Here is a 72,089-nt window from a genome sequence, read left to right as displayed (position 1 = left end):
TACCCATAAATTTAGTTCTTTATTTTATAAGTGTACCTTCGATTACTCTATATCATTGTCAACACCAGCAGCATAAACACCAGTGAAAGCAGATTTCGCAAAACTAACACTGTATCTTCAAATTTCTGCCTAACTTTTATCACTCCTCAACCTAAAAAGCGATATGCCAAAATAAAAACTTGTTATTAAGTTTGAGGTTGCAACACAATGCACAATGTTCAGGTGCTTTCTATATTTGTAAAGATTTCAAAACTTTATTGAAATAAAAAATAAGCAAAAAAAGAGTTGTCACTGTTACTTCGTGCGAGCTACCTCGTTTCACTTGATTGTTGCAAATCAAGAATTAAAAAAAAGATGCTTCAAATTCCTTGCGTTACACAGGTCACGACAGTAAGCTATACGCAAAGGCTGCATAGCGGAGGCAATGATGTGGGATATGGCGACGAACGCCTGTGTAGACTCTCTGTTGCACCACGACTTGTCCTCGTGAGACATTGTAGACAACGCCTGTCATTTCCGCGTCCATCATGTTGAATGAGTAAATGCGGAGGCTTCCCTATTGCGAAAACCAGCACTACTGGGTACCAGCGTCCAGCACCATGCCTGAATATGGGCCCAGTATGGCGTTGGTACCAGCGCCTCTCAGCGCAGGTACTGGGACGCTGGCGCAGCAGCGTCCCAATATGCGCAAAATGGCTCCACACGGTTAAAACCGGGGTGCCGATTCGCCATGAGTAAATGAATATATACTTAAAATAGCGCACACTAACATTAAAAATAAAAAAAAATCAAAATAAAAGAATAGAAAGCCTCCTGACGAAATTCTTACTCGCCACTACCTGATTTTGAACCGCGTACGCTACCCTCTACGCCACGACATGCGTATGGGGTTGTAAAGTGAATATTTATCTGAAGAACGCGCCGTTCAAATTCATGTTTACTAGTCGAATAGTCAAGACTGACAGGCTATTTCTTTCCAAAAAAACAATTGCGTCTTGATTCGACAGTGACGAACAGCTTCCGGCAACCAAATGACGTGCGAATATTAGCTATAGCGCAAAGATTTTGAAGCATCGGCGTATTAACTCTGAAAAATCTCAAATTGACTGGAGGAGCAGCCACAGATTGTCAGCTGTTGCTGCCGATAGCCTTTTTTTCCTTTGATAGTCGTTTCTAGCTCTTGCTACTGGTCAACAAGTACAGATAATTTAATTGTCTTGTTCGGTAGATATCCGCGCACACGAGTGAATATTGAGTTTTTTTTTCGCTCAAGTGGCGATGTAGCAGTACACATCCGGCGTGCCAGAATAAATATTTGCAGCTATATCGATACCTGCAACTAATAAACCGCCAAAGAAATGACTAATGCAATCCACTGACGAAACATGCCAGTATGTTAGTTCCCTCATCATCATCATCATATCAATCATCATTGTCAGCCTGACCACGTCCACTGCAGGACAAAGGCCTCTCCCATGTTCCGTCAGTTGACCCGGTCCTGTGCTTGCTGCTGCCAATTTATACCCGCAAACTTCTTAATCTCATCTGTCCACCTAACCTTCTGTCTCCCCCTAACCCACTTGCCTTCTCTTAGAATCCAGTTAGTTAGCCTTATTGACCAGCGGTTATCCTGTCTACGTGCTACTTGCCCGGCCCATGTCCATTTCTTTTTCTTGATTTCAGCTATGGTATCATTAACCCCCGTTTGTTCCCTAATCCACTCTGCTCTCTTCTTGTCTCTTAAGGTTACACCTACCATTTTTCTTTCCATTGCTCGCTGCGTCGTCCTCAATTTAACCTGAACCCTCTTTGTAAGTCTGCAGGTTTCTGCTCCGTAGCTAAGTACCGGTACGATACAGCTGTCATATACCTTCCTCTTGAGGGATAGTGGCAATCTACCTGTCATTATTTGAGAGTGCTTGCCAAATGTGCTCCGCCCCATTCTTATTCTTCTAGTTACTTCAATCTCGTGGTTCGGCTCCGCGGTTATTACCTGCCCTAAGTAGACATAAACTTTTACAACTTGAAGCGCACTATTACCTATCTCGAAGCACTGCTCTTTTCCGAGGTTGTTGAACATTACGTTCATTTTCTGCAGATTCATTTTAAGACCCACCTTTCTGTTCTCCTTATCTAACTCCGTAATCATGAGTTGCATTTCATCCCCTGAGTTACTCAGCAATGCAATGTCATCGGCGAAGCGCAGGTTACTAAGGTACTCTCCATTAACTCTTATTCCTAACTGTTCCCATTCTAGGCTTCTGAAAACCTCCTGTAAGCACGTGGTAAATAGCATTGGGGAGATTGTGTCCCCCTGCCTTACACCCTTCTTGATTGGTACTCTGTTGCTTTCTTTATGAAGCACTATGGTAGCAGTTGATCCCCTGTAGATTTCTTCAAGGATGTTTACACATACTTCATCGACGCCCTGATTCCGCAGTGTCTGCATGACGGCTGATATTTCTGCTGAATCAAAGGCCTTCTCGTAATCTATGAAGGCTATGTATAGTGGTTGGTTATAATCTGAGCATTTTTCTATTACCTGATTGATAATATGAATGTGGTCGATTGTTGAGTAGCCTGTTCGAAATCCTGCTTGTTCCTTTGGTTGAATGAATTCTAATGTTTTCTTTACTCTGTTAGCAATTACCTTTGTAAATAGCTTGTATACTACAGAGAGCAAGCTAATCGGCCTGTAATTCTTCAAGTCCTTCTCATCTCCTTTCTTATGTATTAAGATGATGTTAGCGTTCTTCCAAGACTCTGGTACCCTTCCCGTCAGGAGACACCTGGTAAACAGGGTGGCTAGTTTTTCTGACACAAATTGTCCTCCATCCTTCAGCAGCACTGATGTTACCTGTTCCTCACCAGAAGCTTTGCCTCTTTGCATGCTCTCCAAAGCTTTTCTGACTTCTTCTATCATTACAGGTGGGGTGTCATCTGGGTTACTGCTAGTTCCTATAGTATTAAAGTCGTGGTTGTCCCGGCTACTGTACAGATCTCTGTAAAACTCCTCCGCTATTTTAACTATCCTATCCATATCGGTAGTTATTTTGCCTTCTTTGTCCCTTAGTGCATACATCCGCCTTTTGCCTATCCCAAGTTTCCTCTTCACTGCTTTGACGCTTCCTCCGTTTTTCAGAGCATGCTCAATTCTCTCCATGTTATACCTTCTTACATCGCATACTTTACGTCTATTAATCAACTTCGAAAGCTCTGCCAGTTCTATTTTGTCTGTTGTACTTGACACTTTCATGATTTGACGCTTCTTAATTAGGTTCTTCGTTTCCTGGGAAAGCTTGCCGGTGTCCTGTCTAGCTACCCTGCCTCCAACTTCCACTGCACACTCCGTGATGATACTCGTCAGATTATCATTCATTGTATCTACGCTAAGGTTGGTTTCCTCGCTGAGAGCAGAGTACCTGCTCATGCACTTTGCCCCGAAAGCAAAGTGCATGCCCGTTCTGTAGCACCGTATAGGCCTCATCTGTCCTCCTAACCTCACTGAGCCCTATTATATCCCATTTAACACCCTCCAGCTCCTCGAACAGTACAGCAAGACTTCCCTCACTAGATAAGGTTCTAGCGTTAAACGTTGCCAAGTTCTGGCTCCAAAGGCGGCCTGTCCAGATCCAGAGATACTTAGCACCCTCTGCTGCGTTGCAGATCTGGCCGCTGCCATGGTCAGTTGCTTCGCAGCTGCTGGGGACGGAGGGCCGTTAGTTCACTAACGCATGGCAAATTACCAACTCAAAATTGCGTGTTCTTACGTACGTGTCAGAGAAGTACCGGCTCCTGCGCTCAGAAGGAAGCTTTCGGTGACAGCCTACGTTACTGAAAGCACGACACATCGATCGCCGACGCCCTTTGTGCGGGCACCGCACACGCGGATGAAAGGTCAATTTAGACTCAGGGATGTCTAAAGTGTTCTTTAGAGTCATTCTTACATTTTAGAATTGTCCCTAGTTAAAGTAAAAATCACCGGCAGAATGTACACCGACGCGGCCGACACGATAGGCCTCACTGGGACGGGGCACTGGGCAAGGCTGCACTCGAAGCAGCTGAGTTGCGTGCTTGAAGCTTCTGCATTTGAACTTTGCAACAATTCTAACTGTTACCTAAGCTGTACCTGAAGTAAGTGGAAGGTCAATCAATGCCAAAAATGCATTTACGGAGTGGCGATGCCGAGCGACAGCCGTTTTTCTGGCCTCCACTGACAGCATACAGTGGGCGTGCCAGTGTACAGATATATGCAGTTATATCAATATCAACAATTACAAAGATCACCCATAGAAACACCACTGCAACCCACTGAAAACGTATGCCAGGGAGTAAGTTCACGAAGTCGTACCAAATTACCAACTGAAAATTGCGTGTTGTTATATATCAGTCAGAGACGTACCGGCTAAGTGCGGCCGGCAGCTTTCGTTGACAGCCTGCATAGCTGAAAGCGCGACGTTCGATCATCAGCCCTATTGTGCGAACGTCGACACAAGACAAAATAGTTTATTTAGGTTGATGGATGTGTAAACCATACAGTTATTCTAACAATTTAACGTTGTGTGTACACGAAGCAAGAAGTGCCGGTAACATATATACCAACGCGGTCGGCACGACAGGTTTGATGCTCGCTGGGCCGGGCACTGGTAAGGCCGCTCTCGACGCGGTGAGTTGGGATGGTTGAAGATACTGCGTTTGAGCTTAGAAACATTTCTAACTCTTACCTGAAGTAAGTAGAAGAATAAGCACGGCCAGATATACATTTATGCGGTGTGGCGGAATCGAACGACAGCTTTTTTTTCTCGCCTCCGCTGAGGAAACCTTGCGAAGCGATTGAGAGAGCTCATTTACATTTCGTCAACTATGCGGCAAAAACAATTTCCTGTTTCCGTTAGGAGTGGCGTGCAGCTCCAGGCTTACAAACACTGCAACTTGGAATCGTTATACAGCAATAGACAGATAATGCGAATTTGACCGGTATACACGCGGGCATATGCAGAAAAGGTGCATTATAATTGCTGTGATACGTAATTGCGCCGCAAAAATTACTTATGCTCGGTATTTGTTAGGGTAGCATCTCTCCGTGCCGTCGAATCAAACGTTTCATATTCAACGACACCGAAACATACCACGGCACACGCTACAGTAAGGTGCACGCTGCGCTAGTAAAAGCAGTTCATGCTCCAGTATTCACCAGCGCTTGCCAGTGAAAATTCCAGCGCTTCCAGCGCTTCGAAGTGTGCCCCAGCATCACAGTGGTTGAGCCAGCGCCCCCATTAGTGTGCCACAGCTTTTTTCTAGTGCAGCAGGCAACTTTCCAGTGATTAAAAGCATGTGCTGGTGTCTCCAGCATGTACCACTGGCAAAAAAAAAACGTACTGGCATCACGCTGTTTTTGCAATAGGGTTGTAAAACTAGAACCCCATTAGATTTGCCTCAGTATAGTTAAGGCTTTGAGCACCCCTGATTGCTTTTCCCACTGAAGGGGCTGAACGTGATTCTCGTGGCGCGTGAAGTACGAATGCCATGCGCGGGATGCAGCACTCAAACGTGGTGGTCAGCAGGCGCTTCAAGATGACATGAAGTCGTCTCTAGAAACTGGCGTATCGAAAGACGAGACCCGTTTATGGATGAGAGCTAGAAGAATTTTTTTTGCTTAGAAATGAAGCTGCCAGTGACACGCCATGTTCGTATACTTTTCCCTTCACTATTATGGGCCGGGGACAGAAAAATATTTGCGAGGTGTCTTGCGCTGTAATGCGCGTCAATCGAAGTGGTTTCAGCTGGTCACGGGACGCGAAGTTTTAAGGTTAGTCCCAGAAGGGAGGCAAATGAGGCTTCGAAGGAGGGAGACTGGTTTTTCATTCTGAACGGAACGTGATCGATACTTGTTTTCTATGTTTGTCGTGTATGCACACAAGAACCGCTGTGTTCGCTTATAATTGTGCCAGGGCCTAAGAAAGAAAAAATGCACTAAAGAAATGCCGTGTGCAATGCATTGTAACTTACTTTGTGCAACTATCAGTAAGTTTAGATAGCAAGCAGCTTATCACAGCCGATATATGAATCCATATTATGATTCAATTGCAAATCTGCCATTCAGTTCTTGATGATATTTTGTCACTATTACTTGCGTGTTCACGCTGAAAGGGTAGTAGGATAAAGAGCGAGGAGGACGGAGGGGTTGAAGGCAGTGATAGCAAAATAAAATTCACAGTTTTGTCACACGCTGACAGCCCAATAAATATTATTCAATCAAGTTGGTCCCTCTATGCTTCGTTAGGTGGATAAACTAAGAAAGCCTGTTTAGTGGCCAGCCATACCTCACTTCCCAGTGAGGCCGGTGTAAGATAGCTTTAGTTTACACATAAATTTCTTTTTAGCTATGTAGGCTTAGCCTGTTACCGGAGGTATGAATGTGATCTGTCTAATCGGTGGCGCCACCTAAAGGAGCAGATATGAACGAGGCAAAGAGCCAGCTTATGTTGCAGTACTCCCATGATTCCTGCCTCCCTGCCAGGATAAATTTTCGTAAGGCACGTGTATGAAAAGACCTTCGCTCTTCAAATGTTTTTACAATAAAAAACATTTCTCGATTATAAAACAGAGGGCCTTATATAAGTGTGGTTTGACGAGGCTTTATAAACAGCGAAGCTATTGCATAAATTGGTATAAAGCATGCACAAAACCTCTACATTCAGAAGCCACCGGAGAGCAGCTTAACTTTTCGCGCAGGTGAATAGACCAAAGTATCAACATCAAATAAGGTACTTTCTTTATTTTAAGAATATACCCATTCCTAATTGTTTGTGCTTTAGAAGTAACGTCAAATAGCTGACAACTTCTGTATAGTGGAGGCAACCGCCACCACACGAGGTCCTTACGAGCAGGCAATTCGTTCTTAGCGCAGCACATGTTTACAACAATGTGTATGCTTTAGAGAGAGCGATGTTTTGTTTGTTGCAAGCACCAACTGAGAAAGCTCTCCACGCTGTCTTCTTAATGTAGGCCCAGACTTGCAATGACTCTCGCCGCTGCTGCTGCCGGCAGTTTTAATGAAGCGATGCTGGCCGTGGGGAGAATTTCGGGAAGCATCTCTCGAGCGTTATAAGCACTCGTGAATACAAGGGACTGCATGGGATTGCTTCTCCACCACGCGATAAATATGCCGCAATTTTGCAAGGCCTACCGGTTTTCCGCTGCTGTTGAAAGTCCTACACCCAAGCATGACTCGTCCTCTGGGTGAAACCTCGGCGCATCGAAGAGGACCTCTGCGTAAACATCACTGCAGAGTAGGCCTTTTTGATGTTCTTAAAGGCTTTTATGCGTCCTGCGCTCCAGTGTGAGGAGATTTCTCCGACTTTGGAGCCTTTGCTCTACAATGGGCTACTTTTGGAAAACGTGGATTGGGCTTCAGGTATTCATTTCGAAGGCGTGAGAATGATGAATGTGAAAAAGCGCCAGGGATGCGAGTTAGACGTCGGAGCAGCGAGAGGCTTTGTATGGAGTCAGTAAGAAGGTGCTTCCCGTACTGGAAACCACACGCGAGCAAATTTACTGCGTAAGATAGCACTTGTTGATCATTTGGACGTCTTCACGTTTTAAAAGCATCAAACTACGCAAACCCTCGTGGGCACGAAACCACAGATGAATGTACACAGCTGCTAGACTGACGCTATTTACACTCTTAAAGATACTTCTACACTTAGCTACAGGCGACCTTGAAGCATTCTATGGAAACACTCCGCTACAAAAAGATTTGAGTATTATACATATGAACAGCACGAATATACGATGTCCAATGTGCTATAATTCGGGTGCTTCTGATGTGGTACATAAGGTATCATGCGCTACATGTATTGCAATTAGCCGCAGCGCTCAGCCGAAATAAGCAGGATATTTAGAAATGATCGAACTGAAGTGTTCGCGCGTACTTTTAACAAATAGTCCTTGTATTACAGGCGCACACAAAAACGCACCAAGGAACGTACATGAAGTATGCTTGAGCCATGACCCCCCCACCCCCCACACACTCTCTAGAAGAAAAACATTTGCCTACGACGATGGCCACATATTTATTTATAATTAAAAGAGCAAGCATACAATTGGTGTTAGACTTCTGTGAATGCGGAAGCTGTCTGGTAGTAATATTGGGACTTAGTCGATATTTTGAGGTATTGATTATCTAAGATGCACTTACAGCTAAGACCACAACTCGTAATTTGTAGTCCCCCGAAGGCAGTACGACCGCAATCGAGGGATGTCTATTTTGAATGATTAGAAACAATGCCTCAGCGGAGACTAAAAAGCGATTCGTAAAGCCTTCGAGGAGTGTGGTCCGAAGCCTAATCTCCGCCGATGGAGCCATGTTTCTATGTGTAACTGAAGAGAGTGAATAAGAATGGAAGGAGGGCAAGGAGGTTAACCAGAGCTGAGCTCGGTAGGCTGTACCCTGCTCTGGAGAACGAGCAAGGGCGAAGAAAAGTGATAGTCAGTTAGTATGGGGCACCCATTAGCGGCGGGTTGTGTGTAGCGTAAGTAATGCGGCTGATGCAGAGCGTGGAGCGAGTTGCCGACACGTCAACTATAACGGCGCTGATCGGTTTCGCGAAGGCGAACGCGCAAGACCCACGCATAAAACAAGGAGACTCCATCGTTCCCGCGGTTCACGGGCAAAGCCGTCAATGTCACCCCCGTTCAGGACAAAAAGGGAAAAGCCTACTGGGAGGCACGTTTTTGCAAGAACCAGGCCAAGCGCGGTCGTCTGGTCTTAAGCCCTTGCTTGACATACACCTGTGTCGTTGAGAATGCCGCACTGACGCGACCACTGGGCTGACGAAGGCATAGTTGCAGCACGTAGACTAGCTTGTTCTACCCTGCTATACGTCATTACCGAATGTTATTTTAAGATGGCGGGGCGCCTCGCTGCCGCATGCACACCTAGTCAGCGACTCAACGCACTGGGCCTGATGGTGTACTCACCGTTCTTAAGGAGGCTTCTAGAAGCGACGTTTAGTGAGAAAGCTGACGGAGCTCGAGCGTGAGAACGGCTACTCACGGAGGTCAGCCGATACATGGCCTGGCAGGGGAGATAGTGCGATATGCTGAGAACCTATCCCCTGTCGCGTTGTATTTGGTTACGTGTTTTTTACCAATGCAGTGCCTATTATGAAAGCGTTGTTGCGATTGGTTGTAGCGATGCGAGCCCACACGTGTGATTGGCTTGGGTGGAGACCCTTTGGTCAACCGAGGGTTGAAAAGAGGGTGTTTGAATGTAAAATGAAAGAGCGGAGGTTCGGGCTTGGACCAGGCCAGACGCCTGTGTGCTGCTTATAGCGTCACTTCACCGGACTACGGCTCTTTATTCGCGCTGCCACCGAGCAATCGAGTCATCAAGGGGCACCCATTCCGAACCTCAACACCGTCCCTCCTTGGCTAGTGTAGAAGCTAATCGAGCAGATGAAATTAACTGACCCTGAGAGAAAAGTCTGTGTTGCAGCCGATGTATTGGTTCCGGGCTTGATATCACAAATGGTGAGTCAGTCCGGTAAATGCAACAGCACGTTAATGAAGTTACGTGAATAACACTAAGGAATAACAAATTTACTCGTGTAGCTTGCCTTAGATGCACGTTTATCGTACCGTGGTAATAAGCATTAGTATATCTTTGTCCGCGCGGTACCATATAGCGGTTATGGCGCTCAGCTGCTGACTTGAAAAACTCGGTTCTATACCGGCCGCTGCGGTGAAAATTCGGCCGATTGCACGCACCGGATATATATATATATATATATATATATATATATATATATATATATATATATATATATTTATATATATATATATACCACAATTCATGTTAGCCCGACTTGACTGCGCTATCAAAGTAGTACATATGTAATGCCAATAAAATTGGGTACTCTGTACTGCAACCACTATTGACGTTTCACGAAGATTAGCGTCTATTTGTAAAGTATAGACCTGGCGTAGCTCTGCGGTGAAATGCTTGACTGTCATGCAGAATGCTTGGGTTCGATTCCTGCTGGGACCCTGAAGTTTATTATTTGCATTCGTCGGGGCGTCAGCGTTGCCCATGTCTGGCTTTTCTTAACACTGACATTTCTTCTATGCCTTAGTTGGTTCGACGCTACCGATATCGAGTATTTCTTAAAGCTCGCGCGTTGAAATTGCCCATGTGAGTTCTCGTCGTTCCTGGGTAGATACGAAGCGGCTATCACCTGTGGCACATACCCGCATACCAGCGGTGCATACCTGCCCATGTGTATGTGCCCTATTCTGACGGGAAGTGTTGGGCGACGTACGCGACAGCATTGTGACATTATTCATGTCTTGACTAGAACGTCATAGTCGTCAAATCAGCTTATCCTTTCATGCTAACTTCGGTTCACGCCAAGTTAAGGGGGTGATCACGAGAGCACCCAAACATAAGCGGCTAGATAGATAGATAGATAGATAGATAGATAGATAGATAGATAGATAGATAGATAGATAGATAGATAGATAGATAGATAGATAGATAGATAGATAGATACGCTCTAAGTCACGAAAGTTCACTAAGAAATTCTTTGCATTTAAAACCTGGATGAAGGCAATATGCTTAAGGCCCATCTGCTGTGCGACGCTATTCAATTGGTCGATATTATCACGAGCCCTCCTCTACAGCCTGCAGCATAATAGTATCTAGATTGATTAATTACATCATGAGATCCCCAAAACATTCTTATTAACATTATAATATTTCACATTAACCTGCAGAGTTTGAAGTCACTGAGAGCACATTTCTGTTTAAATACGAATTTTTTGTCTTTACTAATGCTTATGTCTACGTCACTGCCACCATGCCCCAAAATCAAATCTATTAGAAATTCCAGCTTATGCATACAGAGAGAGGTGCCGAAATCCTTGCTGTTTCCATAAATACGCAATTTAATTACAACTTCGACCTACTTTTACTTCATGAAAGAAGAGAATCACTGTTCGGTCAATATAAACGTTATGAAAAAAGTTGGTCCCTTTGATCAGCAAATTTGACTCGTTTATAAATTCAGGTCACTAATGAGGGCGGCATAGCTTAAGTACATTAGCTGCTGAAGCTAAAGTTAGAAGGGAGTCCTGTGAAATGTCACCATTACACATAAACCGCTTACTTGCGTAATAGTCGATGCGTTACCACACAAATTTGGAGCCGCCGCATACTTTTGTTTTCACCCGCTCCCAGTTGCAGAAGCTATTAGGTTTCCTTTTGGCACCGTAATCTACTGTTGCCTGAAGGGTAATTAGGTAAACTTGCAATTTAGAAAACCTACCGCATATGACAGAAAGAGGTGAGTATTTCTTGTACTGCTTACGAATCTCTGTTCATTTGATTTCTCTCCTTGATTTCCGAGAAGGCCATAAGGAGTTTCTGTGCATGTCTTTACTGGCCTTTATTACGTGGACATGACGTACTTTGCACTACGTTTACCAAGGCACGTAACCTATTTGGCAACATGTTTAAAGCCAATAGACAACCGATATGCTTAATTAGACGCGACAACTGACCGTCGGTGTCAGCACCGACGATGCAAAAGCCACGTGATCATAGAGCACATCATTCCGGCGTCATTGTGACGTCCGTGTGAAGTCATACTATTACTGCGTCACACGAGTTCGTCGCTAGGTGAAAGGCAGACTTCGACGCCAGTGTAACAGCTTGAGAGGTACAGAGAGCTTTGAACCAAGGGAGAAGAACGACACAATATACTGACAAGAAATCAAATACAAGGGCTCGTTTTCTTTGTCAGGCACAATAATAATGAGAACTGACAGACAATGACGCCAAGAAAAGTATAGGAGATGCCATTAGAAGTAATTGTATTGGAATTGTATAGAAAAAAAGCGGACAAAAAGATAACTTGCCACCAGCAAGATCCAAGTCTGCGACCTTTGAATGACGCAGCCGAAGCTCTACCACTTAACTATACTGTGGCGCTCATCTGACCGTCTACTTTTAAAGGTATATATGTGCATGTTAACATTGGAGCGTCGGTCAGCGCCATCTGCTGCGTTTTCTATGAATATAGAACACTCCTTTTTGCCTGTTGGCGTCACGAGGCACGTGCCGAGTGTAAAGCGAGTGCTCGCGGAAAAAGAATGGTTGCAATGACCACAGCCCACATGAAACTTGCGGATTTGCCGATGGTGTTTTGGCTGTGGGCATGAAGCTAGTCGTAATCTGGAAGGCTGCTCGATTTATATGATAAACTAGACGCATAAGTCATACAGTCGTTAAAGTGAAGCTTGTAACGAGCACACTTAACCACCACTACAAGCAAGCTTTTCTGCTTTGTATATGCAATGATTTATTTTTCAGTTTTTGTACATCGTTTTCCATTTGAAATTTCGGTAGGTTTTGCTAATTAAAATGAAAATATTATGGAAGCACATGCTCACAAAAATATACGCTCTTTCTAGGGTGATATGAAGTACAAGTTTTCTCTACTCCACTTAGGGAAAAATCTCATAATGAAGACACTTGATAATAATCGATGGGCCTATATTTGTAAGTTAACGAGCATAATGGGATTGCGACGTACTTCGAGGTTTTCAACCATTGGAATGGCATTAAACCTAAAACAGTGCAGTGGCTTTTTTTTTTCTTTTTCCAACGTCTTTCGTTTTGTTCAAATCGCGCTAACTGTAAGCTTTTCCATTCAGGCTTACGCACATATTAATTAGCCAGAACATTAAGCACCCTCGAACTGGCGTAGCGCACTACGGGATTGAAGAAACGGCCGAGCAGACCAACACAAGAGGACAGAGCGGTCTGTCCTCTTGTGCAGATTCGCTCGGCCGTTTCTTCTTTCCCTCAACGCACCGTACCAGTTGTAGTACGACGAAACAACTCACCCAGTCTTCAGCAGTTCTGATCTTAGCACTCATAATGTATGAGGCCGAATGCAAGATCTGGCGAGGCTAGCAAGCAAATATGCAGGTTGAAAAAAGCGGTAGCGCTATGGTAGCGAAATAGATACGTATAGATAGAAACGCTCAAAGTGCCTGCAGTTTGCTAAGAAGTGCTTCGAATTTAAAGGATGACTTCATGCTGACGAGGGAACAGCTCACGAGGAGCAATGGCGATGATAATAAACGCTCTTCTAGGTTCATGAAGAGGAAGTTTCATCTTCCCGCGCCTAGGTGACGTTCCTTGACTAAACATGGGTATAGCAGCTAAACTGGGCGGTGGACTAAGGTTTAGCTCGGCAGAAGAAGAGAATAGGAGAAAATATTTTACACAAATTCCTCTTCCTTTGTCAGGGAAAACTCGCTGATCAATTTAGCCTGGCTGAGCCCATTAAACAGCATTTTTTCCTAAGAGCATGTCAGGTGATCAACAAAGTGTCCTCAGTTCGAAACTTTCTTCGGTTGAAAGTTCCTTTAACGACGTTTGAGCCTTTCTTTTTTACAACTCATCAGATGGGCAGTGATTCTTATAACTTCTCAGCATATCACCAGAAAAATGCGCACTGGTGGCTTTCACTCGCAGAGCAATGACCCCTTGTGTCATCTCAATCTGCGGGCGACCGATTTCTTACGCCAAAACCCACCGGTTTCTGGGCATCATTATTGATAGGGACCTCTGTTGAGTCCGCATGTGACCTGTATGAAGAAGCGCCTGACCGCTATTTCTCAACTGTTCAAGTTCCTGGCAGGAAAGACGTGGGGGATGTCAGTAGACGCAATGATGGAGCTCTACAGGGCCCTGTTTCTCGGTTTCCTCAGATATAGCTTGCCCGTGCTTAGCAATACCTGCAAGACCAATGTTCGTGTTTTACAGGCAGTACAAGCCCAAGCGCTGAGAGTGTGCCTCGGTCTGCCCAGATGTACGTCAACAGAAGCAACAATTGCAATTGCTGGTGACTATCCGATACAAACTCACATTGTTGTAGAAGTCCTGAGAACGCACATCCGACACTTCGCACGTGTCCCCGGCCATCACCTTGCACTGTTGCCTTCAGAGAGGCGCCAAGCATCGTTCGCCAAAATTATCGTGAAATACAACGATAAACTTCCCTCGGGCTTCACTCATGCATCTAAAACATCCATACCACCTTGGTGGTATGGATGTTATTCGAACCACAGTGCATCTTAGTGTACCAGAGATCAGGAGGAAATCTGAGTTTTCGTCGCCCGTGCTGAAACAACTGTCTCTTCTTCTTTTGCACGAGAAATATTCAGACAGCATACATGTATACACCATTGGTTCCACGAACCACCAGTGTTCGTCAGGGGCAGTAGTTACCCCAGCAAGAGGTGTTACTATCAGCTTTAGGACTGACCACTCCACGGCATCTACAGCAGCGGAACTAGCTGCTTTGCGCGCTGCGCTTTGTGTGGTCAATCGGGAACCACCGCAACAATGGTCGATTTTCAGCGACTCAAGGGCTGCCCTACAATCTGTGCTCTCAGCACTGCGTCGCGGCCCGTACGAACAGCTTGTTTTCGAAATTCCATGCCTTCTGCACACTTAACTCGAGAAAGGGCTTCATGTGACGCTTCAATGGCTGCCAAGTCATTGCGGCATCATAGGGAACGAACATGCCGATACTGCCGCGCGGGCAGCCCTTGAAGGAACACGAGAAGAAGCTATACCACTTTCGAGGACTGATGCTGCCAGTAATCTTCGACGACTTGCGCGTGAAATCACGTTTTCAGTATGGTGCCCACCAAGCATCGATACGAATCGTCAACACCACCTGTCCTCTTCGATGGCTCTCCGCATGCCCACTGGACTCGACCGAAGAGAAGCCACCCTACTTCATCGCTTATGGCTAGGAGTGGCATTTACAAAATCTTACTCCTTTGTCATAGGAATGGCCGACAATGCTCTCTGCGATGTCTGTCATTGCGAAGAGACGCTACACCACATCCTGTGTGCCTGTCCATTGTATGAAATCCAGAGACAGGCACTGGCGTCTGCTTTTGCGCGCATCGACAACAGCCAAATGTCTGTGGACACTATTCTGTCAAGTGGCCGAGAGAAGACACTGCAACAGAAGGCGACAAAAGCTCTGTTGAAATTCCTACGCGACACCGATTTGAACAAGCGACTGTAACAGCAATGTCACACACCGCGAAAGACAAGACTGGACTATGACTCAGTGTGCGCACATGTGCTGCCGAATGTGCTGTTTCTATCTTCCCTCTCTGCTCTCTTTGATCTCCCCGATCCTTCTCCCATGCACAGAGTAGCAAACCTACTGCCTATAGGCTGGTTAACCTCCTTGCCTTTCTTTTCCCTCTATTTTCCTTCCTTCCTTGATGGGAGAACTGAGACGCTCCACGTCAATTATTATTGTGATAGCAATTCGATGAACATTCTCACCTGAGTTTCACCGCCGGCGTTGGCATGGGCGTATTGGCTGCACCGTATATGTATACGTATATATATTATGACGAAGAGCTTTATTCGAGACGAGCTCGAGCTGGCACACACTGATCATGATAGCTACAGATAAGGAAATGATACAATTGATGATTACACGTCCAATTGATCAAGCAGAGTAGGTTACTGTGCTCACAATATATATATATATATATATATATATATATATATATATATATATATATATATATAAGGGAAAGAAGTGTATACCTAAGGGCTCGTTTTTCCGTGTTTTAACACATTATTAATGAGATCTAACAGACTGTAATGCCAAGGAATGTACAGGGGAAGTTATTGAAACCAATAGAATGTAAATAAGAAGAAAGAAAAGTGGATGAAAAAATTACCAACTGTGCTCACAGTTGGTAATTTTTTCATCCACTTTTCTTTCTTCTTATTTACATTCCATTGGTTTCAATAACTTCCCCTGTACATTCCTTGGCATTACTGTCTGTTAAATCTCATTAATATATATATATATATATATATATATATATATATATATATAGAAAGAGAGAGAGAGAGATGAAAACGTAAGAATAAAAAAGACTCCGGTGCGCGGATCCGAACGTGAGACCTCCGTGTCGTGAATGCGAGGCGTACCCACTAAGCCACCGAGGGCTTTTTTCTTTCTCTCTCTATTGCTTTGCATATCAAGGCTGTTTACATTTCACATATTTACATATTGATCAAAATACAAGTGCGTCACAAAATACACCCACAAAATTTATTGAAGGTCCGTCAGCTCTTAGCTGACTATTGATCAATACTTTGGCATTCGTAACAATGTCTCAATGCGCACAATCCAGTCTGGTACATCTTCTTGGCCCTTCAGCACTTCAAAAAAATAGCACACAGATTCGCAAAAATGTTGGCTCGCAGATAGACTTTTACATCCACGTTTGCAAAGTCACATCGGGTTTTCCATATATTTTGCAGGTCCAGAAGCATGATTACATCATGAGGTACGCCTGCCTTGTTTTTAACCGAAGGAAAACGGATGCCGTGTGGACTTCAGGGTAATTCTTTTTCAAGGTTCTCTGCAATATGTCCCAGAAAAAGACCCTACTCCAGCAATCTATAAACACGTGTTCAATTGTTTGCGGTTTACTGCATAACTGGCAATGTGTGCTCCATGGCACGAATAATCCCCTATCCTGCAACCACGATTTAACTAGTGAGGTACCAGTATGTAATTGAAAGAACAACGTTTTGACCCCTGGCGCTACAAGCATTCTTTTAACGCGTTTCAGAACAACTTGTGTTGGGCCTGAACAGTATAACTGACAGTACAATGGTACAATCAGTAAAACATTGAGAAAGACTTTATACATTTTTTTTACGTGATACTTCAGCCAGATACTCTCACAAAAATCTCATTAATAAAATGTAGAAAGACGAAACAACTTTCTTAAGTACCCTTGTATTGGTCCTTGCACTTTTTATGACGATACGAGAAATCCCTGCAGCACTCTAGATAACCTTAGTTGAATAACAGTTCTCAAAAAAGGGTCATCTACATCACGCAAAAAAGGAAACGATTGGCAAGTTGTCTTTTGTGCAAATGAACTAATTCGAGCCCGCCAAGTCGAAACTTTTTTAAAGAAGTTGCACGTTGTGGCCCGTGTGAATATCGAAACACCCCAACCTTTCCATTTTTCTACATCATTGCGCAATGCCTGTGTTTCTTTTTTCCAATAAGATTCACTGTCGAGATAGAACTTCGGCGGCACTCCTAAATATTTCACTGGGGTTTCCTGCCATTTAATGTTTAGAAATATTTTTGCTGGAACGTCCCATTCTCCATGCCAGAAGCCAAGGCACTTATCCCAGTTCATGGCACTACCACTCACCTGGCAAAAAGTTTTCACGGCAATTACAGCATGCATTATACTCTCATAATTTGTACAAAAAACTGCAATGTCGTCTGCGTATGCAAGGAGGCTAACCTCAGCTTCATGCAACTTAAAGCCACTCATTGCACTGTCACTATTTACGCTTAAACAGAAAGGTTCAATAAAAATAGCAAGACGCAGGGGCGATAGTGGGCACCTCTGTCTCACTGACTGCAGCACAGCTACACGCTCAACCGCCGTTTTATTTATTACGAACTTCGTCGTGCATCCTGCGTAAGCCATGCGCACTCTGTCGCTAATTAAACTCCCTACATTTTTGTGCTGAAGTAATGAAAGTAACACGTCGTGGGGCACGCAATCAAATGCCTGTCTGAGCTCAATTTGAAGCATGGCAACATTGAGGTGCATAGCCTCACAACTTTCCAGGATTGATCATGCTATGTTTATGTTGGTCATTATTTTTGTTCCCTTTATGCCACAAACTTGGTGGGAACCAACCAGTTTTTTCATAACTGTGCGGAGTCTTGTGGCCAATATTTTCATTTTTATTTTATAGTCAACATCATTTAGGCTAATTGGTCTATATGCAGTAACACATCCCAACTTTGCGGCATCTCCTGTTTTAGTTATGAATACCGTGTGGGCTGACAAGTACGATGGTGGAAGTTGTTTACATTTAAAAGCCTGATTTAATACCTCCTTCAAAATAGGGGAAGGTACATCTTTGAATACTTTGTATACCGTAGCACTCACGTCAGCAGGTCTTGGACACTTACCATTGTTTAACTTATCAATTGCTTTTTCAATTTCTCGCTCTGTTTTAGAAAATTTTAAAACTTTCTTCCTTTCGTGTTCAATTCTGGGCATTAATGAAATGAAACCACTATTAAAATCATCTGCATGTACACTGGTTGGTGTGAATAACTCTTTGTAATATTCGAAAAAACACACCGGCTATTGCTTCTTTTGTGTGCTACCTTGTTTCTTTATATTATATTTCTCCTATTTCACTTTTACAGACAAGCTTCTTCTCAGCTCCGAGAGCTCGTTTTGTTGGCATTTCTCCCGATACCAAGTTTTTTGCTGAAACTCGAATCAATGCTCCGTGGTATTGTTCATGGTCTATCAACTCTAGCTTCTGTTTAGTTCTGTTTATCTCCTCTGTAGATGTACCGGCCTGGGTGCATTCTGCCGCTACTAACTGTTTCAAAATTTTACGCAAGCGCACTTCAAATTCTTTTTCAGCATGTCTCAGGGTGCTGGATCTCTCGAGTGCTTTCAGTGTAATGGTCTGTTTAAACAGTTCCCCTAGTGTCCCCATGATTTAGGTGTTTTATTTGCTAAGTCTTGTATGCCCTCTAAAAAAAATGCGAATAAACTCTCCATACCCTAGTAACTTGACATTAAAATTCCGGAGGACCCAAGAGAAACGTTTATTTCTTTTATGTTTACCCACTTCAAACGAAACCAAACAATGATCACTGAACGTAACAGGTGTTACTCTGGAATCATGGCACGAATGAATGATTTCAGAAGACACGTATACTCTGTCAAGTCTAGCAAGGCTTGAACGATGAAAGTGGCAAAACAAAACCTCTTTTCCACTGCAAAGACATTCTCCCACATCATCTAGCTGAGCCTTCCCCATCATCTCTATTAGAACGGCGGTGCTTGAATCTCTGTATAGCCTCAAACTCAATTTTTTTGTACTCGAACTAACACAGTTGAAACCCCAGGCAAAAATTAATTTACGTTCACATTTCAAATAGACATCAAGTTTTTCAAAGAACTTCTTTCGATCTTGAATCACAGTGCGTGCGTACACACAGATCGCTCTCCACTTTTTTCTCTTAGTAAGGATAAATCATGTATAAAAAAGAACACGCTTTGCAGGTACATACTGACTCCACTTTCGCATCAAGGCTCTGCCGAATTAACAAGTGGCATCCTGCAGACGTACCCACCGCGTGACAAACGCACACATCAAACAGTCTCATGAAAGGTTGCACCATTCGCTCAGCGTGCTCGTCACTCTCTACTTTAGTGTTCTTTACAGCGACGATGTCTTGATCTTGTTCTATAATTAGGCGGTAAAGTTTTTTGCCGTGGTTTGGCACAAAGCCCACGTACATTTATTTACCGTCACCAAACTAACCACCGCCAACGTGATGAGAAGAAAATTGGCCTATCCCACGTACAGTGGGAATCGATGATAAGCGAAGCATGAATGAATAAGGGTGATAGGTCACTTTAAAATCAGCACAGCGTAAAAAGGCGGAGTTGAATTATGTCATAGATGACTTCCATGCCATGATTATCATGTTTATTGTTTCATTTACCTTCGTCATCTATTAACGTCACCTGATGCCAACTTTGCTATATATGAAGCTAGCGGAACGGCGGCGAGCGTGCTATGAGCGAAGCGTGTAGTCATGTTTTACGTGAAATCCATAGCATGATTATCATATTTGGACGTGTCATTTACACTCAGCGTCTATTCACGTTACGTAAAATTGAATTTTGATTGATTGATTGATATGTGGGGTTTAACGTCCCAAAACCACTATATGATTATGAGAGACGCCGTAGTGGAGGGCTCCGGAAATTTAGACCACCTGGGGTTCTTTAACGTGCACCCAAATCTGAGCACACGGGCCTGCAACATTTCCGCCTCCATCGGAAATGCAGCCGCCGCAGCCGGGATTCGAACCCGCGCCCTGCGGGTCAGCAGCCGAGTACCTTAGTCACTAGACCACCGCGGCGGGGCGAAACTCGTGCATTATTTGTTTTAGTGTTCTGATCGTGGCCGATTTTCATTTTTCCTGGTCAAGCATGTTCCTTAGGCTGGCCCAAACTTTTGCAATGCTCAGTGTTGTGTAGTGAATTGCACTACAGAACACTGCAATTCTTTGCAATTTAGACTATTGATTTGCCTCCTCTCCTGAAGCAGTGAATGACCGCGACGACAATCGTTGAGAGTGCTCACCATCAGGCGATAGGCTTAGTGCATCCGAGCGACGCAGAAAGAGGCGCCGTGTATCTGCGTCACCCTGTCGAAACAACGGAACGCGATAACTCTTTGCCGCTTCGATGCACTTCAAACGCTGCAAAAGCAGAAACGTCGGCAACGAATGACGGCTGGCGAGGACTATGTTGAGTGTGAGTGGATGATATATAGCTTCTTCTTGACAAAGAAAACACCACTGGAAAACTGAATGGGTGCCTGCCTGTCTCGGGGCCGTGGCACGTCACCCTTCGTCGTGAACGGCGCCACACTGAATTGGTTCATCGTGACTGTTACGTCAAAGAGCGGCCACGGTTGGACGCGCATAATACAAATTGATAGCGGTGCACTTTGCTTTTAAATGCGAATCGTTTCTCAGCGACCTTCGGCGACTTTGAGCTTATCTATCTATCTATCTATCTATCTATCTATCTATCTATCTATCTATCTATCTATCTATCTATCTATCTATCTTTCTATCTATCTATCTATCTATCTATCTATCTAGCCGCCTGCGATTTTTAGCTCTCCTGGGCGTTTTGATAAATGTATCAATACGAAGCTTGGTATGACATAGCATGACTGTATGTAGAACATATTTGACTAGTCATGACATGAAATAATGATATGCGTGTTATGTAGCAACATGAATACATGCCACGCTCATGATGCACTAGCGTCCATTTTGCTTGCATCACATATACCAAATTTTGTATAACATACGTGCATTGATGACGGAAGTATGTGACTGGTTTAAACATGATAATCTTGAGTTGCGTGTCTTGTAACAACATGACTACATGCCACGTTCATGATGCGCTGGCGGCCGTTCCGCTAGCTTCACTTATACCAAAAGTGGTATTACGGGAGGTGATTGGATGATGAAGGTATGATACTGGTGCAATAGTGATAAACATGAGATGCATGAGATAAACATGCAGTCATGTAACAACATGACTATAGATGCTACGCTCAAGAAGTGCTCGCCGGCTGTTTTGCTAGCCTCACATGCACCAAACTCAGTATTACGCCACGCGAACCGACGACACAGGTAAATGGCACATTCAAATATGACAATCATGACATCCGTGTCAAGTAACAACATGACTACCTGCCAAACTGATGATGTGCTCGCAGCCGTTTAGCTAGCGTCACATATGCCAAATTTGGTATTACGTGACGCCAATGAATGACGAAGGTATGTGACTGGTGCAAACATGATAATCATGAGATGCGGGTCTTGTGAGAACATGACTACATGCCACAGTCAAGGCGCCAATACATTTCGACATGACGTGGTGCACGTGCTCACCGGCGTTCCTTTTGTCGCGTCATGCGGGCATTGCCACGCCAGGCGCCGGTCCTCCCATATACTCGCAGGCAAGCGCCGCGATGCGTTGCTTTGACGCATGCACGCTTCAGCGCGTCCGGCGTTCCTCCGTCATGAAAAGAGGGAGACGCAGTGGTGCCTGGGTAACGCATCAGTGCAAAACGCATCATGTCGCATTTCGCGACACAACCAAGCACGTCCAAACTTGATAAAGACACATCCAAACTTGATAACATTGACACGGAAGTAAAGTGCGGCATCATTTACCTCCATTTCGTAAAGCTGTGCTGATTTTAAAGTGGCATACCAACATTTCTCATTCGTGCTTCGCATAACATCGATTCCCACTGTACGTAGGATCAGCCAGGTTTTATTTCGTAGATTGTCACCTACTATAGATCAGTCATTCTCCTTAATATTTCTTGAGTGGTGGGCGTCTTTACACAATTTCTGTCACTGTCCTTCATGTGGTCATATCCTTAAAAGAAAATAAATGCATAGGTTTTGTGTCATGTTCACATGTAGTTGGCATTGAGAGAATCCCACGTAAATTTAGAATCAAGATGCCCTTCTGCGTATTTTTCCTTTATGACTGTGAAGAACAACTGTCGGCACCACTGTAAAATCTTCCCTGCAATTTCTCACAGTCTTCTTTCGTGGTGTGTCGCCCGTGGTAAAGCACAAGGCGCCACTGTGACCTCAAAGTTATTTCCAGGCAAACAGGAAAAAACATACAAGGTGTGTTGCTAGAAGTTCCAACGTTAGCAAATGTCATTTCAACTATGACATTCGCTTCTTCAATGAAAAACTATTCATATGTGGGAAAAAAAATAATCTGTTTATTTTTGTGGGAAAAGCGTCACTTGAAATGACTTGCACCCAAAATTTTGCTGCAACGGAAATAACTAGCATAGCACAGCTATGGCATCTGCATCATCCTATATAGTCTTACAGTTCCACAGTGTTGTATTATGTAAACAGGGAAGCTAAATGTCCAACCAGAGATTTAGAGAGAGAGAGAAGAAAAAGTCAACTTCAACACGATAAGATGATGCTCTGTAGAAATGGTGTTTTACAAAAAGGAGACAAAGACAGCTATTGTAGGAATATATATTAGTCACTTCATGTGTACAGCAGGCTCCTTCCTCAAAATGAAAAGTGACAAAAATATTGAGAACCAATAATACAGTCTTCCTTCTAAATAACGACAAGTCGATGCAAAATAGTAATGATCATACTGCTGATTGCCTTAAGCCTATTTTCTTCATTTTCCAAGTATGGATTCGGAGCAAAAAAAGAGGGTCCCCCTCCCTAACAAATCAAGCTAGAAATAGGCGTAGTCTTTCAGCATATGCCCTAAATGGCTGCTATGCTATATGTTTTTGCTCTTTTTATTTGGTCTAAATGGATGCATACATTGTTCTTCAGAGCTACCTCTTAGATGGTAAAGGAAGGTAATAGCTGCAAGATCATGGTGATGACTCTATAGAGAAATGATCTGCCTTTTTCACGCGTATTTTGTATATACGCGCATTAGATATATAGCCAATGATATTTGACATTTCCCAATATACCCCAGGCGCACGTTGGCAGTGTAAGTTTAGCACCAGATGCCAGCTGCATTCTACTTCAGCACTGAAAACCAGCTCGTAACGCAGTGCGTCATACGGGATTACCATGAGTGCGGCGAGAAACTGAATGACTCATTCACTCTGTCGAAGTATTTTCAACCGCTACGAACGGGTATCGGTCGGCTGATTTCACTGAAGTTCAATGGCTCTGCCTGCTACCGGACTGAGTCGTTTATCGAAAGAGCTCAAAGTTATTGTTTGCGTGACTGTGAACGTAATGTATTAGAACAATTTGCAGCAATAATGCGTCCTCTATAATTCGCAGCGATCCCAGACGCACATTTTCATCTGTGTCGAACGATAGCTGATATCACGACAAACCCGTGTTAGGGGCGAAGCTCCTTATAGCGGCACCCGTTTGTTCCGCGTAGTATATAACCAGTCTTACGCTTTGACCTGCAAACATTTTGACCTCCAAGGTGGTGCCGGTGAGAGGTTCCTTCTGTGCGTTGTTGAACAACAAAAAATAGTGCTCAATGTACATGCCAATAGCTGATAATGTGGTATGAGAGACAGGAGCATTCGGCTTTTAGTTAACGTGCACGCTGCGATCCCCATTAGCAGCCATTGCATGTACATTGAGCACTATCTGAAGGGAAAGGGTCGCTACGTTATACCCGCTGGGTGTAACCACCTTAGTTTTAGAAAGGTTTAGCGAGCGTTGAGCCGCAGTGCCATAAATACAACAAACTAGTGTATATCATGAATGACCTCGAGGTAGTTAAAGGTGGGAAGTAGGTATGAAGTGCAAGCCATAAGAAAGTAAAAGCCGAATTCTCCGGTCTCTCATTTCCCATGCAGCCATTGGCATGTACATTGAGCTCTATCTGCCAGGAAAAGGTTGCTACGTTATACTCGCTGGGCGTAACCTCCTCGGTTTTAGAAAGGTTTAGCGAGTGTTGGGCCGCAGTGCCATAAATACAGTGAACTAGTATATACCATGAACTCGAGGTGGTTAAAGGTGGGAAGTAGACCCGAAGCGCAAGCTGTTAGAAAGTGTGCGTGTGCCACCTCTCGTTTAGTCCTTGGAATGTCCACTGGATGGCGGTGCTTCTATATGGGGAATATATGACGAAAAGATGCGAGATGGTGGTACTTGGAGTGTTGAATAGATGGACGAATGGACACACAGACAGATGCATGAATGGACGCATGAACGAACGCAGGGGCGGATGCATGGACGAACGCAGGAACGGGCGCACGCACGGACGGGCGGATGGACGCATGGACGGTCGCATAGACGGAAGGAAGCAAGAACGAATGGACGGACAAATGCTTCGCCGCACTCTCCATCATTCCCTCCGTGGATATGCTGCCAATTTTTTTTATCTACCTTGCGGAAGTAGCTGGCTCCGTCACTATCATATAGGCGAAAACTCAATATGGATGCAACACGAATATTATTTTAAGATGAAAAACGAATATCCATAGCATATTGTTCAAGAAAACCCTTTTCAGGAGCTTTTTCGGCAGTGGGCCGATGGTGTTATTATGCCATCATGTTTATATTCTCGGAGGCCCTAGGTACGGAGTCGAATATATATTCCCATTGCTGTGGCAACGTTATGTGCCAGTGAATACATCTGTATGTGTTTCTATGTCATCTTAAACAATACAACAGGATATCAGCCTTGGGAGTTCAGGAACAAATGAAGGTCTGCCAAAAACTTTTCTCTACTTGTGAGGTGCACCTTACACGAAACGTATCCTGCAGCAAAAGAAAATGATCGGAAGTACAAGTGATAGATGTATTTACGTATGAAAGAACATTGGCAACGTAAAAAAAAATTGGCCTCGTATCTGCGTGTTACACTGCAAATGTCGTCGAAGTACGATGGTCTTGCGTCTAGAGAGAGTGAACAAAATGTTTTATTGATGTTCTGCGCAAGAAAATGGGTGAATAATATTCTAGAGGCGCTGCGTTAGAGTGCCTCGAGCGTGCAGTGGAGGTGAACGAGCGTATCTTGCCACGTCACACGTGAGACATGAGTGCTACTTAGCAGTTATCTTAGAAAACGAAGCGCGCTCTGTGCGCACCCGTCTCTGAGGTGATGAGGTGTAGAACGCAAGTCGACGGGTAGGAGTCACCACCGCGTCATCTTAGCAAAGCGTTGGAAACACTTGCCTTTTCGTGCAAGCGTAGCATGGTCAGCGCAGCGTGATAAACGCTACGGTTTTTGGAATTACTTATGTATGCCTTTTCTAGTAAAAAAATGCATATACCTAATATTGACGAGTTGTTATGGGTGCCTCATTATGTGCAACAATTGCTTTTTAATTGACAATCACACTAGTATGAACGCTGAACCTTGAGCAATATTGGGGGGGGGGGCGCTGCGGATAGGGTCAGCCGTTTGGGGTATCGTTTGGTGCCGTTTAGGGTACCGCTAAGGGCGGACAAACAGACATATATAAAGACAGATTAAAATTTTTGCGTTAAAGGTCCCCAAAAAAGACTATCGTCTTTAAAAAAGTCGAAGCATATCCAGAGAGTAAATGATGATGAATGGGGCGAAGCTTCGAAGAGCTTTTCGGCAAACCACGAATCAACCACTGGCCCCGTTCGTCCGTGCATCGAGTGAACACTCGAAGTACCGCCATCTCGCATCTTTTCATCATATACAAGTACCGCCATCCAGTGAACTATACAAAGACTAAACGAGAAGTAGCTACATACTACTGCTACCACCTACATCAGCGACGTACGATCGACAGCTTAAATAGCTTCGCCCCTTAAAGTGGCTACAAGATATAGTATTTGGTGTTTATTCACAAATAGTTATCAACATTTCTAGAAGAAAACAAACTTATTGACCCCAGGCAACACGGCTTCCGAAAAGGTCTATCTACCGTAACACAACTATTAGAAACGGTACATGAACTCGCCAAAACCCTTGACAGGCAAAGTCAAACTGATATTATTTTTCTAGATTTTGAGAAAGCGTACGATCGCGTGTCGCACCAAAAGCTGCTCTTAAAACTTCAACCCATACTGAAGAACGATACACTTCTGTCATGGATAAAATATTACTTAAACTTAAGACGACAATGTGTAACAATTGATGGTACGTGCTCTCCAGCAGAGACAGTTATATCCGGTATACCTCAAGGTTCGGTGCTTGGGCCACTTTTCTTTCTTGTGTTCATTAATGACATAGTACAGGATATACCAGTTAAAATTAGACTATTCGCAGATGACTGCATCCTCTATCATGAAGTTCAAAGCCGCTGCGACCAAGTTCTTTTGAATTCTGCTTTAGCGAAAATACAAACTTGGTGTTCAACGTGGCAAATGAGTGTTAACAAGGCTAAAACGGTAACCATGTCAATAACGCGTAAACAGCATCCCCTAAGCTTTCCATATTCCATAGATAATCACACTCTTTCCGTTGTAGAAAGGTACAAATATTTAGGCGTAATTATTACCTCGGACCTTAGATGGAATGAACATATTTCGTATATTACAAATAAAGCCATGCGTAAACTTGGATACCTTCGAAGGTCATTGCGAAAATCAACCAAGGAAATAAAGTTACTGGCTTACAAAACTTTCATTAGGCCCTCCCTCGAATATGCATCAGTTATATGGGATCCGTACACAAAAAACAACATTGATAAACTAGAACTCGTTCAAAGGAAGGGCATCAGGTTTGTCCATAATTGCTATCGCTGGCAAGTATCTGTAACTTCAATCTTGGCAGAATCAGAGCTGGATACATTGCAAAAGAGACGTCAGCTTGAACGGCTCAAGTTTTTGTACTCCCTTTATCATGATAAGCTGGCAATAGACAAGAGTAATTTTATCGACCTGGTTGGTAAGCGCTCGACGCGATCACACCACACAAAAAAGATAAAGGATTTTAGCTGTAAAACAAACACATTCAAAAACTCCTTTTTTCCGAGAACAACGCGTGAATGGAATCAACTTCCATCCAATGTAATTGATTGTAATACACTAAATTCTTTTGCTAAAGCATTGTCAGATTATCTGTAATTTTTTCGGTATCTTGGTCGTCACTCCGCTTTCCTAGTATCGCGACTTCTGCAAACTGATATGTGATTGTGAAACAATACTGTTGTTCTGATGTTTTTTTTCTTTTTTTCTTTTTTTTGTTGTTGATGTTGAGTGTGTCATATTGTAGCTCTGTTTTGTTTAGCGGTACACCTCGGTCCAGATTTCTCCTGCTCTTTCCAGTCATGTCTTGTATATTATTAATAGTTTCTATCAGTGTAGGTCTGGCTTGGTACCAAACAAGTTGTTAATAGTAGCTGCTGTCACTTTGTTGATTGCGTAATTGTATATTTTTATTTTTATTTTGTTCCCGCTCATTGTTGCGGTTGTTTTGTGGACGTATTTGCGTATGTTCTTGCATTCTTTTATTTGTTCTGCCCGCTCCTGCCAAAGGCCTTTTTCAAAGGCTGGCAGTAAATCTGAAAATAAAATAAATAAAATAAATAAGTTAATTATTTAGAGCACGAGGTGCTCTACTATGGGAGTTTATTAAGCCGTCTCGTGGGCCTCACACACGATGAAACCGTGGTAATTACAGACTAATCCTGAAATATAACCAACCCCTGACTTTCTTTTTTCTCAGAAAAGGTTGCTGTTCTACAAATGAGCTGGCGTAAAGTCCTTGCAGTTGCTCTAGCGAAAAGAAAACACAATTAGCGATACTTTTTTCTTATTACAAAATTACGGCAAGAAACGTATGAGGACAAATATTATTTCGGGTATTACATGTGCTTTCTAGCTAAAATATTTATTAGGACTACAAAAATTTTAAAGCGACACAGCATCGTAAATCCGTCATATACAAATACCGTCATCAAGCGAACATTTTAAGGACAAAAAAAAAAAGAATGGCAGCATATTCACGGAGTGAATGATAGAGAGTGGGGCGAAGCGTCCGTTCGTCCATTCGTTCTTGCTTCCGTCCGTCCATGCGTCCGTCTGGGTGACCGTCCGTGCGTCCATTCGCCCGTCCGTGCGTGCGTCTGTTCGTGCGTCCGCACGCCCATGTGTGCGTCCGTCCCTGTGTTCGTCCATGCATCAACCCCTGCGTCCGTCCATGCGTCCATCCGTCGGTGCAGCCATCCGTGAGTCCGTCCATGCATCTGTCTGCGTGTCCATTCGTCCATCTATTCACACTCCAAGTACCACCATCTCGCATCTTTTCATCATTTATTCCCCATATAAAAGCACCGCCATCCAGCGGACATTCCAAGGACTAAACGAGATCTGGCAGACGCACACTTTCTTACGGCTTGTGCTTCGTGTCTACTTCCTACCTTTAACCACCTTGAGTTCATGGTATATACTAGCTCACTGTATTAATGGCACTGCGGCTCAACGCTCGCTAAACCTTTCTAAAACCAAGGAGGTTACGCACTGCGAGTATCACGTAGCAACCCTTTTGTTGTCAAATAGTGCCTAATGTACATGCCAATGGCTGCTAATGGGGAATGAGAGACAGGAGAATTCGGCTCTTAGTAACGCGCACGCTACGTATTTTTTATTGTTCAAGAACGCACAGGAGAAATCTCCCACCGGCACCATCTCGCAGGTTAAAACGTAAGACTGGTTACACATCACGACTACTAGTAGGACTACGAGGGACGAACAGGTGCCGCTATAAGGAGCTTCGCCCCTAAAAGAGAAATGGCTACTACATACAGGACACGCACAACCCACGCCCTAAGCAGCTTCATCCCTAAACATTGAAACGTGAGAGGGGTACCATTTTCGAGCGGCTAAATTTGAGCTTGCTAATCCCCTTAACCCTGCGACCAGATGAAAATATTCCACACAGCGTGCATTTGCGAACTACATATGATGTGAACTCTTTACTGCCTACTGTCCTGGCGTCATGAGCCTAAGCGCCACTTTCGTGGAAACAAACAAAGTCTCAAGGCAAACGTGAGGTGGGCTACATAGCTGGCAGGACAGCTTCTATATTTACCAGAGAAGGTTGTAGCACACAAACTTGAAAGCAGACGCTGGAGCATTCTTGTGGCTTTTGGGATGTTCTATCGCTATGGAAAGCGCTGCGATACCTAGAGCGCCCGAGAAGCACACAATTCGCCACACATTCAAAAGATCATTTATATTCGGATGTCCCTGTGGCCACGGTTGCGTATAGGCTTCGCGATTCAAAATGAGAGATACAAAGAACGAGGAAAATATTTTCTTAAGAAGCAATAGTAGTGAGCCTCGTAAGATGACGCCCTCAATCAAGGACCGCATTGGCTCGTGCTCCTCCAAGAGCCCACTGAATGAGCTAACTCGTTCCAGCGGCTCTAAGCAGGAGCTGCAGCTCTTGAGCAGTAAGAGAAATTCTAAAAACGAATGAGTGTGGGATGTTAAGTGCTTCAAACGGGCTCGAAACTTTTTTTTCGTAAATCTGAGCTACAGAGCTTAAACGTGTGCTACGATAGCGCAGAAAGCAAGTAACGCTCTACTGAACTATACCTGAACTCATGAGATCTGAGCGCCAGAAGAATGGATGTTCTTTACCAAGTTTGCTCGTGAGTGTGCGTATCTCGTCTTTCTTCTTCTATCTTTTTCCTCCTTTATCCTTTTCCCCAGTGCAGGGTAGCGAACCGAATGAGCGTTTGGTTAACCTTCCCGCCTTGCCTTGCATATCACTCTCTCTTTGATCTGCCTTGTAAAATACGTGTACGGCTCCATGAAGCAGCATCTGGATTTGATAGTTAATATAATCGTGTGCTAGACTATTCTTCTTAGCTAGTTCTTGTTTTGGCTTCACGTACTCTCTTTAATTTGCATTTGTCCTGAATGCAGTTGTTATCGTTCCTTTATTTGCAAGAATTGGCGAGGCAGTAATATGACTGAACTCCGTATGTAATGATTCGGAAGAGCTTTGTTTCTTTTTTTGCCAAATAACCAATTCGCTCCTTCGACAGTAAGAGACTGCTTTGGGATGAGAAAAACATTTTGAAGGGAATGTTAACGGTCAACGTCGCTGTGAGAGACAAGACACTGAAAAACATGTTGCCGCAAATAAATTCAACTTGCATATATGGTGCGTCTGTTGTTCTTTACCGCTAAACATGAACATTGGATCAAATTAGGCCCTACACAGGACTGCGCAGACGGACCGCCTTTAATTGCACAACAATAAACTCTGATTTATCTTCATAAAATCTTCGCCTAAAGGGATTAAAGTATCTGAGTTACATTTATAGTCTATTTGTTTTTGGCCATCTAGTCAACAAATTGTGTTGAAAGGTTAAGGATTGCAGAATAAATGGCAGGGTTCATCTACTATAAAAAAATTCTTCGACAAGGAATCCAGCTGGAGCCAACGATTGGACAAGTGGACGTATCTTCGGGACCATACTAGTTTTATCGTCAAGACCACGTGGTCAACTAAGCCATTGCCTTCGTGAAACAAATGTCGCTCCTTTGACAGTGGTCATTCCACTTGTAGAAACGTTGGCTTCAGTTACCATCTGCATTCCAGTTTTTTAATCGATTTAAGCTCTCACCTTCCCCCGAAAATCTGCCTGGTTGTGATAGGTGTAGCGTACACGCATGTAATATTACGAGTACCATCCTATAACAATTATTTCGATATCCAATCAACGCACAAGTTGTGAAATAGATGGAGGCTTGAAGTGGTAATTGTTCTCGAACGTGGGGTGTCGTTGGAACCAATGTTCACTGGAGCCAGTGAGCAACTTCCTCAAAGAAGAGGAGACACTTCTCAAAACGTTTGCGCTAACGCCTGTTCAAGGATATTGACCTTCATTGTCTATGGCCCAACTAGTGAAGAACTGTCAATTAACTTAACACGTACATATATTTTTTACAATTTTACAAGTAAGTCAACTTTACTAAAATTATAAACTTGATCAGAGAAAAGAGGGGGGGGGGGGGCTTTCACAGGACTCTACCTCACGGTGTGAATGGGGTGACGCGCTTAATTTGACCATCACGCTTACAATAATTGATATATGCACTTTGCGTAATACGAGCGTCATGGTGGTTGTAACGTGTCGGCCGGCGTGTGGCTTCTGTGTAGGGTGCACTCAAGCTCACAGAAACCAAGAAATGCTGCAGTTGCTTTCGTTTCTGAGGTCTTGTTCGCGCTCAGCGGCGGGGAAGTAAAGCGACCTGGGTCGATGCAATCCTATTTGCTTAATGCTTCGGCAAAGACAAGCTTTTCTCGCAGCACTTATTGCCTGCGAGTCGAGTTGCGCGTGTCTGTAACAATAGCCTGTCCTCCCTATAGCGTATGCTGCATCTTTATGGCAGCTCACCACTCTGGCATCTGCTCTTTATTAAGCCAGAATCAACTGGGTGCGTCGCCATAGGAGAAGGCCGTCACACAGACAGCATGACGGATGAGCGAACGTCCTTCGATGAAATATAAGAGACGTCATAGCAATGAGACGATATCATTCCCGTGAATGAGAAAGGCAGTTGTTTTCACCAGCTTAAGCTAGTTTTTTTCGTACGGGATCTAGAACAGCCCTTAGTTGAAAGCCAGTTGAATCAGATTACTTTGGATGGATTGTCAAACACGTGGGCAATAAGCTCCTTTTACAGGCTGCATGTAATGAGAAATGTGCTTTTTTTACAGTAATCATAATTTTTTCTGTTGTTCTACGTAAAAAAAATACAATGTTATTTTGAGAGATGCCTCAGTCGGGGCTCCATAAATTCCGACCATCTCTTGATGTTCAATGTGCAAGTACATCTATTTACACGGGTGCTATTCGCAATCCGCCCCCATCAAAATATGGCAGCCGTGGCTGTGATTGGAACACGTGCCCTGGAGTACTGGGGTCGACTGCTGACTACCAGGTCGCGGGATTGAATCCCGGCTGCGGCGGCCGTGTTTTTGAAGAAGGCGAAAATGCTTCAGTCCTGTGTGCTTAGATTTAGGTGCACATTGAAGGACACCATATGGTCGAAATTTGCGGCGCCATCCACTACGGCATCTGTCATGGAAACATGGTGGTTTTGGGACGTTAAACTCCAGACAAAAATGTTATTCTTATTCCTAATTTATTATTATTACTATTATTATTGCGTGCCCATGGAGCTTAGCAGCGCCCCTTTTAGACAGTGTACGAAAAATAGAAATATTATTACATTTCTAAATTGACGGATGAGACTCCGTGGAGAAGCAATTGTGGCAGCGCTGAGCTGCTGACTGAAATGTTGCGGATTCGATCGCGCCAGTAGCGGTCGCATTTCCCGGTACGAGAAATGATAGAGACTCGTGCTCTTAGTTTTAGGGGTACGTTAAGGAACCTCATCTGGGTGAAATTATTCGTTACCCTCTACTGCATAGTACTACGGTTGACAAGTTGGTACTGCAGAAATAGTCATTATTTATAAGATACTTTTTTTTAAATTACTACTGCGTATAGGCGTCATGTAACTCGTGACAATACTGAAAGTGGTGAATGTAGGCACGACAATTTGCTTGACATATGTTTCAAGCAAAGAATTGTAGAACGAAGAGGGACAGATAGGCTTGTCTTGAACATAAAATAGAGAACTACATAGTCGGTGTAAGACAATGGTGCTCGCGGATACTTGACGAGTGGTAGCAAAATGGCCTGTACACGCTGTTATCAAGTATACGGCTGTGCGATTTTGTAGAACAGCATTTTCTTTCCTGTATCCAATGGTGGGGTACCTCAAAAAACGCCAGGTCTACGCGGAAGGCGCAGCGCAGTCACAACCAAAGCTAGAAGAGTGGCCTTTCAGAGCCTTTTCAAAACACTCATTAGGTAATCGCTGCAAGCACAGTTGTTTGATACCCACTAGCACATAAGGAAGAAATATTTTAGGGGGCAATAGGCCGGAATTCGCTATTCTAATTTTCGTCATTCTTCTGAGAAGCTCAGTATTTGCTATACGATTGCAAGGAATTTCATGCGAGTTGTTCATGCTGTGAATGACGACGATGAATAATAATGACTGAAGTGGGCATGTCCCACTGTTAATAGGGGAACAAGAACCAGCTTTTGTAATGAGTTGGAGCATTGAACGGCACACTCGTTACGTTATTCGCATTGTGCGAGGACTGGTTGCTTTTTCGCTGTTTCAAAACTCTTTATGAGTTGTATTACCGCGATTGCTTTCCCGGCATCAAGCCTGCCTAAGGCAAGTTTGCCAACAAGTCACAAACACCGGCGTAACTCAGAGGTAGAATACTGAGCTGACACCCAGTGGACCTGCATTCGAGTGCCACTGTGTCATTGGTACTAGTTTTTTTTTCTAATTTCGCGCGATGTGGTTACGGACACAGGCAGCAGCGGCGGTGGCGGCGGACAACTGTGCGTGACCCGAGCTGTGACCTCATAACAGCTTTCACTGTAAAACACTTTGTGCTTGTCCGATACAAACTATCATTATTGGCGAAAATATGAAAGAAGGTTAGAGCAAGACAATGGAATTTCATCTCAAAACTTCCACGGAATCCTTAGAAAATAATACACTAATAATGAAACAATTCGATACGTGGCACACAGATAGCCTTGTAAATTCCTTGATATATTTCTGACATTTCGCGCGAAAAATAATGTGCATATTTTAACGTGCTGTTCATGTGCAAATAAAAACTTCGAACAGGAACTAAAGTGTTCATGACATTTTGATAACATTCTAAGTGCACAACTTTTCGTTTGCGGCATCATTTTGCAATTATCACACAATCCGCTGAATGAAAGTTTGTTTAATACGAATAGAAATGCTTGTAAAGCTATTTAGACTGTGGCGGGAATTCGTCACTTCTTTATTGACTGTTAAGGAATGAATTGTATTCATAATGCACCAATATATTTATTACAGGAAAAGTGCCTGCATCTGCACGTTTTCCGTTGGATTTTACAATTATACTTGCCTATATATTTATATTTTTTAGCAAGACTTTAGCAAGACTATCCTCCTCAGTATATTTGAAACCATTGTTTGCAATACGTGACCCTGATATCAGAATGAAATTGCTTCTTCGTTCATGAAGACAATTATAAAAAAACAGAATGTATTTCTGCCGAGAAACTTAGTATCTTGGCGATATTTAGGCCATTGATTAACCATTCACGTTAAAGTTAGACTGGTACAAATAACTGGAACCTTATTTAAGAAGCGAGCCTCGAACAAGCCACGAAAAAGTTTGGGACATAGCCAGACAACGTTGCGAATTCGCAAGTAACGACATGTGTGAACATGTGAGTGAAATATAATTGACGTGGAAAGAGTAGCAAAATTTTAGCGTTCGAAACCAGCCAAACACTGCTCATCCTATCTTTCCCAAAACAATGACGAAAGCGTAGGGCTGGCTTGCAATACCGCAGGGCACGTGCCTGGAAGTGACTTTGAAAAGGGGAAAAGGAAGAAATAAGCGCAGTACCGCTACTGCCTGCCTCAATGGAGGGCACCTCCACAGTTTTGCGCAGAGAATGGGGGAATGGTAATTATACAGAAGAAAGGGGTAACAGGAGGGTAGTGTTTCATATTGCAGGCCTCGCGGAAGTCGGTTGTATGCAGGCAGCCTCTTGGCAGCATGCACGTGTGAGCTATAAGTTGCGGCTAATGCCATGAAAGCAAAACAGAAAAATAAAGAGAAAACGCTCAATGGTAGACGTGGAGAAGTGTAAGTTAACGGTGGCGAATTTTCTGCTTCGCAGGTGGTTTCTGGGTTGCTGGTGGCGAATAACTCAAACAGAAAAGAGCTTATTCTTTGCAATAGCTACACTTATATTTGCCAAGGAGAATAAACATTTATTGACAAGGAGAAAGTTGAGGAAGGAGAGATACTCCCTCCCTCCAGGTACCCTTTACGAAAGGAGGTGAATTGGAGCTAGTCGACCAGGTCCAGCTTCCAGGTATCAGCATTCCACGCTTCATTAAGTCTGCATCTGTTGCTGCTGCTTCTAGCTTTTGTAATTCTCGTAGCTCATCAGTTCAGTGTGGTGTGGGATTCCACGTACGAAGTTGTTGCTCTGAAGTCACCTCTTTTCGGTGCCTTTATACCCACAAACTTCCTAATCTCATTTTCCAACTTGACTTTCTGTGTTCCTCTCACCCACTTGCCTTCACTGGGAATCTAGTTAGTTACCCTTAATAAACTGTGGTTATCCTGTCCACGCGCTACGTACCAGGCCAATGTCCATTTCTTCTTCTTGACTTCAACTATAATATCTTTACCCTAAATTTGTTCCCTGAGCCACTCTGCTCTCTTCTTGTCTCTTAAGGTCACACCTGCCATTTTCCATCACATCGCTTGCTGCGTCGTCCTCAATTTAAGTGAACCCTCTTTGTAAGCCTCCAGGTTTCTGGTCCGTAGGTAAGTTCTGGCAAGGTGAAGCTGTGATATACATTCTTCTTGGTGAATGGTGGCAATCTACTAATTCTTGACGAATGCGCTTCCCCCCCCCCCATTGTTATTGTTCACGTTACTTCAATCTCGTGCTTTGGTTCCGCGGTTACTACATGTCCTAAGTACACATACTCTTTTACAACTTCAAATTAACTTCTCCCTATCGCGAAGCGTGGTTCTCTTCCGAGGTGGTTGCACATTAATTCCGTTTGCGGCAGATTCATTTTAAGACATACGTTTCTGCTCTCTTGTCTAATTCACTAATCATGAAATGCACTTTGTTCCCGGAGTTACTCAGCAAATGCAATTTCATCGGCAAAGTGCAGAATACAAAGTATAATTTAACTTGTACCCCTAACTATTCTCATTCTAGGCCTATGAAAACCTTCTGTTAGCGCGCGTTAAGTAGGAATGGGAAGACCGTATACCGTTGTTTTACACCCTATTTATCGGTATTCTGTCGCTTTTTTATGGAGCACTATGGTGGCAGCTGATCACGTGTAGATTTCTTTTAAAATGTTTATACATATATACTTCATCGACGCCCTGATTCCGCAGCGTCTGCTAGAGTGCTTATATTTCAACTGAATCAAATACCTTGTCGTAATCTATCAAAGCTATCTATAGTGCTAGCATGCATTCTGAGCATTTATTTGTTACCTAATTGATAGTATGTGAATGAGGTCGACTATTGAGTAGCTTGTACTAAATCCTCCTTGATCGGTTGGTTTACTGAAATGTAATGTCTTAATTTTGTTAGCAATTGCTTTTGTAAATAGCTTGTATACGACAGAGAGCAATCTAATCTGCATGGTATTCTTCAAGTCCTTGTCCTCCACTTTCTTATGAATTAGGATGATGTTAGCAGTCTATTTAATATTTATTTTCTTATACTGTCAGCCCAATTTGGTCTACAACACCGCGGCCCTCCATTACGGCGTCTCTCATAATCATATGGTGGTTTTAAGACGTTAAACCCAACATATCAATCAATCATTTGGTCTACAACAGGGGTGGGAAATACATGCATAGGCAGAAATTAGGCACTGCCTATACAAACAACTAGAACATTTATTAGTCATCACACTTCGCAAAAAATGGTCATACATCTTTACACTGGAGCACAGAAAACAAGCATAAAAAACTACACATCTTGAAACAATCCGTCACTTGGGCTTTTTGAGAACAATGAAATTTGGAATCTTATGCCACTCACTTATCGCCTGCGGGATGAAAGTGAACTCAAAAGAATCGTTGTGTGACCTGGCAGGGGAAATTTTTATGTAATGGCGATGCGTTGATGTTGCCCCAGTTTTTATGTTTATATACATTGAGTTCTCACTTTTTACTCGTTCTTTATCATTTGAAAACAGTAATTTATGCCTTTCGTACTCTGTCCTTTTTCTAGTGGTCGAAAGTGTGCTTCTTTACAAAGTTTTGTTGGGGAGACACAACGCTGGTACTTAATAAATATGAATCGTGATGTCAACCTTTGTATTTTATCAAACTTACTGCCATTACTTTTTGTATACGGATCCCATACCACCTATGCGTGCTCCATATTTGACCACACCACTCTTGAAAGTCAAGCACTTGATTCCTAGACTGGCATAATACGGATTTCTTCGAAGTCTCCACAACGCTTTGTTGGCCTTAGCACAGATGGAGTCGATGTGCACGTTCCACCGTAGATCACAGGTCACCAATAGACCCAAGTATTTGTGGTGTTCAGCGCACATCCTGTGTAAATAAGTACATCCTGTGTAAGATGCGTTTTTTTCTGGTTACAAGAGTAGCTACCAATTTTGCGGTGTTTAGATTCATCTGCAAAATTATGCACAAGTTTTCTTATTTCTTTAGGATTCCATTTCATTCTGATTGACCTGAAGGATATTTGACTGCTTTATACATTACACATTCTTCTGCGAAAAACCATATGGGAACCGTAACATTTTTGGGTAGATCATTACTAAAAATCAAAAACAACAGTGGCCCCATTATGCTACTATCGGGAACTCCAGAAAATACCTCAACAAGGGTACATTTTTTTGTATTAAGCTAAACGTACTGCTTGAGATTGGAGAAGTAGGAGTAAGATCTTCGCGTCAAGCTGTTCTTTCAAGATTCTGGTGCCCTCCCAGTCAGAAGAGATTTCGTGAACAGGGTGGCTAGTTTTTTTCTCACACACATTGTCCTTCGTCTTTAAGCAAACCTGAAGTTACCTGATCCCAACCAGCGCATTTGTCACTTCCCATTCCCTTCAACGCTTTCCTTACTTCTTCTGTCATTACTGCAGTGAGCCCGGCTGTCGTATAGGCTACGGCTAGTTCCTACATTGTGGTCTTAGTTGTTCCGGGTATTGTGCAGATCACTGTGAAAGCTGCTCCGCTACATTAAGTATGCTATCCATATTGGTTGTTCCTTTGCCTTCATTTTTCCTTAGTGCATAAATATCGTTTTTACCTATCCGAAGTGTCCTCTTTACCGCTTTGACGTTTCCTCCATCCTTTACAGCATGTTAAGAACCCCATGCTATACCCTCATGCGATACCTTACACTTAATATTTAATTGTTCTTCATCTCCTGCGACAGGTTGCTAGTGTCCGGTCTAACTACCGTACCTCCAACTTCAACTGCACATTCTGTAATGATACTCGTGAGGTTATCATTCATTTCGCCAACACTGAGGCTGGTTTATTCGATAAGAGTCAAGTATCTGTTCTGAATATACTCGGCTCGTGAAACAGTTCTGTTGTTTATAAATCCCGGTGCCGCACAATTACCATGGCATTTGAAAAAATTATCCGCATGATGATGGGATTGCATTAAGAGGTCTGGAGTGCGACCTCAACGGTGACCACCGCTGGTGACACACTGCCTCACCACATAAGCATCGGCCACCCTGAGGCAGTATCTAGCCACTACCTCTTCCACTTGGATACGGTAATTGATCATCAGCCCTTAGTACTCAGTGGCTGCGAAGCAACTGACTACGGCGGCAGTCAGATCTGCGACGCCGCAAAGGGAGCTAAAAAAGTCTGGGTCCGTGCAGCCCTACAGCCCGCCATTGGCACCTCAAATTTGCAACGTTTAACGCAAGAACTTTAGGTAGTGAGGCAAGTCTAGCTGTGCTGCTCGAGGAACTAGAACCAATTAAATGGTATTTAATAGGGCTCAGTGAGGTTAAGAAGACAAATGAGGCTTATACTATGTTACAGAACGGGCACGTCATTTGCTACCGTGGCTTGGCTCACAGAAGATAACTGGAGAAATATAGTTGGTAACATAGACAAATACTACAGCAGTACTGAAAGGGTGGTAGGTATTGTAAATAAATGGAATAAGAGATACAAGATTAGGTGGTACAGGCGTACGCGCCTACATTCAGCCATGATGCGGCATTAGTTGAAAGCTTCTATGAAAACGTGGAATTGACAATGAGTAAGGTAAAAACATTGGTTGGTCGCTGCAGATGGGGTCAGCCATTTCAAGTACCCGACGCTGGTAAGAGTGGACAAACAAACAAATGTAGAGACAGACAGAAAGACAGACCAAAATTTTTCCGTGGAAGGTCCCGAAAAAGACTATCGTCTTTAAAAATCACAGTATACTATACCGATGGGTGACTTCAATGACAAGGTAGGCAAGAAGAAGGCTGAATACCAGGAAGTAGGGGATTATGACATCAGTATTAGAGACGCCCGAGCGGAGTTATTGATAGTATAGGAGAATGCAATAGTTTACAGATATTGAATACCTTATACGGAAGACGAGTGAGCCGTAAGTAGAAATGGAGGAGCCCTAGCGGCCAAAGCAAAAAGAAAATAGACTTTATAGTGAGTGCAGACACAGACATTGAGCAGAATGTGGAAGTGCTTTGGAGAGATACGATGCAGTGATGATAGAACGGTAAGGTCTCGCATCGCTTGAGCTTGAAGAAGCAACCACAGAAGCTGATGTGCAAGAAGGCAATAAAGTACTTCGCCAGAGTATAAAAGTACAGATATTTAAAGCCTCGCCATAAAGATAGTTCACACCAACTACACATCGATACGGGAGATACCCACTTCAGAACACTCGTTGCGACTTGGCGGTGAGTAAATCTCGCATGCATTACAGACCTGCACGGAAGCACTTTTAAACTTCATTCATTCGTCACGTGAGCACGCCCAGTGTTCGCCACACCGGCAGGTGATAACTGATATCAAGCGTAGGCGTGCACAGAAAGCTGCTGCGTCCAGCTAATGTGCGTCACATCACAGGCTTCCCTGCCTGCCCGGCAGTGAAGTGATTTTTTTTACTGTGGAAACGTGTTTGCTTTCAAGAGCCTCGACCAACGCAACTACCTTGAAAAATTAATGATGTGCGGTTTAAACAATTGAAGTGGCTATGCCGAAGAAGTCTAGTATGCGAGGTTGTGTGATGGCACCTGTTTTACCGGAGACAAATTGGACCTTGTTTACTTTTGCAAGAGAGCCACAGGAGGTGCCATTCCTCGAAACATTTGCGTGCCCACTTCATGTACAAAGGTAAGATGGACATTGCTTTACAAGTTCTCATTATTCCGTTTTAGATTATCCCTACTTACGGGTTGTTTCGGGATAATTTCGCTCTATACTGTGCAAGAAAAGAAATTGTTCTAATATGAAATGTTAGCGAATAGATTGGCATGAATATAACCTCGACAAGTTTGATGTCTGTGTGCATGTCTGCCAGAAACTTCCAGGAGCTCAGATAATTATCATCAATGTCATCGTCATCATCGGTTGCCTGAATACGCCCACTACAGAGCAAACGCTTCTCCCATCTGCCGCCAATGGCATCCGGACCTGTGGTTTTTGCTGGCACGTTATGCCTGTGCCCTTCTTAATCTCGTCTGCTCCTTTAACTGACGGTCTCCCTCGCACGTGTTTGCGAGTTCAGAGGGCTGTAACTAAATCGGACAGTTAACGCCGAAGTTCCTCCCCATCTTCGCAACTCAGGGCGATTCCTGCTGCCTGATTCTACCCGAGAGGAAGCTTATCTGGAAAAAGCTGTTGATGGTCCGCGGATTACGGACACGATTAGAAATTCTGGTGAGCATTAGACTTCGGTAATGAAGGACGGCAGCATTTTGGTGAAGGGAAGGGGCACCGTGTCCTTCGGCTTTGTAGTGTGCAATCTGAATCACATTTGTATAGAATGGTAGTGTGCGTGGCAGGGGCGTACCCAGAATTTTTTTGCGAGGGGAGGGGAGAACCTTGTTGATTTCGGGGTGGGGCCACCCCATGGAAGCGGGCAAGTGAAAGTGGGCAGCTCTCTGTGCCATGGTCAAAATTTTTCGGGGGGGTGGGAGCACGGGCTTGATGTGCCGCTGCCTGATTACGCACCTGGCACATGGCTGCGGGCACTCACGCCCGTATGCTGCTTTCACACTGCAATAGCTAACAGCTTCCGTGTATCCTTGAAGGATAGCGCGAAGACCTAGGATGCGCTCTTTGTGCTTTTGCTATCATTGCATAGCGCGTCTCGGCATATCCTAAATGCGAAACAATTTATTGCTTACTGCAAACCCTTTTAGTCTGTCTATCTATCTATCTATATATATATCTATCTATCTATATATATATCTATATCTATATATATATCTATATATATATATATATATATATATATATATATATCTATATATATATATATATATATATATATATATATATATATATATATATATATATATATATATTATTAGGGGGGTTATTGAATAAAACCAACTGCCTGGTTCAAGAGGCGTCAGTCCCTGTCACGAGCTCAGCTCTTCGTCGTAGTCGTCTTTCAGGTGCTCCAACTAGATACTGTCTCACGACCACGGCATCGTCTGTCCTAAGCAGGTGTCACTGGTTCGACGACGTAGTTGACAGGTGACGTGCATTGAACGATGCGGTACGGACCATTGTACTTGGGTGCAAACTTTCGGGAGAGGCCGGGGGACTGAAATGGAACCGAAAGCCATACAAATTAGCCTACAGGGAAGCTGTGAGCAGGCTTGTCTTGGTCGAGTCGTTCTTTTTGGAGACCTTGTCCGACGGACGTAAATGATTGCGCTAATTGGCGGCACTCTTCGGCACACTGAACAAGTTCGGAGGCTGGGTGGTATTCTGAAGCACCTGGGCGGTAAGTAAGTATCGTGTCAAGCGTAAAAGAGGGCTCACGTCCGTGCAGTAGAAAAAAAAGGGAAAACCCAGTAGTTGAAAACCCTAAAAGCCAGTTTTCGAATGCCTCGCCGAATATTCTACCACACAAGAATTGTGGTGTGCTTTTAAAAGTAAAGTAATGGCACTCATAGATATTTACATACCAAGTGTGCATTCTCGTGGAATGAATAGCCGCAAGAAGCCTTGGGTTACCTCATAGTTATTAAAAATAAGTAAAAACAGGCAGCGAGTATAACGTAGCTTCAAAAGAACGAAGGCAAAAAAACACTTCGACAGGTTAAGCGCCCTAACGCGTGAATACAAAGTTATGGCAAGAAACGCGAAGGCGGGCTACTTAAATAGGCTAAACGAAGAAATGAAAACAAATTCCAAAATTTTCTGGCGGTACTTGAAACGTTGCGGGTCGAATGCTACCCGTATTAACGAAATCCAATATAATAATCAAGTGTTCTCGGAAGGTATAGACAAGGCGAACTGCCTTATTGAATATTTTCGCTCTGTATTTTCGCCAAAGACTGTTGAATACTGTGATATCCCATGTGTATATCCCGTACCCTTAATGCAGCCTATTGAGCTTAGCGTGGACGGCATTCAAGCCTTTCTCAGTAATCTCGATGAAACAAAAGCGAATGGTCCTGACGGCATTCCTCTGCGTGTTTACAAACATTGTGCTTCTCCTGTTTCCATGTATCTTCATTTAATTTACTCGAAGTCTTTATTTACTGGTGTCTTACCAGATGACTGGAAGATGGCCCACGTTGTGCCGATCCACAAAGGTGGACCCAAAAAGGAAGCTGTCAACTATAGACCAATTTCATTAACATCAATTGCCTGCAAAGTACTTGAGCACATCTTGTACAAGGAAATAATGCGACATATAACGCACCACAAATTGTTAATTGTTAATTGAAAATCAGCATGGATTCCGTAAAGGACTATCTTGTACCACGCAGCTGGTTGAATTTTATCATGATTTATCCTCTAGTATTGACGAAAATGGGCAAATTGACTGTATTTTTCTTGATTTCCAAAAAGCTTTTGATTCGGTTTCGCATGCGCTCCTTTTGCAAAAACTTAAGTTATTTAATTTAGACCTAAATCTGATAATATGAATAGAAAATTATTTAAAGCATCGTCGCCAATTTGTTGTTTTGAATGGAAAAGCATCCAGTTATGTTGACGTGACATAAGGTATGCCACTGGGCTCCGTTTTGGGTCCTTTGTTGTTTACAATTTATATCAATGATATTTCGGTTGGTATCTCATCGTCTATCCGGCTTTTTGCCGATGACTGCATAGTCTACCGGAAAATTAAGAGTGAGCAGAATTCCTCCCAACTTCAAAATGACTTGGAGCGTATTCATGACTGGTGTACAACGTGGAAAATGTCTTTAAATTTTAATAAGTGCATTAACCTTTGTTTTTCAAAGAAGACAAAGAAGATTGAATTTAGATATTGTATATTTGGTGTGCCAATTACCACGAAGACAACTTACAAATACCTGGGTGTGTTCTTTTCTTCTGACTGTTCATGGATTGTACATGTTGATTATGTTGTCGCAAAAGCTGCGAGAGTGTTAAATTTTATTCAGCGTAACTAACGATGTTCGCATCAGCGACTTAAAGAATTTGCGTATTTTACGTGTGTACGACCAGTCTTAGAGTACGCTTGCGCTGTGTGGGATCCGGCGCAGGTATATCTTAGTGATAAGATAAAAAAAATATAGAACAGGGCGGCAAGGTTCGTCCTGGGACGGTATCAATGGCGGGAAAGCTCTACTGCTATGAAACAAGAATTGAATTGGGAGCTGCTTTCATCGCGTAGGAGAAAATTGCAATTAAAACTATTATATCTAATATTTCATAATAAAACTGGAATCAATAAGGATATGTATTTACAGACGCCGTATTATTTCTCAAATCGAATTGATCGTCCTTTTAAACTGATGGAATACCGTCCCAGGACTGGAATTTTTGCAAATTCTTTTTTTGTCAGAACAATATATGAGTGGAATGGGCTCACAAGTGTACAAGTGTCTGCTGTAAATGAAAATTTCTTTCTTTCGAATCTGTAACCCCACTGCTATAACGCCTTCGGGCGCTGCAGGTATACTTCGAATAAAGAATAAAGTTGCTTGCATGGCCGTATTATACGCATACGTCACGAAAGGGAGCACCAAGTCCCAATTGGCATGGTCGGAGGATATATACATAGCAAGCATATCACCGAGCGTGCGGTTAAAGCGCTCTGTCAAACCGTTTGTCTGTGCGTGATAGCTTGTAGTGGTGCGATGAGTAATATTCCACTCACTGAGAAGCTCCTGGACGACTTGCGATAGAAAAGCACGCCCACGGTCGCTAAGCAGCTCACGTGGCGCGCCATGGCGAAGGACAAAGCTACGCAAGATGAACAAGGTGACATCACGAGCAGCAGCGGCTGGCAAAGCTGCGGTTTCAGCGTAACGGGTTAGGTGGTCAACGGCCACAATAATCCAGCGATTTCCCACAGGAGTACAAGGTAGTGGGCAGTAGAGGTCGTTGCCGATTCTATCAAACGGTCGAGCTGGACACGGCAATGGTTGTAATTCGCCAGAGGCATGACAAGTTGTTTTCCGTCGCTGACACTCAGTGCAGGAGCGCATGTACTTGCGAACCTACGACTACATTCCACGCCAGAAAAATCACTGACGAAGCCGGCCTATGTTTTCGAAACGCCAGCGTGCGCGTTTTGAGGGTCTGCGTGGAAGTACGCGCACATGTTGGCGCGCAAATGGCGAGGTATAACGAGAAGCCAGTTCCTACCATCCAGCTGATAATTGCGACGGTACAACATGGCATCCCGTATTGCGTAATCGAAAATTTGCCAACGTAGTGCACGAGGTAGACGCTAGCGTGGTGTTACCGAAGACGAGGAGAGAACGTCGATAAGCGAGGCTATCTAAGGGTCCTTGCTTTGTTCCGAAGACATGTCAGCGATATCGATGCTGCCGATGGTAGCTTCGGCGAAGGAAACAGGTGCATCGGCTGAAGGAAGGGGTGAATGAGAAAGAGCATTTGCGTCGGCGTGCTTGTGGCCTGAGCGGTAAATGACGTGAATATCCAATTCCTGTAAACGTAGCGCCCAACGTCCAAGCCGGCCCGAAGGATTCTTCAATGAAGCGAGCCAACAGAGTGAATGGTGATCTGTAACTACATCGAATGGGCGTCCATATAAGTAAGGACAAAATTTTTGTAATGCCCAAACAACGGCTGAACATTCCTTTTCGGAAACCGAGTATTTGTGCTCTGCCTTGGTTAGGGTGCGAATGGCATACGCAACTACATACTCCGAGAAGCCAGGTTTGCGTTGAGCAAGGACAGCGCAAAGTCCTATGCAACTGGCATCCGTGCGCACCTCGGTTGGAGCAGTAGGGTCGAAGTGGCGTAAAATGGCGTAAAGGTGGTGAAGTAAGGAGATGGCGTAATGTTGCAAAAGCATCATCGCATGCTGGCGACCAATCAGAGAGGTGTCCATCGCCAGAGATCAGCTGTGTCAGTGGTGCGATTATCGAAGCAAAGTTCTTCACAAAGCGGCGAAATTAAGAACATAGTCCGACAAAGCTGCGAAGCGCTTTCACAGTCGTAGGTTTCGGGAACTCAGCGACAGCACGAAGCTTCTATGGGTCTGGGAGGACGCCCTGTTTTGAGACAACGTGACAAAGTATTGTGAGCTTCGGAGCTTCAAAGTGGCACTTCTTGATGTTTAGTTGAAGGCCTGCGCTCGTGAGGCAGCTCAAGACTTCACTGAGACGTTGGAGATGGCTGTCGAACTCAGGGGAGAAAACAACGACACCATCCAAGTAGCATAGGCATGTCTTCCATTTTAGCCCACGCAAGACGCTATCCATCATCCTTTCGAATGTGACTGGCGCATTACAAATGCCGAAGGGCATTACATTGAATTCGTATAGCCCATCGGGCGTCACAAAAGCAGTTTTTGGATGATCTGATGGTGCCATGGGGACCTGCCAATAACCGGACCGTAGGTCTAGTGATGAGACGAATTCAGCGTCTTGTAAGCAGTCCAGGGCATCATCGATGCGCAGCAAAGGGTATACGTCTTTAATCGTGACTTTGTTTGAACGGCGGTAATCGACGCAAAAGCAAATCGAGCCGTCTTTTTTCCTCACAAGTACCACAGGTGAAGACCAGGGACTGCTGGACGGCCGAATGACGCCATGTTGAAGCATGTCGGCCACTTGCTCGGTGATTACGCGACGCACCACAGGAGATACACGGTAGGGACGCTGTCGCAGAGGCACTCGGGAGCCGGTGTTAATCTGATGCACAACGGTGTGCGTTCGGCCTAAGGACGTCTGCTGGCAATCGAACGAGCCGCAAAACTGGTGAAGAAGTTCTAGAAGCTTTTCGTGGTGTGGTTCTTCAAGTTCGCCATCAATTGAGGGGCCAAGCAAATTATTATTTTCGAGGACAACTGAATGGGCAGATGGCGTCAATGCATTAAGCTGCAAATCACTTTCACCGGCAAGGTCGAAGATGGAGGAAACGTCTAAGTCTTGGAATGTTCCAATACATTCTCCGCGACGCAAGGTTGTGGGAGACGGCAAGGGATTTGTGACAAACAAATTGGTAGCGCTCGCCGAAACATCTAGAACTGCAAAAGGCAACGCGAGGCTCTTGGGACTTTGGAATGTTTGGGAAGGCGTAAACGACACTGCAGGCTTAGACACATCGGCACAGCACTAGTCGGTGGTATGTCGATGTCGTCAGCGACAAACAACTTGTTCAAGGGAAATTCCGGAGACGAGGCACACAATGCAGAGAAGGCCACTTCAGCACGAGCACAGTCGATAACCGCATGATTAAGAGACAGAAAATCCCAGCCGAGGATCACATCATGAGAACACGCTGGTAGCACAAGAAATTCAATGGTGTACAAAACATCTTGGATGAGAACGCGGGCGGTACAGGCAGCTGATGGTCGAATATGGTGAGCACTGGCAGTACGGAGGGACAATCCCTTTGGCGTCGTGGTAACCTTCCGAAGCAGGCGGCAAAGTTTTGAATCAATTACTGAAACGGCAGCACCAGTGTCCACAAGCGCAAGGGTACGATAACCATCCACAAAAACGTCGATGAGGTTTGTCGAAGAAATGCGAGGACTTGATTTTTTCGACAACAACGCAGTTCGTGCCTCCGGAACTGCGGAATCTAGTTTTCCGCGTCTGAAGGGCATGGTCGACTGCGCATAGGCGACAGGGAGCGACGTTGGGGAGACGGAGATCGGTGACTAACTGAGGAAGGGCGGTTGGGTGAAGAGGATCTTTGTTGAAATGCCGTGTTGTTAAAGCGCCGCGAGTCGTGCGACGATCTTTGCATGTTGTCGGTCTGAACGAGAGGGCGGCGGCGGCACAAGCGAGCCACATGTCCTGCGTAACCGCAAGAATAGCAAATCGGGCGGTTGTCTGCGGTGCGCCACGGATTCGGAAACGCTGCAATCGGCCGGCTGAACGGAACTGGTGATGGCCGAACAGGGACTCGTGAGGTAGCATAAGTGGGCTGTCTAGGTACTCTGGCTGCAACGACTTGCACATACGTCAAGGGTGCGGCCTCCAGAGGTGGTGAACGAGCGAAAGGCAAAGCGTCCGCTACCTCATCTTGTATGACGTGCCTTATGGCCGGGGCCAGATGATCTGGGGCCAAAGGATGCGTTTGTGCTGGCTCGGGCGCGCTCGATAAAATGGAGAGCTGCCGTGCGACCTCCTCACGCACGAACTGCTTTATGCGAGCCAACATGTCGTTCTGGTCTCCGAGAGTCAAGGCCGCGATCGAATCACGTTGTTCCAGAGAGCGCCGTGTTTGGGCGCCTTGCTTGCGCAATTCGTAAAAACTCTGGCACAAGCTGACGAGTTCGGCAATGGTTTGTGGGTCCTTGGCTAGCAACATTTGAAATGCGTCATCGCATATGCCCTTGAGGATTTGTTTGATTTTGTCGGCTTCGAGCATCGCTGGGTTTAGTTGCTTGCACAAGTCAACAACGTCTTCAAAGTAGCTGGAAAAGGTCTCTCCTGGCTGATGAGCGCGCTCACGAAGTCGTTGTTTTGCGCGGAGTTTTCGCACAGCAGGGTGGTCGAAGACTTTCGAAAAGGAGGCCTTGAATGAATCCCAGCTGGCAATGTCGGCTTCGTGATTGCGCAACCAGAGACTAGCGACGCCGGACAAGTAAAAGCTTACATAGGTCAGCTTAGCCGCATCGTCCCACTTGTTCGCTGCGCTCACCTTGTGGTAAGTAGCCAGCCACTCCTCAACATCTTGGCCGTCAGTGCCGCTGAAGAATGGTGGGTGACGCAGTGGCCCCACGCCGAGACATGTAGAGGCGGGAACTTGCGAGGTACCTTGGGTGGATGGTTCTTCTGGCATTGCTGGCACTGGAGGTAAGGTGCGACTTCGTAGTTCCAGCTTCGAAGACTACCCAGCACTTCCACCATATTATAAGGGGGTTTATTGAATCAAACCAACTGCCTGGTTCAAGAGGCGTCAGTCACTGTCACGAGCTCAGGTCGTCGTCGTAGTCGTCTTTCAGGTGCTCCAACTAGATACTGCCTCTCTCCCTCTTTCCCACTACAATATATATATATATATATATATATATATATATATATAGCCGCTTATATCTGGGTGCTCTCGTGATAACCCCGATGAATTAACCAGGATTTAACGAAACTCAGCATGAGAGGGTAACATAGTTTGAAGAATACGATTTGCTGGTCCCAACATAATTTCTCCATCCCGTCACGCACGTCGTCAAAGGAAGGAAGGAAAATAGAGGGAAAAGAAAGGCAAGGAGGTTAACCAGCCTATAGGCAGCCGGTTTGCTACCCTGCGCATGGGAGAGGGATGGGGGAGATGAAAGAGAGCAGAGAGGGAAGATAGAAACAGCACATTCGGCAGCACATGCGCGCACACTACGTCATGGTCCAGTCTTGTCTTTCGCGGTGTGTGACATTGCTGTTACAGTCGCTTGTTCAAGTCGGTGTCGCGTAGGAATTTCAACAGAGCTTTCGTCGCCTTCTGTTGCACTGTCTTCTCTCGGGCACTTGACAGAATAGTGTCCACAGACATTTGGCTGTTGTCGATGCGCGCAAAAGCAGACGCCAGTGACTGTCTCTGGATTTCATACAATGGACAGTCACACAGGATGTGGTGTAGTGTCTCTTCGCAATGACAGGCATCGCAGAGAGCGTTGTCGGCCATTCCTATGACGAAGGAGTAAGATTTTGTAAATGCCACTCCTAGCCATAAGCGATGAAGTAGGGTGGCTTCTCTTCGATCGAGTCCAGTGGGCATGCGGACAGCCATCAAAGAGGACAGGTGGTGTTGACGATTCGTATCGATGCTTGGTGGGCACCATAGTGAAAACGTGATTTCACGCGCAAGTCGTCGAAGATTACTGGCAACATCAGTCCTCGAAAGTGGTATGGCTTCTTCTCGTGTTCCTTCAAGGGCTGCCTGCGCGGCAGTATCGGCATGTTCGTTCCCTATGATGCCGCAATGACTTGGCAGCCATTGAAGCGTCACATGATGCCCTTTCTCGAGTAAAGTGTGGAGAAGGCATCGAATTTCGAAAACAAGCTGTTCGTACGGGCCGCGACGCAGTGCTGAGAGCACAGATTGTAGGGCAGCCCTTGAGTCGCTGAAAATCGACCATTGTTGCGGTGGTTCCCGATTGACCACACAAAGCGCAGCGCGCAAAGCAGCTAGTTCCGCTGCTGTAGATGCCGTGGAGTGGTCAGTCCTAAAGCTGATAGTAACACCTCTTGCTGGGGTAACTACTGCCCCTGACGAACACTGGTGGTTCGTGGAACCAATGGTGTATACATGTATGCTGTCTGAATATTTCTCGTGCAAAAGAAGAAGAGACAGTTGTTTCAGCACAGGCGATGATAACTCAGATTTCCTCCGGATTCCTGGTACACTAAGATGCACTGTGGGTCGAATAAGACACCAAGGCCGTATGGATGATTTAGATGCAGGAGTGAAGCCCGAGGGAAGTTTATCGTTGTATTTCACAATCATTTTGGCGAACGATGCATGTCGCCTCTCTGAAGGCAACAGTGCAAGGTGATGGCCGGGGGCACGTGCGAAGTGTCGGATGTGTGTTCTGAGGACTTCAACAACAATGTGAGTTTGTATCGGATAGTCACCAGCAATTGCAATTGTTGCTTCTGTTGACGTACATCTGGGCAGACCGAGGCACACTCTCAGCGCTTGTGCTTGTACTGCCTGTAAAATACGAACATTGGTCTTGCAGGTATTGCTAAGCACGGGCAAACTATATCTGAGGAAACCGAGAAACAGGGCCCTGTAGAGCTCCATCATTGCGTCTACTGACATCCCCCACGTCTTTCCTGCCAGGAACTTGAACAGTTGACAAATAGCGGTCAGGCGTTTCTTCATATAGGTCACATGCGGACTCCAACAGAGGTCCCTATCAATAATGATGCCCAGAAACCGGTGGGTTTTGGCGTAAGAAATCGGTCGCCCGCAGATTGAGATGACATAAGGGGTCATTGCTTTACGAGTGAAAGCCACCAGCGCGCATTTTTCTGGTGATATGCTGAGACCTTGTTTGAACAAGTAGTTGGCAATCATAGTTGCTGCTTTTTGAAGCCGGGAACGTATCTGAGGACGTGTGACTGCCGATGTCCAGACACAGATGTCGTCTGCGTATATTGAGATTTTAATGGTGCTTGGCAAGTATTCAGCAAGGCCAATTAGTGTAAGATTGAATAGCGTCGGGCTAAGAACTCCGCCTTGAGGAACACCCCTGGAAGTATAGCGTCGCGTAGTTGGGCCATCTTCTGTTAACACAAAGAATGATCTTGCAGCCAGGTAACTCGAAATCCACCGAAATACTCGACCACCAAGGCCAACCACCGCAAGAGCACCCAAAATGGCGTCATGTAGTACATTATCATGAGCGCCTTTCACATCTAGAAACAAAGCTGCAGATAGTCGCTTACGGGATCTTTCGTGCTGAACGTACGAAACTAGATCAACGACATTGTCAATAGAAGAGCGGTCGCGTCGGAAACCAGCCATTGAATTCGGATAAATCTTGTGGCATTCAAGATACCACTCCAGGCGGCCTAGTATCATCCGTTCCATTATCTTCCCTACGCAGCTGGCCAGTGCTATTGGGCGGTATGAGGTTAGTTCGAGTGGGGATTTGCCCTGCTTCAAGATGGGTAACAAGCGGCTTACTTTCCAGTCATCAGGAACATAGCCATCCTGCCACGAGATGTTGTAGAGGCTCAACAGTTCTCTCCTTGCACCTTCCCCAAGGTTGCACAAGGCTCGGTACGGAATACCATCTGGGCCCGGAGAAGTTGAACGCCTGCAGAGAGCTAGTGCCGCCTCGAGCTCCTCCATTGTAAAAAGGAGGTCCATGTGGTAGTCACGGGAACGGGGGACGTCACCTCTCACTGGAGAATCTGGACGAGTGGCTTGGTTGGCGATCGGCGCACAGAAATCTTCTGCGACATCGATTTCTTGCCTCCTTTGAAATAGTGCGAGCGCTTTGAATGGAAAGCGCTGTTCCGTAGGGTGACGCAGACCTTGCACCGTTTTCCAAATGTGTGAGAGTGGCTTGCGAGGGTCTAGTGACTGGCAAAACGTTGTCCATCGTTCCGACGCTAATCTATCCATGCGACGCCGAATCTTCTTTTGCATCCTCCTGGCTGCCCTAAGATCGTGAATTGATTTTGTACGCCGATACCGACGCTCCGCCCGGCGTCGCAGTGCTCGGAGTCGCTCCAACTCTATATCAAAGTCGTTTCGTGTGGAAGATATCGTCACCGTGCGAGTGGCGTTTTGCAATGTGCTCTTAATTGTTTCCTCTAACCCAGATTGTAGGCCATCGCTGCAAGCATCTTCCATGTCAGATTTGAAGTTGGTCCATTGGACTGCTCGAATGATCGTCCGTGGACCATAACTAGACAAGCCTTTGATGTTAAGGTAGATTGGAATGTGATCACTTCCTCGTGTCTCAACATCTGGAAACCACTTGACGTATCTCGCGAGGGAGTTGGAGACAAAAGCAAGGTCGAGACAGCTGCCGTATGTCACACCTCGAAGAAAAGTGGGGCTGCCGTCGTTCAGGAGAGTAAGGCCATAGTTGTAGGCGATGTTTGCTAACCTGCGTCCTCTTGCATTTGTCCGCGTACTTCCCCATGCGTGATTGTGCGCATTGAAATCACCTATGAGGACCCATGGTGCAGGACACACTCTCAAAATATCCGCTAATCTCCTGGAATTGAGATTACTTGACGGCGATATATAAACGCCTATGAGAGTAAACTTGAGTTGGTTCTTTTTCACAGTGATGCAGACATACTGATTGGCATCGTGAGGTGCAATTGGTTGCACAACATACGTCAGTTCACGACGAACAAAGACGATGATTTTGCTGCACGCACCGTACGTTGAAGACATGACAGCTTCGTACCCCGATAGTCTTATTGGTTTCGACAAATTGGGTTCACAAATGACGATGATTGGAAACACGTTGGTAAACACAAACTGACGAAAATCTGAAAGGCGTGATTTTAGTCCTCTGGCGTTCCATTGGATGACGGATGCAGCCTTGACTTCTTTAAGAAATGTTGAGGTGTGAGTAGCCATCTTCCTAGTTGAGAGATTCAAGCACTGGGCTTAGGGCGTCCAATAGTCCAAGTGCGCTTCGAGCAGATGGTGTCTTCATGTCGACTAATATCACTCGGATGGCTTCTATAAGGGAACGCAGCACCGAGATCACTTGACGATCAGTTTTAGGCAAATCTTCCATGGTTGGAGACGGCTCTTGTGTGGCCACAACCTGCAGAGGTTCCTTGGCAAAAGAGCGCGTCGGGAGCGTGGGCCATTCCTCCAGAGAAGGAGGCTTCTCTGTTTCTTTCGTAGAAGTGGTGGGCCCTTTCGCGGCGCTACTGGATAGAACCGCTAAAGAGTGGGAAGGAGCGTCTCGGGAATGTGCCTTCTTTGAAGACTTCCGATGATGCCGACGTCGACGCCGACGCCGGACTACTTCGGCTGCCTCCCTGTGTGTTGAGTTGTCTCGGGCCATTTGTCTGAGAACCGCGCGCTCCTTTTGGATTCGAGGACAGTCTTTCGACGAGGCAGCATGAGGACCAGTGCAGTTGGCGCACTTCAGAGAAGTCGCCCGACAGGCGTCTTCAGCATGAGGTTCAGCGCAGCGGGGACACAGTCGTAAGTTTGGGCATACGCCCTTGACGTGTCCTAGCCTGAAGCACTGATGACATTGAAGTGGCTTTTGGATGAATGGTCGAACCGGATGTCGAAAATGTCCAACTTTAACGTGGGACGGTACGCAATCTCCCTTGAAAAACACTTTTACGCAGCGCGTATTTCCAAGGCGCCGCACTTGCGTAATTACAGTTCCCTCGTTTGCAGGCTTGATGAGGGTAGACAAGTCAGCATTAGGAATGGCAGTGTCGATGTCATAAATTACACCGGCAATTGATTTGTCATCCATCGGGATAAAGGGGCGCATTTTAATGCCACCTAGCTCAGTCATTTGCTGCAGCTGTCCTAGCGCACTCACATCGTGCACGTCTATGGCGAGAATGTTCTTCCTTGGGTTTACTCGTACGTCCTTAATTTAATGTGGCACCGTACATTCGAGAGCAACCGAAAGGGCTTGCCTGTTCAGGAGCCGCAGGTTGCTTGATGGATCTTCGGGCATGAAGATGATGACGTGCGGCCAGCGCGCAGGCCTTGAATGCACAGTCGCTGTGCTTGCAGGAGCTGATGCTGCTGTATTCGCCGTCCTTCTCTTTGCCCTCTTACCCCGGACAGGTATAAAGCTGCCATCGGATGTGTCGTCTTCCGACATAGAGTAGAGATCGGTGTCCTCAGTGTCACTGGGAGAGCCAGCTCGCTTCCTTGTGGTTGACGGGTGTGAGGAGCTGTGACCAGGCGGGCCTCTGGCATGCTCCGTGTCCATCACCGTAAGACGAAGAGGCGAGGCACCTCAAAAGACCGATGATTTCACTAAAATGAAACAGAGCGCTGAAACAAGCGTTCTTCTAAAGAGACACTTCTTCTTCTTCTTTCCGCACGTCGTCAAACATTTCCCACCTGACAGTGACACATATATGTGTGGTATGTGCCACTGGTATGCTGGTATTTGCCACATGTCATAGACACTCAGTATATACCCAGCATCAACGAGAACACATATAGACAATTGTAACGAGGGAGTCTTTCAAAAAAAGAATCGCAGCTTATACACGGAGTCAATGACTATGAGTGGGCGAAGCTCTGGTGTTTCATCGGTAAAACCATGAATCCTTACCAGTACATCATCAAAGACGTAACGCAAGCTTTTTTTGTGAAATGCGTGGGTATTGAGAGACGTGTCTGTCTGTCTGTCTGTCTGTCTGTCTGTCTGTCTGTCTGTCTGTCTGTCTGTCTGTCTGTCTGTCTGTCTGTCGGTTCGTCCATCTGTCCCTTTATTAAAACACCATGAGTGATCTGAGCGCCATCTAGTGAGCTCTTCGTGTACTAGGGGTGGCTACGACAGACAACTACGGCAGAAGAGCCTACCCCTTAACGAGCTTCAAGCCTAAAATGTAACATCGACACCGTCGAGCCGACAAATGCACACAGTAAATGTCAAGGTCCCAGCAGGAATGGAACACAAGCATGCTTTGTGGAAATCAAGCGCTCTACCACAGAGCCACGCCTGATCTCGGAACTACTTTTCAAGTCCACCCTAAAGTTCGTGAAACGTAAATTAGAGGTGCGATGATGGTGATAAATTTTTATTAACAGTACACACGTACTTCAATGATAGAGGCAGCACGTCAGCTTAACGTCAATCGTAGTAAGGTGCCTTGCGCTGAAGTTGATTTATGTAGCAGTGTGCAAGCATAAGCGGTTAATACCATCCAAGCGAGCACAAGTGCTTAATATCAGCCTGTCGCTTCTGGTGTTGTTAATACTCATGTTCCACTTGACATGGCTGCGCAAGTGCAAACAACTAGTTATAAACACATCTGCAACTAACCAACACGTCAGTGCGTGCAACATTTTTACTTTTATTTTGCGACATTTCTTGACGTTTCGCTCAATTAAAAAAATTACAACATAGTCTCCTTCTCTTTGAATGCCTCGCATAACGTCGATTCCCAAGGTACAGGGGCGTCAAAAGTTTCCAGGCCACGTTCCCTACTGAATACATGGAATTGTGGTCTGGGAACTTTTGAAAACCCTTCTCTTTCCCCCCTGTACGTGGGATCTGCCGAATTATTTTTCAAAAAAAACGAAAGACGCTGGAGACAAGTCAGACTCAATCTATATACGTTTAAGAAACAAAAAAGTCAAACTTATTTCGAAGGCTTCTATTATATCATGGCAACAATTAACATGAACTTTGTCATGCAAAACGCCCTAATTGAATTTCAGTCAGCCTATTGCAAATAAGTGTGTAGAAGAGTATAACGCAAACGTTAAGCAGTTCCTAGTGGCCAGCGCGGCAGACATATGGCTAGGAACAAAAAGCACCATATCCTACAACGTGGTATATATTCTCTTAAAATTACTGTAACACATTGAGTCCCCATAGAGGTGAAACAAGGCGTGGCGAGTTCGGAACGCTTCCTGATCATGAACAATTTGAAAGAGACTTCCCGCATGTAAACGTACTAAATCAGTCAGCCGGGTGGTCATGACATGGACGGTGTTATGTCACGAGGCACGTTGGACCGAGAAGTGTTACCTGGCAGTCGTAAGTGCAGCTGGCTGCCCTCTGACGTATGATTTGCCTTTATCGCTACAGTTGCGACCATTCTTGTTAAGCACCGTTTATTTTCTAATTGAAATAATTATGAAGGTTTTACATTTCGAAACCCAGATATGTTTATGAGAGACGCTGGGAAGTTTTGGTAAACTTTAGCTGTCTGGTGTTTTTTAAGGCGCCGTTTAAGCAAAGTGCACTCGTCTCTAGCTTTTCACCTTCAGCAAAATGCGGTCGCCACGACCTGGACTCGATCTCACGACCTTGTGGCTAGCCATCATACACCGTATAACCACTAAACCACTCGCGGGGTTTAGTTTAGGCAACTGCGGTGCCGAAAAGAACGTGTGTAAAAATTCACAAAAGCAGTGCGTAGGTACCACGTGCATTCTCACTCCATTCGCGCATATTTATACGATTAACGGTTCCCTAGGCAACTGATAACGTTAAGTGCTTTTTACGAAAACAAGATGCGAGTAAAAACGTATGTAGTAACTGTTCAGGAATTTTTTTGTCTAACGTGCCAGAGCTATAGCGAATAGAAACATCAGGCACTGGACGTGTCTGATCGTCAGTGTTTTCGGTATACAGCAAGCACAGAACCAAGTTGATTGGCGGAACAAGGGAGAGGCCTTTGTCCTGCAGTGGATGTAGTCAGACTGATTAACTTTATTATTATTATTATTATTATATTTATTATTATTATTATTATTATTATTATTAGTAGTAGTAGTAGTAGTAGTAGTAGTAACATGCATCGCCTTACGAAGAAATAGGGTGCTAAGATAGGTGAAATCTGGGCAGGTTGCCGAGACGTGTGGCTGGTTTGTTGTTTAGTACTCGTTAAGGGTACTTAATGATGAGTGAAGAGAGGAGAGAGAAATAGCACTGTTTGCCCGTACAAATGTGTGCATAGCCTTGCGTATAGTTATTCATAAAAAGGGCGAAGCAGGAAAGTTGCACCGTAATGCCCTCCCTTCATTTGTAGCTTGCTCAAATGCCACTAGACCACCGCGGCTTGCCCCGCTGCGGTGGTCTAGTGACTAAGGTACTTACTCGGTTGCTGACCCTTAGGCGAGGGATCGAATCCCGACTGCGGCGGCTGCATTTCCGGTGGAGGTGAAAATGGTGTAGGCCTGTGTGCTCAGATTTGGGTGCACGTTGAAGAACCCCAGGTGGTCGAAATTTCCCGAGACCTCATAACCATATGATAAGTTTGGGACGTTGAACCCCACATATCACTTTGTAGATCTCAATTAAAAACAAGCCCGAAAGTTCCACTATAGAGCGTGGTTCCTAATAATGCCTGCTCACCACGTTAACACTGTTTGTCCGCGCACATAACTGGAAAAAAATTCCTACGCTATTAGGCATAAATTTACTTCAATAGGCCATGTCTCGATGTTACGCAGGCAGTGTATAGTTCTGTTTAGGTCCGTGGTATGGTGAGCTTGTTTAAACTATTCATTTCGTCGTCATAAAAGGCGTGCCTTACTCCGTTTAAATGCTGAAGGTGTGATTTCTCGACAACATAGATGCCAGAGATCACTCGAAAAACATCTATGTGCAGTGAACAGTTACTCGAAGTATATTTTTGAACATTGCCATTACTGAGTTCTTTTCGGGCTTTTTTACATTATGTGGTCCTTTGAAAGAACGGTTGATATGGCACTAAATTAGTATTTTGATAAATTTCACCAGGAAATGTTCAACAATTGACGCAATATTACTTGTATAATTTCAAGTTTAGAATGATTCTCTGTTACCCTAACTTCCTCGCTTCCACCAAAGGAATGTTTTTCGCCCCGCCCCGGTGGTCTAGTGGCTAAGGTACTCGGCTGCTGACCCGCTGGTCGCGGGTTCGCATCCCGGCTGCGGCGGCTGCATTTCCGATGGAGGTGGAAATGTTGTAGGCCCGTGTGCTCAGATTTGGGTGCACGTTAAAGAACTCCAGGTGGTCGAAATTTCTGGAGCCCTCCCCTACGGCGTCTCTCATAAATCATATAAGGGTTTTGGGACGTTAAACCCTACATATCTATCAATCAACCAAAGAAATGTTTTTCAATAAAACACAAATTGAAAAATGCCTTTCTCGAACATTGTTGCTGTTTGTTTAACAAATTGCAGCTTTCCTTGAAGAAGCATAATCTAGTTAAAATTTTCTTGAACTCCGTCATCCAGATTACGATTACGTCCCTCGCGTGTGCTTACGAGCACGTGAGGAACGTTTTCTCTCGTGCTGTCTGACTGCATTTGAAAAATGACTTACCTAGAGTTTCTATTTCAAGAGCCAACCAAGTAGAAACAGCCTAGTTTCTATTTTGTTGGCACGAATGCCACGCTTAAGCGCACATGTCAACACAAAAGTTAATCGGAATTCGTATACAGCTGTTACGTAAGCAAGGAAGATTTTCGAGAACAAAAGATAATAATGTGATAGCTTGAGAGCCAGAAAAAAGAAGCGCAGTGCCATATTTCGAGAGGCTGCAATTTACGACGTTCCTTCCGATCAATATTGTGCACCCCGTACACTCCCGACTGCACTTTCACAATGGCTGGTTGTCAGTGACAAAATGAGCTATTCAACAAGAGATTACTTGATACAGTGCAAGTTTGCACATCTTAGGCTTGTGCGCTCTTGTGCCCTCACGCCTACAGTGCTTATGGACGTGTAGGTTGGAGAGGAAACTCTTATTTTTCGAAAGGTTCGTAGTATGTCGGCGGTACTGGCGTTACACGCCACTTGCGAAAGTTATCAGTTGCTTCAGAAGACGATTGAATTTGGCGCTGTGTCGTTAAAATGGTACCCCTCTCTATTTTGTTCGCTTAAGTTGCGCAAACACACAACATCGAATGGAAGTACACCGTTATGCGCTTATTCTATTTTGTCACCGGTATATGACGCGGAAAAGAGAACGCGCATTTTCGGTCGATCTTTTGAGGACCAGGTCGATAGCACATTAGATTGTTGGAATGGAAAATGGCAGCCTGTGCAACAGATTCCACATAAAAATTGATAGTGCCTTTTTTGGCTTTTAACACATGGATTTCGAAATAGGAGCGGGTGTTGTATTCGAGCGTGTTCGCAACTTTCGCAAATGGTGGCGTCGCCATGCGGCATCCATCGTAACTGTCGTTTGGGGGATGCCCACGCAGCCAGCCCATGCCATCGTTCAGTCTGCCTCCCTTGGGCGGCTTGCTGGTGCTTTATATTTTGTCGCTGGCCATTTATACTACAGTTACGCTAAAGTTGAACAGGTACTGTAAGTCGTAATAGCTATGGTTTACTCTTTGTTGTTCGCTTGCTGAGCTAGAAGAATCGCGAAATATGTTGGATGCCACCGTGCAGACGACGTTCAGTCAAAGGCAAGGTTTCCTGCAGAAACCCGAAACGTCATCTCGCTCGCGGAGCAACGGATGAGGTTGGACTCAAGGTCTAGGACGAAAATACGGAGCATCACAAAAAGGCAAGATTACCCACAGAGACAAGATCCAGCACGTGCCATGTTCCCCTTGGAGCGCGAGGCGGCCAGTGTTCGCCTCTTGGCTTGTAGTACGGCCCCCGCCTCCGTAGGGCAAGCGGGCACGCAAGTCTCAACATTATCCCCTCCCCCGTTTTGCCGGATCGAAGCAATAGTTCTCTCCCTCTCTCCTGCTTTGCACGAGTACGGTCGCTAGATCTTACCCGGCCGTGGCACGAGCAGCGTTCACAAAGCTGCACGTGCAATCCTTCACACCGCAGCAGACGATGTGCCCGCCGTTCAAAACTTCTTTTCCTTCATTATACGCCTGAAACGCGTTTCTTAACACGCAGTGTGGGATATATTACATGCTAGAGTGAATCATCTTCTCAGCAAAGCTTTGACAACACGGGGGCTGCAGCCGCAAATACTACGCAGTTCGAAGTGACGGGCACATTGGCGGCGGCTGCCGGCGAACCGGCTGCAGGATTCTCCAAACGATAGCCATATTGATCTTGCACTAGTGCCCTCTCTAGGGTGCGAAAGCTGCGAATAAAAGCTAAAAAGGTTAGTGGCTATACAGGGTACGACGAAACGGCACAAATCCACTTTTCTTTTGCTTATATTTTTTAACGCCGTAAAAGAAGCAACTTTCTGCTTCTGATCATTTCTTGCAATACATAAGCAAACAATTAAAATGTTAACGGAGTGCGTAGATTCGAAAAGTGGCACTCATGTGTTCAATTCTGGATAAGCCGTTGTTTTGTTTCATAAGCAGCATAACGCTTCGAAAGATTTACGCTCTTTACAATCTGTTCAGCGAAATCACAAGGAGATGTCGCTCATTTTTCCGCATAACTAAACCCATTTCATCGACATATTGTTGTAGGTTTCAGTCTCTTTGGAATTGTAAATAAATATTAGATAAAAGCAGTTTTAGTTGCTGTTATCGCGCATTCGATGTGCTGAAGGTTGCCATGACAGCACGCATATACAGGGTGCAATAGGTTCCACTTGCATTCATGCTGAGTTTCGAAGTAGAAGGTCTTGCCAAAGTAAGCATTTTCAGGAAGAGTTCTCCAGAAGGTCGCGTGTTTTGAAGTTTGTCCGCGTGTGGTACAAAAACAACTACAACATATCAAAAGAGGCTAAAAAGGTTTTTTTTGAGACCTACTGATGCGCAGCATATAAAGAAAAATACGTAAAATTAAGTTTGTCACGTAAGCAACCCTGCGCGTCGAATGAAGATCACTCAATTTAAAACAAGTGGATTTTGGGCTGCGTGTGGATCTGTGAACAACAAAATTTTACGTTGGCGATGGGCTTATTGCTAAATATTATGCCATTATACAAAGCGGAGAATACTACATAAGCAATTTACCATTGCACGCACCTATGTCATTCATGAAGGTCGCGGGATCAAATCCCGGCTGCCGTGGCTGCATTTCCGATGGAGGCGGAAATGTTGTAGGCCCGTGTGCTCAGATTTGGGTGCACGTTAAAGAACCCCGGGTGGTCTAAATTTCCGGAGTCCTCCACTACATCGTCTCTCATAACCATATGGTGGTTTTGGTACGTTGAACCCCACATATCAATCAATCACGTCATTCATGAAGCAGATGACACTGCTGGCAAGCAGGTGTTTATGGAGACAAAATTAAGTTGGTTTGATTATTCTCAAGTGGTTCAGTGCTTATTGGGGGACTCTTGCAAATGCGGTTATTTTAATTGAACAACATCGTCAGTTTGCCTCATATTTGCGCGAGTCATACATTCGAAGGCTATTATAGAGCGTTTAAGTTGAGCGAACGCTGGACTCATTAAAAAAATTCTGCTAATCGTCAAGCGAAACAGAGCAACAGGAATGGCAGCAGGAGCCATAAATAGGAACAAGTTCTACGTTTATTTTTTGTTTATACAAAAACCAAAGCCTAAAGTATGCGGTATTGAATGGCACAGTGGTTATGTGTATCAATTGTTGCATGCAAAAAAAAGGACTAACGTGTGTCTCAATGTTGCCAGCTATACTATTCAAAAATGGCATTCACTGCAACGCGCACTTTTTTGGCTATCTCTTTATTCCTTTTCTATGAATGTCCTGTATGCACACAGAGCTACGATGCATTACGAGGTTGTAAAAAGAGGACCTGCATATTTCATGCTCGTTATAGCGCAGTCAAGCAATATGGGGGGATCTCGGGGAAGTCGTATAAGTTTAGACGCAGCGAGAATTCCCATTTATTGCCTGTCCTCGCTCGATTAGTGCCGATGATTCGACGCCAATTCACGTGCGAGGCTGACTACACTGCACGCATAGTTTCCCCTGGAAGCGAGCTGCTGTCTTGAGGAAGTCGTTCACCCGTTTTCGGCGTATAAGTGCACCGTGCGCTGGAGCTCTCTCTTGCGACAGCAGTGCCAGAACTGGCAGCCTAGTCAGTGCACCGATCAAAATAATTGCAATACATGGGTGTGCATAATTATAAAACGTCCTATTGTGTATGTGCTGCGTGTGGCCAACGGTCGCATTTGAAGGCCGTTTTCCTCCTCCTCAATGTTGCGCCCACCCACCCCGGTGAACTAGGGGCCATCATATTAAACTAATAGCTTGAAGGTCGCAGGTTTGAATCCCAGCTGTGGCAGCCACATTTCTATGGAGGCGAAATGGTAAAGGAGGCGCAGGGCTAGAGGTTCATGTACTTGGATTTATGCGCGCGTACGAGAACAGCAGGAGGCCAGAATGCCCCGTTATCCCCCACACGGGGCCCCTATCCATCATATCGAAGTTTTGGAAAGTACCCCTCTCTCGTACCCCGATTCTTATTTTATCACTGCTGTCTCTCCTTCTTTTCACACGTATACTGGCTGAACTCCACGAAACTGGGCCGATAGGCGAATTTTGTAGTGTTACCGAGCTAGCACACTAGGCGCGCCCAAAACTTTAATGCTAAAAGCAACCTAGTTGGTTGACGCGTTTCACAAAAATGCAGCGACACACGGACAATCATATTCACAGACATAGTCATGTAGGTGCCACGAGCACAAGGAATGAAACAAAGTGGTCGATCGTGGGGATGCTAACAAGAAAATGGGGCGTTGGCTACACTACGTAAACGGGCACTGGGAAAGAAAAGTATAAAAATTAGTATGAGAGAAAATAGGTAAAACGAGCAATAAATGCGCTGAGGCGTATGCGTTTGTGCGAATACCGTTGACGTATGCGGCTATAAACAGAGCGAAGCAAGTGCGAACTGGAAAGAGTAAACTTTTGCGAAAATGCAAATTTCGTGCTACCGACATCGTGTCGTTTTGTTCTACGTGCCAGCATCACAATAACCAATTCGTTGTAAAAAAGGAAACATAGAAAGTAGGGAAAAAACATGCTTCCTGTAACGCAACCACTCTCACTGAAAACACCGCCATACGTCCAGGAGAATCGCAAAGCGAGCACTAGAGAGAACAGGCGCAAGTACAGCTGTGTGAGAGGCGCACTTTCTTGATTGCGTTTCTGCGGCGTATGATGTCGTAAAATGCCTGCAGCTTACTTCACCGCCGGAACATGACGAGACTCGTAACAGTGATGTGTGTTCAAGGCATATTACGACCTCTCTGGTCACGTATATAAATCTGAAAAGGAGCATAAGAACAGAAGCGGAAAAAACGGGCAGTGGCAGAAGAGCTAGATATAAAAAGTCTACAGTGGTTTGTCCTCCTTGGTATTCAGCGGGGCGTTGGTTGTAGTCCTGCGCTACTGTGGCAAGGCCAGAACTTCCTCACCTCCCTGTCCTTTCGCTTAATCTTTCCTCCACCTCCTCCTCCTAGGGGGTCCCTAAATAGCATTATAAAAACTGACAGAGCATATAAGGAGCAGTTCAGTGTATTCATTTTCTTACTCTTTTTCAGGCTAGTGCAGCTGCTTGAAAACACTCTGTGGTACACAAAATCAAATGCCAATAATTGTTGTGGGTTATTATCTTAAAGCCACCATATGATAATGAGAGACGCCGTAGTGAAAGGCTCCGCAAATGTCGGCGACTTGGGGTTCTGTAAAATGCGCCTAAATCTAAGCACACAGGCCTCAAGCAACTTCGCCTCCATCGAAAATGCGGCCGCCGCGGCCAGGATTCGATCCCGCGACCTGTGGGTCAGCAACCGAGCTTCTTAACCACTATACCACCGTGGCACGTCAATTTCAAATGCTAGGCAGACTGAATGAAGGAAATGATCAGGGAAGGCACAAAGCTTGCGCTAGTCAAATACCTTTAAACATACGACCTATTTTACTTACGTCACTTTCGTGTAAAATTTTTGAGCCCATCAGCTTCACGCATCTTGTCGACAACGTTGAAGATAACAGCTTTTTCTCGACCTCACAACATGGCTTCCGAAAATCCTTCCTTTGTGAGACCCAACTACTCACTTTCACAAACAACTTGCATGCTATGCTGACACTGGTTTAATTGTAGTTTGCATTTTTTTAAATTTTCCCAAAGCTTTCGACAAGGTTAATCACTCGTTACTGTTACATAAACTAAATGGTTTTAATATCGACCCTCAAGTACTTGCTTGGATTCGAAAATTATTTTCCATGTGAATTCGTTACAGCCAACGGTATTGACTTTTCGTTGGCCCCAGTTGATTCCGGCGTACCTCAAAGGGCTGTCCTTGGCCCTCTAATATTTTTTTATATGAATGACTTACTTGCGAAATTTTCTCCCCAAGCTTGTTTACTTGCAGATGACTGTGTCATTTGCCGGAAAATAACCAGTGATCGAGATGTGACATTTCAAAAAATGATCGAGATATGGTAACACAGTGAGCCACGTGTGGCACATGGAGCTAAATAATGCCAGCAGCAAAAACATGCGCGAAACCAGGCGCATTGTTACTCCTTCGTCCTACTCTTTTAACAATATTCCATTGGAATCTAGCGCTTTTTTATCATTACCTTGGTGTCCACATTTGTAGAAATTATTTACGGAAACATCACGTTCACTACACAATATCTAGATTGAATTCAGTTAAGTAGAATGAACTTTATTTGTCTAACGGTTGTTGCTGTGCCTGGGGATAGGCTGCCAGGGACACATCGGTCGAAGAACATCTTCCGAGGTCTTCGGCAACGCCAAAATTTTGGTTACTAAAAATAAAACGTCTATCTCGCCCCACTATCGCTAAAACGTTTGCTTTATACTACCGTCGTCCATCTTCAGCTAGGATACGCCTCATATGTCTGGGACCCACATAGCCCTGCATTAATACAAAGCATTGAGGCAGCGTAAAATAACTGTGCTGGCTTTATTGTATCTAATTTTAACTGCAATGCCATGTCAAAAACATGAACATTGCTGTTAATCTTCCTTCTCTAGCAAACCGTATAAAGGTGATGATGATGATGATGCCGCCACTATGGCTCTTGCCTACTCAGGGGGATTGACCATAAATTCATGATATGAAAATTGAGCCCTTTCAAATGATACGTAATCCCAACAGAAGGCGGATAAAGCACACGTAAATACAAAAAGAGTGCAATAATTCCTTTTTGCCATTTCGACCAGAGAGAATCATATATATGGTGACTGCGCTCACACTCAGTGGGTGCCAGCTCGAGCTCGCCTCGAATGAAGCTCTTCCTCATAATATGTTGAATTGAGATTGCAGTAAGTTCGGACACGTTGAAAGCAATGTTTCGTTCTTCTGTGTCACAAAGTGTACTAATATCACCCCGCACTTTGTTCTTTGTTCGTAAACCCAGCTTCACTTCGCTCACACCAACTTGATCATCACCATGAGGTTACCACGCCATATTTTTCAACTAATGCAGGCTCTAACTCATTTGTTCCCATGGCAGCAGGAGTTAGAACCACCTACATGCCTTCATAACAAATATAACTAATACAACTGCACTTTTAAAATGTCTTCTCATGCCTACTGTGTTACATGTTTGTTTCTTCTACATTGGTTGTAACTACTTCGATAAATGTTTTCTAACGTGCTTTACAAAATTTTTGTGGTTCTATATAATGCTTTCAATTTACTTTTTACTGTTATTGTTTTGCTTTTTTACTATGAACACCCTCCCCCTGCCATGTATTTGTACCCTTCGGGTACTTACTACATATAAATAAATATTCCAATTATACGTAACAAGTTTGGTGTATGTGAAGCTTTTGAAACGACCGTGAACGCATCGTGATCGTGTCATGCAGTCATGATATTAGATGACACGCATGTCATGATATCCACGTGAGGGCCTGTCACTTATGTTCGCCATGCAGTCATGTCATAAAATACCAATTTAGTGATATGTCTTGTGAACGAAACCACCGCAGGAAGAGCAAGACCATGACATGTAAATCATGCCCTTCATGACGTATATATCATAATTTTTTTATTACTTGGCAGTTCTGCTCGTCACACAGTCATGCTATGCTATGCCAATTTTAGTATATATACCATTAACCAAACGACCAGGAGAGGTAAAAGTCATAGGCGGCTAGAGATAGATAGATTTATAGTGAAAAATCCAGGAACTTAGCTCCCCCGCAAACCGAAATGCATGGATACTACATCATAGCCTTGACACCAGCGCTTTGCGGGTCTTTCGGGCGGCACCAGCCGCACGAACGGCTCTTGTTGCGACGTCGACAACGTTGCTGACGGCGCCGCACGAGGTAGGGTACCTGATAGCGGCTCCGGCAGGTCTGGTCACCCGTTACGTGCGCACCTCCACAAAGCTCACACTTGGGTGCAGAGCATACGTGGTCCGGCCCGGGAGGGCCGTGACCACATTGATCATCTACCTTATCGGTGGGGTGCGGGCAGACGTCCTGGCGGGGACCCACTCGGCCGCAGTTGCGGCAAGTGTCCATCTGGCGTTTGTAGAGAGTGCAGCCATACATGATCGGTCCGCAGTAAACATAGTTCGGTACCTTAAAGCCGTTGAACAGGATTATGACCGTGGTAGTGTTCTTGATTCGACGTGCGCCGAGCACGGTTGGGTTGCGCAGCGTTCGTAGCATGCGTTGCAAGTGGGCGTCCGTGAAGTCGATGTCGACGCCGCGTATCACCCCGCGGCAGGAGTGACCAGGTGGGGTAAGATAGGTAGCGACTGGGTGTCGCTGTTCGGTGAGCATAATTTTTTGAACGGTGCAATAAGCAAGAGCATTCCTCTCTTGCGGTGTGCTCACCACGAAAGTGTTCTGCACCAAGTTCGAGCAGACGATATCTTCTTCGGTAGCTGACGGCGGCAAGCGTGCGGCTATCGTGAGTGCGTTGAAAACCTTGTGTTAACTGCAGAGACGTACGTCGAGGCCACCACCCGGGCGAACAACTCTGAAATAATCCTTGGGTGGATTCGGTAGCTTGCTGGCAGTAGCGAGCCTTTTAAGTGGACTGGGAGGTTTGGCGCCAACTGCTGGCCCATGTTGCCCGACATGTGGCATCTTGGCGGTGGCCTGTGCTTTGCTTGCGTTATGACGACGATACACTGGGAGCCAGCCACATCCAGCGGCATCTTCAGGAGAGATTTCTTCAACATGGACTATTGCATCTAGCGGCATGTTGCAGCTGCGGTGGTGAGCGCTGGGCGGTGCGATGCCGAGAGAGCGTAGTCGTGCAAGGTTTATGGAATGCTTCGGTTGCGAGTTCCAGAACTGAACTTCAAAAAAGGTAAGGATGGGGTCTACCGGAGAAATTTGGTATCCAAATATTCCCAGTGACTTGCCGGTGATGATCCGGTAGTGCAGAGAGGCCGAAACGGGCATCGAGCGATGAAATTTGCATCAGTGTGGGGAGCCGTGGGGTACGCGTCCGCACTGCTCCCCGCCACCTAGCGGTCCCCTTCTCCCGTGTAGCGCAGCCACAATCCACCCACTTATGCAGGGCGTGAAACGTGCGCATCGTATTCAATTTTCACTGAACCCGCCTCAATGTTGCTTTTTTCATCCGCTACGCTGTGTTCTGATGCTGCAGCCAGATGGGCAGTCAGATCTGCAGTCAGTGATCTGCAGTGATGCTGCAGTCAGATCTTATGTACAAATGGAAGTCGACGAGATGCTAGCTGAATACATCATCCAACCATCTTAGTGTTCTCGGACATAACCTCCCGTTCATGTAAAAAAAGCATCAATACCTGGTGGTTCTGCCTTGGCTACCGCACCTCAACAAGATCACCAAGAAAGACGCCTACTCTTTGCCACGAATTGACATAATTGACTCGTTTCATGGTGCGCAATACTTTTCTTCCATACACCTTCGCTCTAGCTATTGACGAATAGCTGTCGATAAAAATGATCGAAATAAGGCCATCTTTATCACAGTGGATAAACTCTAACAGTTTAAGGTCATGCCCCATGGGCTATGCAACATGCCAGCAACGTTTTAGCGTACGATGGACACTTTACTATGTGGTTTGATGTGGTCCACACGCCTCTGCTACCTCGACGATGTCTTTGTCTTTTCACTTACGTTCACGAGTCACCTGCAACGCTTTTCGGTTATAATGCAGGTCTTTCCCACCGCAGGTCTTCAGCTGAACTCTTCAATATGCCGCTTAAGCCGCCGAGAGATCACTGTACTTGGCAATGTTTTGATGCTGTGGGTGTAGGACCGCAGCTAAAAAAATGTGCGCCGTTATGAACTTCCCACTCTAAGGTCTTCCAAGGACGTTTGCTCTTTCTTTGGTTTATGCTCATATTTTTGCCGCTTTGTATAAGATTTTGCTGCGATTGCGCATCCCCTCACATGTATTCTTAAAAAGGATGTGCCCTTCTCTTGGGGCCCTCACAAAGCGTCAACTTGCTGATATCGCTCCTGTGTTGGCCCATTTATACAACTCCGCATTCACGAAATATGAACCGATGTCAGTTGTCGTGGCGTCGGTACTGTTTTCGGCCTATACCGATGTGGTCAGAATTGTGTTATTTCATACACCAGCCACATTTTTTTTTCGCCGAAGCACGGAATCATTCGATTACACTGGGAGATAGAGAGTGTTTAACTCTCGTTTGTGCTATTGAAAAATTTCGCCCACATCTTTACGGCAGACCCTTCAACGTTGTAAGTGATCACCACGCCCTCTGCTGGCTGTTTTCTTTTAGGGATCCTACTGGTCGCTTTCGTCGTTGGGCATTACGAATTCGAGTACACGTTCACTGTGATCTACAAGTGTAGCCGCTTGCACTAAAACGCCGACTGCCTATTCCGTTATTCCGAAGATCCGCCAGAACTTTCAGCAATGGATACCTTTATATCGGTGCTCACAATAACTGACCTGTTCAACATTTCTGCTCATCAACATCGTGACCTGGCTCTCCGCGAGATTGACCACCTCCTCCCAATTCATTCCTTCGTCTTTTCGTAGTACGTGATGGCACCTTCCTTCACCGCAGTTCGCTACGTGATGATCATCACCTATTGCTTGCCATTTCAGCACACTTTCGTTCGACTGTCCTGGCCTAGCTTCACAATTTGCCAACAGTGGGCCACCTCAGTATTTCCCGCATCTATGATCGTGCACGGCGTTGGTTCCACAGGCTAGGAATGTATAGATCGGTCCGCCATTACGCAACCTCGTGTGACCTTTATCAGCGCCGGAAGAAGTCAACACCTCCGCCTGCTGGCTGCCTTCAATCACCTAATGCCCCCTTTAAGCCGTTTCATCGCGAGAGCCTCGACTTGCTTCGTTTGCTCCCTACGTGTGGCCCGGAAAATCGTTGGATCACTGTTGCCACCGACTATGCCACGTGGTTTGCAATTACTCGTGCACTTCTAACCAGCTGCGCGACCGAAGTAGTGGAATTCTTGCTCCACAACGTCATACTTCAGCGGAGCCCCGCACCAGCTCTTAACCATCCGTGGCAGACAGTTTATTTCCAGGGTCGTCCATGATATCCGGTCCTCTTGCTCGACCAAGCATAAGGTAACAACGGCGAACCATCATCAGACAAATAACTTGACCGAGTGAATGAATCAAACGATTACCGACATGCTTCCAATGTACGTATAAGTCGACCACCAAGATTGTGATTACGCAGTTCCTTTTGGCGCGTTTGCGTATAACACGTCTCGGCACGAGACAGCCAATAATTCACCTTTCTTTCTCTGATTCGGCTGAAATCCAACGTTGTCTATGGACAGAATGCTGCCTCCTTCCACGCACCCGCCTACTGAGTACGCTCAAGAATCTATTGCCTGCACTGATCATGCACGTCATCTCACACGCATTCAATTGACGGACACACAAATGGCCCTGCGATATTGTTATGATAGCCGCCGAAAAATGCCCAATTTAATCCTGAATATCTTGTATCTCTTTGACTTTCAGCACGCCGTATTGCACTTCCTAAAAAGCTCCTGTTCTTGTACACTGGATTCCACCGTGTATGCCGGTAAGCGACGCACGTGACGTATGAGATCGAACAGTTGTCTTCCTCCCCATCGACTCATCCCCACAGCGACATCGTTTCCATTTTACACCTGAAGCCCTATCGTACACTGGACCTCACCGATGCATGAGTGTGATGCCCATTGCCACTACAGCCATTCTTTGAATGCCCCTAGTTGGTGCTTTCGCTGCCGGATGGTAATGATGTATGCTGCTCACCTTGAGTTCGAAGAGCCCCGCCCCAGTGGTGTTGTCGCTGAGGCACTCAGCTGCTGACCCACAGGTCGCGGGATCGAATCCCGGCTGCAACGACTGAATTTTCGATGGAGGCGAAAATGCTGTAGGCCCGTGTCCTCATATTTGGGTGCAGGTTAAAGAACCACAGGTGGTCGAAGTTTACGGAGCCCTCCACTACTTCCTCTTTCATATTATTATGGTGGTTTTGGGACGTTAAATCTGACATATGAATCATTATTGAGGTCTAAGAAGAGGAGGGCAGGTCACCTTTTGTTTGTGCCATCTCACCTGCTGTAGTCCCGATCACATTGTTTAAGTGAATAATGTAAAAAATGGCAGATCCCCCGTATAGTGGGAATCGATGATATGCGAAGCACGAATGAGGAAGGTTGATATGCCATTTTCAAATCACCACAACGTTACCAGCTGGAGGTAAATTATGCCGCAAGCGACTGCCATGTCATGACTATCAAGTTTAAGTTTGTCGTTTACCTTCGTCATCTTTTCACGTCACGTGATGCCAAATTTAGTATATGTGGAGCTAGCGAAACAGCCAAGAGCACGCTATGAGCATGATATGTTGTCATGTTCTTACATGGCACGCGTCTCATGATTATCATGTTCGCACTGGTCATATACCCTTCGTCATCCATTGAGGTCCCGTGACAATAAATTTGGTACATGTGGAGCTGACGAAACGGCCTCGAGTACACCATAAAGGGCCCAATATACTCCAACGTAACGTTGACGCACGCACATGCTGGGCACAAGCGACGCCGCGTTAGCAAAAGGCGAGCACTCTATAGTCTGACGCCCGGCGCGACCAGCGTCCGTCTGCGCGGCCCGACAGCAACCGGCACGAAATGCGACATGCTGCATTTGGCGCCAATGCGTTACCTAGACAGCACTGCATCTGCGCCTTTTCGAGACAGAGGGACGCTGAACGCGCTGAAATGCGCATGCGTCAAAGCAACGCAACGCATGCCTGCGAGTATAAGGCAGGACCGGCACCTGGCATGGCAGCGCCGGCGTTACGCGACGAAACGAACGCCGGTGCGAACGCGCGCCGGGACAAGGCAAAGTGTATCGGCGCCTTGACTGTGGCATGTAGTCATGTTCTCACATGACATGCATCTCATGAGTATCATGCTTGCACCAGTCAGATACCTCTGTCATTCATTGACGTCCCGTAGTACCAAATTTGGCATATGTGAAGCCAGCGATACCGCCGTGAGCACATCCTGAGCGTGGCAAGTATTCATGTTGTTGCATGACACGCATCTCATGATTATCATGTTCGCATCAGTCTGATACCTTGGGCATTCATTCACGTACCGAAATACCAAATTTGGTATATGTGATGCTAGCGAAATGCCCGAGAGTGCATCGTGAGCGTGGCACGTGGTCATGCTGTTACATCACACGCATGCCATGATTTACATGTTAGTGTCTGTCAACTGTGTTTGCCATGCAATCATTTCATACTATGCCAGGTTGGGACATTTCATGTGAACACAACCACCGCAAGAGTAGTAAGACAATGAAACGTAAATGCCATTTATGACATACATGTCATGATTTGCATGTTATGACTAGTCAAATATGGTTGTCATACATTCATTGTTATTCCATACCAAGTTCGGTATCGATACCATTATCCAAACGGCAAGGAGAGCTAAAAGTCGTAGGCGGCTAGGTAGAGAGATAGATAGATAGATACGCTCAAAGTCGTAGTATATATATATATATATATATATATATATATATATATATATATATATATATATATATATATATATATATATATATATATATATATATATATATATATATATGTATGTATATCGCCTAAAATACTCGTTCAACGATGGAGTTTATTTCTCACGGAAATAAAGATTTTTTTATTTTTCAGCTTTGCACGTTTGCAATAATGAAATTCAAGAATGCAAACCTGCCGACTTTAACAAGTTCCGATCCACCCCACACAGCTATAACTCTGTTAAATTGTCCCAACCCTGGGACGGCCTTCTGTGTACTCTCGGACACTAAAAAAAGCCTGCGCGCGTTGTCAAACGTTGCATAGTGTTTGCTGGGAATCTGTGCGTTCGAATAGGGATTCGTCAGATCGTGCTGAAATCAAGCTTGTCCTTATGCCATCCTCGTCATGTTTCACAAGACAAAGCCGTTCTTTTCCCTGCCATTCTTTTCCCTCTATTTTCCTTCCTTCACAAGACAGGTTTCGGTTCACCAGAACTTGCTCTGGCGACAGTGTTCAACAACGTTGGGAGAGCTCGAAGGACAAGGGACAGCAGGATTGGAAACCACACGGAGATGGCCTATTACACATCACAGGAAGATAGTTTCAGGTG

The sequence above is a fragment of the Rhipicephalus microplus genome, chromosome 1 (assembly GCF_043290135.1).
Source record: "Rhipicephalus microplus isolate Deutch F79 chromosome 1, USDA_Rmic, whole genome shotgun sequence".
Taxonomy (NCBI): Eukaryota; Metazoa; Arthropoda; class Arachnida; order Ixodida; family Ixodidae; genus Rhipicephalus; species Rhipicephalus microplus.
The sequence above is the reverse complement of the archived record's forward strand: the minus strand, read 5'-3'. Positions refer to the sequence as shown.